General features: G+C 38.1%; 5 protein-coding genes, 2 non-coding genes and 1 pseudogene across 7 annotated transcripts in view; 6 read left to right on the top strand and 2 right to left on the bottom strand.

Moving 5' to 3' along the window:
• Window positions 1–2,519, top strand: part of LOC113339092 — a 3,070-nt gene extending 551 nt beyond the window's left edge. The window contains exons 2-6 of the mRNA XM_026584492.1: window positions 588–657; window positions 750–995; window positions 1,064–2,018; window positions 2,115–2,336; window positions 2,427–2,519. Of these exons, the coding sequence (XP_026440277.1) occupies window positions 1,785–2,018; window positions 2,115–2,336; window positions 2,427–2,504 (534 nt within the window). The 5' untranslated portion in view covers window positions 588–657; window positions 750–995; window positions 1,064–1,784 and the 3' untranslated portion in view covers window positions 2,505–2,519. The remainder of the gene's footprint in view (window positions 1–587; window positions 658–749; window positions 996–1,063; window positions 2,019–2,114; window positions 2,337–2,426) is intronic.
• On the top strand, window positions 2,508–4,489 carry LOC113339094. The gene is made up of 4 exons (XM_026584493.1): window positions 2,508–2,519; window positions 3,407–3,514; window positions 3,602–3,805; window positions 3,900–4,489. Exons 3-4 carry the CDS (start codon window positions 3,746–3,748, stop codon window positions 4,323–4,325), a joined length of 486 nt encoding a protein of 161 aa, XP_026440278.1. The 5' UTR covers window positions 2,508–2,519; window positions 3,407–3,514; window positions 3,602–3,745; the 3' UTR covers window positions 4,326–4,489.
• A 2,266-nt stretch (window positions 4,490–6,755) lies between these two features.
• On the top strand, window positions 6,756–8,755 carry LOC113338974 (GDSL esterase/lipase At1g28600-like). Its single transcript, XM_026584373.1, has 5 exons — window positions 6,756–7,070; window positions 7,217–7,429; window positions 7,666–7,817; window positions 7,918–8,191; window positions 8,278–8,755. The coding sequence occupies exons 1-5, from the start codon at window positions 6,797–6,799 to the stop codon at window positions 8,532–8,534; spliced, it is 1,170 nt and encodes a 389-aa protein (XP_026440158.1). The 5' UTR covers window positions 6,756–6,796; the 3' UTR covers window positions 8,535–8,755.
• Window positions 8,756–29,453: 20,698 nt separating this feature from the next.
• LOC113338351 (GDSL esterase/lipase At1g28590-like) lies at window positions 29,454–32,076 on the top strand. Its single transcript, XM_026583794.1, has 5 exons — window positions 29,454–29,964; window positions 30,149–30,361; window positions 30,570–30,721; window positions 30,824–31,097; window positions 31,281–32,076. Exons 1-5 carry the CDS (start codon window positions 29,688–29,690, stop codon window positions 31,538–31,540), a joined length of 1,176 nt encoding a protein of 391 aa, XP_026439579.1. The 5' UTR covers window positions 29,454–29,687; the 3' UTR covers window positions 31,541–32,076.
• Window positions 32,077–36,507: 4,431 nt separating this feature from the next.
• On the bottom strand, window positions 36,508–36,629 carry LOC113339107. The gene has a single exon (XR_003354957.1). It is a non-coding gene; the product is annotated as a U5 spliceosomal RNA (small nuclear RNA).
• Window positions 36,630–48,782: 12,153 nt separating this feature from the next.
• Window positions 48,783–53,254, top strand: LOC113339102 (transcription factor-like protein DPB). The gene is made up of 9 exons (XM_026584503.1): window positions 48,783–49,325; window positions 49,722–49,801; window positions 49,944–49,987; window positions 50,951–51,013; window positions 51,212–51,358; window positions 51,462–51,530; window positions 51,700–51,798; window positions 52,392–52,462; window positions 52,623–53,254. The coding sequence occupies exons 1-9, from the start codon at window positions 49,012–49,014 to the stop codon at window positions 52,876–52,878; spliced, it is 1,143 nt and encodes a 380-aa protein (XP_026440288.1). The 5' UTR covers window positions 48,783–49,011; the 3' UTR covers window positions 52,879–53,254.
• A 191-nt stretch (window positions 53,255–53,445) lies between these two features.
• Window positions 53,446–53,518, top strand: TRNAK-CUU. Its single transcript has one exon. It is a non-coding gene; the product is annotated as a tRNA-Lys (tRNA).
• An 82-nt stretch (window positions 53,519–53,600) lies between these two features.
• On the bottom strand, window positions 53,601–54,574 carry LOC113338598 (annotated as a pseudogene).
• Window positions 54,575–72,089: the final 17,515 nt, after the last annotated feature.

Below are 72,089 nucleotides of genomic sequence, written 5' to 3'. Positions count from 1 at the left end.
TTTTTGATTTTAGTTCTTTTAATTTTTTTGATGATTTGTTAATAGGATTTGATATGTTAGTTTGTCAATATGTTCTGTTTAGATGTGATGTTTATGATGATTTTAGGGATTTGATATGTTAGGTCAATATGTTCTGTATAGCTTCTTTTTTAGGTCAGTATAGCTTCTTTAACATGATTTATAGCTATTGGGTTCAGTTGTGTCATTTATGCAAATCAACTCATTTGTTGACATGCTTTGGTTGATGATAATCATGTTCTTTCCTTGCTAATGATAATAGTATGCACAAATCAGCTCAATTTTATTTCTTTGAGTGGGTCAGTAATGAATACAAGATCAAATTGAGATAGCATTTGAAATGATAATAATATCAACTTGAGTGGGTCAGTAATTACTTATGTTATTTCCTTGCTAGAGTGTGTCAAGTCAAATTGTGTGTATGAAATGATGGTCTTTGATTTATTCACATGCTTTGGTTAGTATTTGAAATGATAATAATATGCACAATAGTTCATGTTCTGGATATGAAATGATGGTTTTGTGTTAGCTTTTGAGCCACATTGATAATTGAATTCTGTTTTTGCAAGGCATAACTGGAATAATGAAGACTAGCAAGGAAGCAGTAAAGAGAAGCCGATCAAGCCGTTGGCGATAAAGGTAAATGCTTTTCATCTCAATTTCAGTGGAATTTTTTTTTCTTTACCTTCTCATTCTATGCATTGTTGTCGCCGATGAAAAACAAACAAAAGACTCGACAGTCCCAAACTGATAAAGCATCTCCTTGTGAAAGTGATCCACTCAATTCAAAGTTGCAATCCCCAACAAAAACCAAGTCCGCAGAACCATCTCTTTCACCTTAAAGTAGACGATCATCACCAAGGAACAATAAGTCAAGAGATAAAGCATCTCCATCTGAAAGTGCTCCACTAACTTCAAATTTGCAGACTAGCAAGGATACATTAAAGATGAAGGTCATCAAGAAGTTTGCGATCAAGGTAAAGACTTTTCATCTCAATTTCAGTGTAAGAAACTACTTTACCTTCCGATTTTAACTAAGCTACAGTTTTTGCAGATGAAAAACAAGAAGAACACTCAACAGTCCCCAACTGATAAAGCATTTCCATCTGAAAGTGCTTCGCTCACTTCAAAGTTGCAAATGCCGACAAAAATCAAGTCCGCAGAACCATCACTCTCACCTGAAAGTAGGCGATCATCACCAAGGAACAAGAAGTTAGCAGAAGATAATGCTGAAACATCTCCAAATACAACTCAATTAAGGCGAACACCGAGGAATACAAAGGTAACAGAACCAAGTGCTCCAGTTTCTCCAACTAAATGTGCAACAACAACTCCAAAGCGTCGTCGACAACCTGAAAGTGATATACTGTCGTCATTAACTACAAAGAGACAAGCTACTAGGAAGAAGAATGTGCAATATGAAAGTGCTCAACATTCACAGTCAACAACTACAAAGTCCCAATCTAAAAGCTCTAAAGGAGATAATAGAAATTCTGGAGTGGGGCGAAAGAATGTAAAGCGGAAACTTGACACAAGCAGCACAGGCCCATGTCTGAATGTTCAACTTAGAGATCCAAACGACACTCTTGCAGATTTGCAAGATGAAGAGGAAGAGGAAAATTTACGTACCCATAAAGTTGTGGAAGAGGATAAAAAATCATGTGCAGCCTGATGTGGAAGAAGAGAATGATAATGGTAATGATGATAAGCCTGAATTGTAGAATGGTAATAGTTCTGATAATGAGGAAGGTTAAGAAGGAAAAGAAATGAAGAAAATAAAGTATGTTCCACGTGGCCCAACCCAGATGCATGCATTGAAGTTAGATTCTGTTGAACCAAAGAGAACAGTTTCCTTCAACACTAATGAACAACCGATCGGCGATCCATCTGTGCAACTGTCCAGTGTGCTACCGGTGCTTGTTCGGAAACTTCCGTTAACTTTCAGGGATTGGAGACGTGTCCCTATTCAAGCCAAAGAAAACATATGGAAGATAGCCTTGGTATACTAATTCATAACTATTTATCTCTTTTCGTTTAGTCAACAACTATTGAATTCATAGCGTATTCTAATTCAACTTATTTACTTTTATTTGTAGAACCGATTCATTGTGCCTGAGTGTTACAAAGACTACTATTTCAGCAAAATGGGATCTTATCTTAGAGAAGCAAGGTCAAGGAAAGCTGGTTTGGTACTCGACGCTTTGGATCGGCTCCAAGGGGAAGAAAGAGAGAAACGGCTGGAAAAGTTAATGCCCAGGACCATGTCAGTTAGGGAGTGGGAAGAATTTGTGAAACATGTAGACTCTGCTGAATTCAGAGTAAGTTTTTCTATTATAATGAATGACTATATATTTGTATTAAAAACTTTAAAGGTTGTCGAATGATGATGTCTCTATTTTTCTTTTCAGGTCAAAAGACTAAAAATGCAAGAAAAGCGTTCAAAACACACCACCCCACATACCATAAGTCGACAAGGTTACGCGTGATTGGAGGTGCAATTGGTATGTTCTACACAGTCATGTTTATAACACTCTTGATATTCACCACGTGAAAGCTATTGCATCGTTAAAAATATAATTGTTTGTTAGCTATAACATTGACCGAAAGGCGGATTGTAAAGGTTGATCTCTGGCCTTTAAACTGGCCTTTTAACTGATATTCACCCCATTTAGATGCTTATGCAATTTCGTATAGGTTGATATCTGGCCTTTTAACTGACTGTGAATTGTAAAGTCGTTTATGATGGATCATTTCACAATTCAGATCACGACCCGTGGTTTAGACTAGCCTACCTAATTCAGGGACCCTTCTGATTATTGTAATCTAGCATTTGTTTTCATGTTAGTTTCTTAGAAAATATTCATGTTTGGTCGTTGACTTCCTTAAAGAGTTTAAAGTTCAAAGCCCACGGTAAGCCACTACTGTGTACATATTTTAAGGCAGAATTATCAGATATTTAGATCCCATTTGAACATGTTATGCCTCACAATTCTTTTGCTGTCAGGTTTCTTTTGATTTTCCAACCTTGAATTCATCTTGTTGAAAGTGTGCGCTTGTTTAAACCAAAAGCAACTGTATCGACTTTGTAAATTAGCTGTAATATGTGAAATTCTTTGAGTCACACATAGAATTTGGTAGGCTTGTGCTCTCACATGAAGATATTTGTAATTTTGTCATTTGGTTTACTCATGTGTTTATCTCCCATCTATATGAGTAGTTATACAGTAGTCTTGGTCATGCTAGTGGCTTATTCATGAAGTATCATGAAGTTCTCTACAAGGTTATATCTTAGAAATATTCTGAGTTTCTTCTTAGCATGTATCATGACTTTAATACCATGTTATGCTATTATTGATGATTTTCATGTATTGATACACTTATTTGGCAGAAAAAAGAGCAAAACACAACCAAAGAGATTGATAAAGCTGTGGTCTGGAAAGTTGGTCATAAACAGCGCAAAGGAAAGAAACCACATCCTGGTGTTGTAGAATCTTTTGTATAAGAAATCTTCTCATGTTCCTTTGTTTGGTTTATCTGTGCTTGAAAAATGTGAAAATATCTGATTTTTTACACACTTATACAGGAAAAACTTGAAAAATCTCAAGCAGAGCATGGTGCTGATTGTGGATCATCGCAAAGGCCTTTGGCGAGGACAAGAAAACTAAAGGGAGGAATTGGTTTTGGAGCGACACGAAAAAAGGTTGTTACCCAGTCCCAATATAAGTTGATGATTAGAGAGTGTCAGGAATCCTATAGAGAACTGAATGATCGGATGGTGCAGTTAGAGGTGAGAATTTAACTTTTCTTCTATTAGGTCTCCTTTTTTTGATGAATTCAAACTTGATTATGCCCCTCATACTGCTGATCTGGTCTTAATGTAGGTAAGGAACTCAAAATGTGTCTGCAATGGAGTCTCACCTTCTCACAGGTCAAGTCCAAAAGCCAGCAACAACCAAGAGGCTAGCACTAGCAGGATTGTTCTCTGCAATGAAAGATACTCAACTCATACCACTCTTAGTCCTGTCAGGAGACCAAATGAGGTCCAAGGGCCAGAGATATTCCAAGCTTGCAAGTTGTTAAGCTGGTATAAGGAGGGCGAGGTGGTTGCAGAGGCTGAAATTGGTGAAACAGATCCAAGTAATGAGATACATGGAATGCCAATAGGTCTTGGAGCATACACTGTATGTGTGAAGGTTGCTTATGTGGCGGATGCTCATGTCTACAGAGCGACTTCAGAAGTCAAATATGTTGGTGAAGCTGTTTCAAATTTTATCACATGGCCCAAGGATCGAATATCCTACCAGTAGACTTCTTATCTTTTTGGAGACTTATCTTTGATCTTTTTGGAGACTTAACTTTTCGTAACAAACATTATCACTGCCACTTTTTTTTTTGTATGTTTTCTGTATATTACATTGGTATGTGAATGCTGTTTGGTTTAATTTGAATGAATCTTTCACCTTCAGAGCCACTTTATGTTTCGGTTTAATCTAGTTGTTTCTTCACATTTCACAACATAAACAAAGTGCCAAAAGTGAAATGTATATGTAGGGTCTTATTCACAAATAGAAAATTGTGTTAGTGATTTCCACTGCACAACCCAGATATTGTGAAATAGTTTCTTCACGACAGCTCATACAAGTGTCGTGCAAATCTTATTCATAACAATAGTAATTGTTGTTATGTCGTGCAAATCTTATTCATAACAGTAGTAATTGTTGTTACATATTTTTCCACGATACCCTATCTATGTTGTCCAAGATAGTACTACAATATTAGTAATAGTAACAGTGGTTTTCAAAATTTCTACTACACGTAGTATAGTTGTATCAAGGTGGTTCTACAATTCCAACATGTGTAGTGACCGTAATATTCACAATACTAATAAGTGTTATATTAAAAAGTTCTTCTACTCACGACAATGATTGTAAAAACAAATCTTGCAGCATAATAAGTAGTTCTTCAGAATAGTTGTACAATTCTAGGAAGTGTAGTAACAGGAGCATTCACAATACTAATATATGTTGTCTTCTGATTTTCAACTACACAATCTACTTATTGTGAAATAGTTTCTTTACAACACAAGTGTGTGTTGTCCAAGATAGTTCTACAACTCATACAAGAGTCGTGCAAATTTTATTCATAATACTAGTAATTGTTGTTACATATGTTTCCACGATATGTTGCTTGTGTTGTCCAAGATTGTCCTACTACACAGGCAAGAGTTGTGTTAGGCTTTCAAAAAAAATCGAAAGAGAATCACAACTTTGGCAAAATATTGTCGAACCATGAATCACATCACACTTTACAATTCTTAGTCAAGCATCGTAAAAAAGCTTGGACTTTGTACAATACCTCCGTTCCACAATGCATAAAATGGAGTTGTCATAGGGGAACTACAACGCTAATATGTAGTCGTCAATGATGATTTTTCCCGTAGTATTTGCTGCTTAGTTTCCTTCTCTATAATTGTGCTGAATGGCGCAATATGAAATTTGATGCATTGGGCGTTTAATTTTTGCGATCATTTCTGAGATATTCCAAAGGGCTTCTTTCGCAGATTTAATGAAGTGTATGAGCTTTAAGGATATATGGATATTAAAATATTTGGTGGAAATGATCACATATGTGTAAATCATTCATTTTTTTGCATTAGAGATTTGGCAACAAAATTCAAAAAATGGCCTTCAAACACTCACACTGGGTACACACAATCGTGTATCATGTGAAAGCTCGGCACCCATAAGCCATAGACAAAATAGGTTAGAAGTTAGAACTACGTAACCTTGCCACAACACATAAAATGATAGACCTTGAAAATATTAGTCTTATTGAATGCAACTAATCAACCAGATAATTAAAAAGGATTTAGAGCTTGAAAGTCTTCAACGCGTTGCTCATGTTAGGGTAGGTGAATGGATATCTCCAAGAAGCAACAGCACTCACCAACAACCATTTGAAAACTTAATACTTCCTCCGTCCCACTATTAAATGACCTATCTTACAACTAAATTTAATTATAAGATACGTCATTTAATAGGTGATTCGACAGACTATCTCATATGGATCGCGACAACTACTCCGTATGCAGTTTAAATAACGGAAAAGATCATACGAATCAAATTTGTAAAAAGCTGAACTTTAAGGAGATTTGATTTTTCGTAAGAACGAATGATGGCACATAAATTGGATGTACAGTTCTTGATCATTAGGGATGTGCGGTAAATATCCCCATGTATAAACAACAATCCCCATTTTCATGAATTTGGGAAAAATCTGGAAAATGGGTCATTTGTCCAAATTTTTTTAAAACATGGTTCAAATGGACGAGTAAAAATTAGTATGGATGAAATGGACACCAAGAAAATAACAAGAATGAAACTGGATTCATCCCGGCTTAACCTTAAAAAAGAGCGAGGATGAGACTGGATGCATCCTGATGTAAATTAAAAATAAGAAAAAGTATTTCAAAATGGGTAAGATAAAACTGTTTACATCCTGGCTACTTTTACATTTTTGTCCATTTAAACAGTATCAAATTTTACATATCTTTTTCATGCAGGAATTGTTGATTTTGGTCTTTTTAACCAGTTTTTTGAAAAATTGATGGGTTTAACTTTATGTTATAGGGGATGACGATAAATATATAGTAAAATTTAATTAAGGTTTAACATGTTTTTTTAATAGCGTGCATCACCACGACTATATAGCTAGCTAACATTTTATCATCATTTCGTTTAAATATTTAAAATCTTGGATTCTCTTTGCATTCTCCACTATGGCTTCGTCTTTCTCTCCTTCCTCCTCTCTTTTCTCCCTTCTGAACTTCAATAATCTCATCATAATTTCTATATTTTTAGCTACAACTGCGAATCCAGTTTTAGGATCATATTACAAATCCATCTTCAGCTTCGGAGATTCACTCGCTGATACCGGAAACGTACTCTACACCGAACCAGATGAAAGTGTCGGAAAATTACCCTACGAAGAAACCTACTTTCATCGAGCTACTGGTCGGTTCTCTGATGGTCGTGTAATTCTTGATTTCATTGGTATGCATCCGATTAGTATTTTTCTTTTTTGTTCCAAACAATAAAGTTGAGACATTTTATACTTTTGGCGACGCTTAGATCACGCTAGCTATTTGAAAAACCGCTGTTCTTTAGAAATTTGTCATTGATATCCTTGTATGTGTCAGCCCAAGCTGTAGGACTACCGCTGCTACCACCGTATTTAGGAAGCAGCAACAAAGATTTACTACAGGGGGTGAATTTTGCTGTTGGGGGAGCAACAGCTCTGGATGCTTCTTTCTTTGAAAAAAGAAAGATTGTGGTTCCTACCAATGCCTCTCTTGGAGTTCAACTCAAATGGTTCAAACAACTCTTCCCTTCCCTTTGCAATCCATCTTCAGGTACATACATTTGCTTTCTACTTTTTCTTTTTCTCCTTTACGAAAGTTTTTGAAGCACATAATGTTCAACAAATAATCATCACAAATCGGAAAATAAAATAATTTTGGACCCGGTGAGTTGAACTTACTACTGGCTGGGTCGCTGGGACTATAACTCATTTTTCGTTGACTCTTCTGTTTGATTAGTTGTTGATGATTTCTATGGCTGCTTTGGATAATTATTTTGTTGTTACCAGATGATTGCCATGAATATCTCAAAACATCTCTGATTCTCATGGGAGAAACCGGTGGAAACGATTATAATCATCCATTTTTCCAAGGAAGAGGTACAGAAGAGATTCGTACTTTTGTACCACATATCATCAACGCCATTTCTTCGGCGATAAAGGTAATTAATACAAAGAACTTAAATTTGTAGCACAAAAGCCTTCATAAATTGTACTGATCAATTCTCTAGTTACGCCTTAACATTGTATTGGTGAATACAGGTTTTAATAAAGGAAGGTGCTGTGACGTTCATGGTCCCTGGAAACTTCCCAATTGGGTGTTCAGCCTTATACTTAACCCTATTCAAGAGCCCCAACAAAGAGGATTACGATCAGAGTGGTTGTATCAGGTGGCTGAATGAATTCTCTGTATACCACAACAAATTTCTTCAGAAAGAGTTAGCCGTCCTGAGAGAAGAATACCCAAGTGTCAAAATTATTTATGCTGATTACTACAATGTCGCCATGAAGTTTTACCAGTCTCCGGAATTATTAGGTATGCCATCTTCTTCCATCCCATTAATTTAATGTCATCTAACACATTGTTTAAGTGCGTTTTTACTTTTTTTCTAATTTATGCAGGATTTACTGGTGGAGCTCTGAAGGCATGTTGTGGAGGTAAAGGTCCATACAACTGTAACCAATATGTTCGATGCGGAAGTGTTGATGCAAAAGTTTGTGATGCTCCGTCGACGTATGTTAACTGGGACGGAGTCCATTTAACTGAAGCTGCATATAAATTTTTAGCGGATGGTTTGATTCGGGAAAATTACCAATTCTTCTTCCCCGAAAACGATATCATCATTACTACTACCACCGATCGTAATCAAGCTCTCTGAATGAAATGATTTTTGTAATCTTTTCCTGATGAGGAATATCTTTCTGTGGTGATTTTTGTTTTTTTTCTTCTTTGGTCTCTTCTCGCATGCTTGTCCTTGTAATTTGCTATTCATGAGAAGAAAACTGCATTGGAGAGACTGATAACTGATGGCATGCATGTCCCCTTCAACAGTCGAGCGCTGTGGAGTTGACAATCAAAATCAAAACATTTACCCTTTCACAGTTGAGTGCCGTGGAATTGGCAATCAAAATCAAAAAAATTGTTTCATAGACTTGTTTGGGGTATTCTCAATGAAGAGAGAGACCCATCAAAAATAGGCATATCCACTAGAACAGGACATCAAAATAGTTTGGCAGGGAAGTCGGAAAGATCGTAAGAGGGTCGAAAAATCCGAGATAGGAAGTTGTGACTAGGGAGTTTCGAAGTCTTGACCACCTCAGAAAAGTAATCCAGAAAGGGGAAATTAGGCTCAGGCCCAACCCATGGATAACCCATAATATGAGGCCCTTAATTAAAAAAAGTTTAAATCTAGGCCCCGAGTTTTTAAAAGACCTTGGTACCCTTATGCATATTGTCAAGCCCATAATTAAATAAAATTTAAATCTAGGCCCAAAATTATTAAATCTAGGCCCGAAATTATTAAAATACAGTGCGAAGGTGTAAACAGAAGTTACACATGCATATGGCATGTGTAACCAGAAGTTACACATCCTTATGATATGTGTAATGCAAAGTTACACTTGTATATATATGCAAATAAATAGACATCAAAAAAGAAACACAAAAAAAAAAGTTATTACTTTAATATTCATTTACAATAATTTCTTAGCATGTGTAACTAGAAGTTACACACGCATCTGTTTAGTGTAATTGAGAGTTACATATGTGTCTATCTAGTGTAACTGAGAGTTACACATGCATCTGACTTGTGTATTCAGCGTCAACTCCAGTTCCAGCGAGACCATTACCACGTTTAAGCAATTAGCTTTTATGAAGTTATCTAAAACCTGAAATATAACAACAAGCAATCAGTATTTATACGATTAAAATGAACAGTACATAAAACAATGTATATTTCAGTTTCACAAGCATCTGACTAGTGTAGCTAGCGGTTACACATGCATCTGAATTGTGTAACTGAGAGTTACACATGCATATAACATGTGTAACTAGGAGATACACATTCATCTGGCTAGTGCAGCTAGCATTTACACATGCATATGACTAGTGTAACTAGGAGTTACACATACATATTGATATGTGTACCCAAAATCAGTATGTGTAAGTAAAAGTTACACATCTAATTAACATGTGTAACTTGCAGATACACACGCATCTGAATTATGTAACTAGGAGTTACACATGCATCTGACTTAGATATGTCAACATAAAATCAGCAAATCCATCTCTAAATGAATAACACTAGCAAAAACGAGAGGTGACTATCAAGCAATTACCAGTCATAAAATAATACAGTTAACCTTGCAAGTGAATGAGAAGCTCTTAATTAAGATATCACTGCTTCAGCAGAAAGACGTTGTTAGCACTGTATTAACAGAAAGACGTTTTACAGCGCTAGTCTAGATGTACCTAAGCCATTTTCATATTATCGATGACGAAGGACATTTTAAGCAACAGAAAGTAAAGCTTCAGACAGTAATTATACTGGCAGAATAATACAAACACCTGGGAACCTTGTGCTAGCACATTAATATCGCAAAAAATGATCACACAACTGATTCAGCAGGGTATATATATGAACCCAGGAAAACAAAATGCATGTGTAATCAGTAGTTACACATGTAAACAATAGTTACACATGCATATTAGCATAAGTTACACATACAATCATCATGTGTAACTAGAAATTACACATCTAATTATTATGTGTAACTATAAGTATAACCTGCATCTAATTAGTCTAATCTGCATCCACTACTACTCCCTACTACTAGGACTTGATGTTCTTTTCTCAATTTCATAAATATAACCACTATAACATATCCCATCAAATTAGCATGTGTAACTATAAGTTACATATGCATATCCCATCAAATTAGCATGTGTAACTATAAGTTACAGATCTAATTTGCATGTGTAACTAGTAGATACACATTTATTTGGCTTGTGTACCTAGAAGTTACATATTTCATTAGCATGTGTAACTACTAGTTACACATCCATAGTCTGCCAATGCTAGTTAAACGTGCAAATTTTCATGCATATGGCTTGTGTGATGTGCAGTTAAATTAGCATGTGTAACTATAAGTTACATATGCATATCCCATCAAATTAGCATGTGTAACTATAAGTTACACATCTAATTAGCATGTGTAACTAATAGCTACACATACTTGAGATATTGAACCCAAGACCATAGTGCTATAAAATTTCCAAAGCATCTTCCATACCACAAACCTAGTAAAGAAAATATGTGTAAGGAAAACATTCATAAACGAGTACTCAGGTGGAAACGCTAGGAAATACCGACACTCATAAACTTGATAGAAGAGAAAATGAGAGAAACCTTTCCAACCATATAACTACTCTTTTCATAAAAACCTGCAATATAACATAAACTTTATATCCCAGGATGTGTAACTACTAGTTACACATCCATATAACTATTCTTTTCATAAGAACCTGCAATATATATAACATAAACTTTATATCCCAGGATGTGTAATTAGCAGTTACACATCCTGGTAACTACTAGTTAGCAGAAATCATCATTAATGCATAGTTTATATAATACATCTCAGATATGAACCATTCATTAATGCATAGTTTATATAATACAAGTTGTTGTAAGCATGTAATTGTTTAGTCAATCATGTTTATAGACTTCATGCTAAACAGGGAGTTCCAGTACAAAGAGATTGTATTTATCGAATGAACTAAAAACTGAGAATCCATCTTACCTCAAGGTGCAGGTTTTGCTACTTCTCCAAAAGACGTATTCCAGCATGATTCATCCCAATCCCATCCAAGGAGTGTGTACCATTAAGCTGATAAAAGGTCCACCAATTAAATTAAGACAAGGACAGGTAGTTACCAAACAATAATAAGATAATTTTTAAAGAAGTTCACAAATTATGGAGAGATTCATACACAACTTTCCAAAGACATGAATTTCCTACGGTAGTAAACTCCTTCCAAAATTGACCAATCTAATCCATATCTTCTCTTATTGTGGTCATCGATAACATTCATTAGCCATTGCGTAATGAACCCTCCTACTTAGCCATTAATGTAGGGATATAATAGCACAAGACCAATGCAAACTGTTGGCGTCTCCACAGCTTTATCGGTTAATAACACCACTTGACTTCTTCCTTACTCAGATAACATTCATCCCAGAACCTCCAGAATCCATGACAAATACCCACCTGGTTCACCGACCTTCACAACTAGATTCAACTGCCAAATACTCAACCATGCTCAAGCCATAAATACAACCCCAGTTCATATCCATGTAACATCCACCATACTCACACTTTCTTCTTTTCTCTGCCTGAGATCTTCACAACCTCAATTATCTCTTAAATCCATCATAAATACCCACACATACCACTGCCTTTGCTTACTGGTGGCTTTGATAAGAAGAACAAAATCAAGTTATCGTAGAACCGCCCATTTCCATCTATTTTATGTCTTGAAATTCCACAAATTCTTCACCTAACGGCTGCCAGAACTTAAGGCAAAAAAATTGCAGCAAAAACACTTGCACAGAGACTTACCAAGAATCATATGAACTTGAAATGGTGAAGAAGGGATAATCTTCCTGCAACATTTCCACATCCAACACAAAACACAATCATAAAATCGTTCAAATACACTATCATTGCAACAATCCCCTTCATATATATCCCACGAAAATAATCAGTAGTAACAACTTCAGCTCTTCGTTATTTTATTGCTTGAAAACAATAAGCAAAGGCAGGCATTCAATATAGTATTCAGAGATATGAATGAAACTAATAATCTGAACTGAGATTCATTTCAAATTGAAAAATTCGTAATATCAAAAATTGAAATTAAACCTAAAATTAGATCGAAACTCAGTGAAACTTACTTCCGATTCTGACTAGTATGACACATCTAATCAATCGATTGAACCACAGATCCCTTACGAATATCGCCATTGAACAGTTTCTCATTCAACCGAGTTTCTGACACAACATAATGAGTCGAATCTGAGTCAGAAACCAGTAATCAAAGTCGATCTTGCGATATTACCAGCAGATTTTTATCTAAATACTTAAACTACAGGTTTTAAGTTTACATAGCCTCAAAGAATAGCTGAAAACGCATTATGAGTTCATTTCACAGACATTTTCACCGAATTTTTATGGGTTTTGGCTTACGAAATGAACGAATCTGAGCTTAAAATGATGAGAAGTCCATGATAATTTCGAAATATGAGATCAGGGAGATGAAATGAATGAAAAAAAATGAAGATCGGTGAAATTTGGAGACGATGAAGAAGTTTTCTAGGGTTTTTGCCAGAGCCGAGAGAGAAAAAGAACGGAGAAGAGAGAGAAAATAAATTGATAAATGAAAATGTGTGTCGATATTCCTCTTGTATATATAGTAAAGGGTAGTCTTGCCATTATTAAAATTCAGAATAATTAATTATGGGCCAGATCTGAAGAAAAATTGATATTTTGGGCCTAGCAGTATCATTTTCCTAAAGTATGGAGTTGATAGTGAAGGATCCATTTTGTGGGGCTTCTATATATTGAACCCATATAGTAGGGGGTTCTAGTATTTTTCACATCCAGAAAATACCGTGTTTTGAGTTCCTGTCTATTTTGGGCCTTGTTTAGTCTCACGGCGCCCATATTACATTGGGGAACTTAAGTGGAGACCCAATATAAATAATATTCTCATTGTCAGGTACACAATTAATTTTGAATACCCTGACACCCATAATTATTTCCGTGAAATCCAAAATTATCCGAAATTATTAAGAATCAATACATAACTCGTCATGCATGCTATTTTTCAGGCATAACTCGTTATGCATACTATTTTTTCAGGCATAACTCGTTATGCAGCTGTTGATGGTGGTTTTTAGCTTAGGGTTAAAATCGTAAAACCTTAGTCAAACAGTGACGTCATACTTGAGTAATAATGTCGCCACTAGCACATTTATTGAACCGTTCAACATGTCTGTGTAAAATTACCGGGGTATCTTTTTTACGTATATGCCATGCTCCACGGAAGAGCCCTCGGTACTGACTGGCATCATCTCTATACATGCCAGCCACGCATGCTACCAAATGTGACAATGGCATGCCATGCCAGCCACGTCTCCTCGCGGCATGCCAGCCGCACCACAGTGCCAATGGCATACCATGCCAGCCACATCTCTGCGCCAAGGCATGCCAACCATGCCATCCGCACCACCGTGCCAATGGCCTGCCATGCCAACCACATCTCCGTGCCAAGGCATGCCAGCCGCACCACAGTGCCAATGACATACCATGCCAGCCACATCTCCGCGCCAAGGCATGCCAGCCGCGCCACAGTGCCAATGACATACCATGCCAGCCACATCTCCGCGCCAAGGCATGCCAGCCGCGCCACAGTGCCAATGACATACCATGCCAGCCACATCTCCGCGCCAAGGCATGCCAACCATGCCAGCCGCACCACGGTGCCAATGGCATACCATGCCAGCCGCATCTCCACTCCAAGGCATGTCAACCATGATAGACGCACCATAATGCCAATGACATACCATGCCATCCTCATATCCGCGCCAAGGCATGCCAACCATGCCAACCGCACCACAATGCCAATGGCATACCATGCCAGCCACATCTTCGCGCCAAAGCCATGCCGGCCCTACCACCTGTCGTTGGATGCCAAAGGAAGGGTTACAACAATCAACGACTACCCTTCCATCTGAGATGCAGATCTCAGCCGTCCAAGTTCGCCATATAACGCATGGAAACTTTCGGACCAAGGCCAAACATCTCGGTTTATGCCAAAAACCCTAATTTTGGCCGCGCCTAAAACATGCCAAAGCCATGCGGCCCTACCACCATGCCGATGGCTTCCAAACAAAGGGTTGCAACAATCAACAGCTACCCTTCCATCTGAGATGCAGATCTCAGCCGTACAAGTTCGCCACCTAACACATGACAACTTCTTTCCCAAGGCCAAACATCATGGTTTATGCCAAAACCCTAATTTTGGCCGCGCCTAAAACATGCCAAAGTCATGCTGGCCCTACCACATGCCACTGGCTTCCAAACGAAGGGTTGCAAAAATCAACGGCCGCCCTTCCTCCTGAGATGCAAATCTCAGCCGTACAAACTTTCTACCAAACGATTTATGGAAATCTCTTGGCCACGACGCCAAAATCCAAATTTGGTCATGCCAAGAGCATGCAAGCGCTGCAACCATGGCGTTGGTTGCCAAACGAAGGGTTGCAACAATCTACGGCTACCCTTCCTCCTGAGATGCATATCTCATCCACCAAACGACTCGTGGCGCCAACTTGGCTGCGATGCTAACTCTCTAGTCACGGCACCAACCTGGCTACGATGCATATTCTTTGGTCACGACACCAACTTGGCTACAAACGCCAAATACTTTGGCCACGCCACACGTAGCAAAATTCTTCACGTTTTCCACGAAAACACTCGAGACATCAAAACATTTCATAAACTGGGGGATGCTCATCAGGGTATTGGTTTGGCGGTTTACAACATGCGGCGTACACTACGCCCGTTACAGGAAAGTGTCATAAGGGTGAGGCGTCTAGTAAATACAATAAGTAATGGTGAAACGTTTCCTTCATTATGGAAACATCAATTCCAGGCGTTACCCTTTACCATTTTCTTCCATTTACTCAACCGTTTCCACTTCTTACGAGACCAGGGCACGTTTCGTTGCGACTTGTATAAATGGGTCTCACATCTTTCCACCAAGGACAAGTTTTTTGGTCATGAGAATATAACACTCAAAAATCACTTGTTAGATTTCACTTCTGTTAGCTTTCCACTTTCTGATACAATTGGTCAAACAACTACTCTTCCTGAATTAACTATTTTGGTGTCAACACTCTCTTCGCTTCCCTCCCTAGACCAACCCTTCTCCTTCACTTTGTGACCGAAGCAAGTCTGTAACGACCATTTCTTGGTTTAGGCCGGATTTGTACAGATTGATCTCTCGAATCAAAATACTCCCTTGCAGTACATTGGTTAGGATTTAGACTCGTTTCTCACCCACACACACGAAATTACTGAAATCAGTAGAAACGGTATTCACCCTCAAACAATTAGCGACCACAGTGGAAGATCAGTCTCTTGGTTGTAATATCAACTTCTAACTTTCAATTTCGTCATTGAATTCCAAATTCGATATGGTAGAACTTAGATTCAGGTCAGCAACGAACCATGAGAACATTAGTGCGGAAACCGTCCATGTTGCTAGCGCTCCTCCCAGCGGCATTAACACGCCCCCTATTAATCCCAGCATCACGAAAAGCGTTCATTCAGGTATTACACCGCCAATCACCAGGGCCAGAGCGTTGCTGCCACCCCTAACGCGTCTACACCACCTACCAATCCCAGTAACACAAAAAGTGCTCTTTCAGGTGTTACCCCACCAGTCACCAGGGCCAGAGCTTCTGCTGCCGCCCCTAATGTTTCGTCGAGTATGGCACCTCCGACCATCACTAGGACTACAATTACTCCACCATCAAGACGAGAAACCGGAGGAGCCAGAGGAAGCCTCCCCTACATCACCATTGTTGATTTGATGGAAAGACAAGAGGTTCTTGCTAGAGCCCAGACGGACATGGATTCGACTCAGAAATAAGTACTTGTCTTTCTCAAGACCCTAATGGAGCGGCTACCACAGGAGCCGCGCCATCCAGAGTCGATGAGGAACACCTCCAATACTCCTATCGCCAGTACCTCAGCAGGGCATACCTTTGTAGACGAAGAAACTCACGCCAGAACCCCATTGGAGAGAAACCAACCGTCCAATTTCGTCACGCGAGAAGATTTAGAACAACTTCTTCGGAATCGAATCAAGAGCGATGATGTAGACATGCATCACCATCAACCCCCTTACCCGCCTGAAATACAAATAATTATTCTTCCAAGAGGATACGCTTCTCCTCAATTCACCTTATATGACGGCACCGGGAATGCACGTGAACATATCTCTCGATTCCTGGAGTGCCTAGGCGAACACGAATACAACCACGTCCTCTGTCTGAGGGAGTTTTCGAAGTCTCTTACCGGAAGAGCGTACATGTGGTACAACAACATCACACCAAACAACATCTCCAACCGGGGTGACATGGTTACAACTTTCTACAAAAAGTACTTCTTCGTGACTGAGCAGGTTACCTTCTCGGATCTAGGAAGGATGTTCCAACGAGATAAAGAACACCCAAATGATTTTGTCAAGAGATTCAGGGTGCAAGCGCTAGACTGTCACGACCCAAATGTGACCGAACAACAATTGGTAAATTCCTGCATGGCTCCCATATATCGCGCCTTACTAGAGAACCCGCGGTTCCAGACATTCTCCGAAATCCATGAGGCTTCCAAACGATCGGCCACGACGACACCAGCGTTATTAGAAAGAACCAGGCCAATTAGAGGCGAGGACGTACACGAAACTCGAGGAAGTAGACGTCTCGTAAACAAGCAATACAACACTGGTTCCTCCTTTGTGAACATAGTGGACGAAGGAGGGAAAATGAAGGCCCCAGTGGCAGATCAACATCCTAAGCGCGCGACACCAGCATAACGGGCGGCTCCGTCACGAAGGTCCACCGCTAAGACTCCCATGCGTCTTCATGAATCTGGAGGAAACATCCTGGATTTCCCGTTCCCGGTCGAGGAAGTGATCGAACTCTTAGAGTCATGGATCCATGACGATGTCATTAGATTACCCCACCAGACGCCCACCGACCGAGGCAGAGATGGAGCACCCAAAATACTGCCGGTATCACCGGTTTGTCCACCACCCGACCATCGACCGCAACAGACTAAAACATATCTTAAAGGAGAAGGTAGAGGCAGGGGAACTTCAGCTGGGAAATGAGGGAGTACATAGAGATCCACTTCCAGTCAGAAATTGCAGGATCTCTGGGGACTCCGTGCACGAAACTGTACAATCCATGATGCAGCATGTGTGCAAAATTCTCTACCTTTCCAAGACGCAACGTCAAGACATCTTCACGGCCCTCAATCGTGTTGTGTCGGGCAAACGACTTTTTCCGGTTACGAAAGCTACGCCAGAAGCCCCGGCTCTTTTAAGGGACATCGCTGAAAAACACAACCGGGGACTGCTAACTACGGCCTACCTAAGGGGCACTGAGCTCGAAAACACATTGATCGATGCAGCCTCTGACTTCAATATCATTACCATCAAGACTCTGAGAGCTACAGGAATTTTGAAGAAAGAGGCTTCCCACTCCCCAACCACGGTCAAGAATTCGGAAGGAGAAGCAATGAACGCATACGACTACATTAACCTCAAAATCAAGGTGGGAGACGTTATAACGCATAAAAAATTCCACATTATCAAAGAACTAGGTCATGACATGATCCTGGGGCGCTCGTGGGTATTTGACAACGAAGCAAAATTGGGAACATCCCCTCTACCAGTGTCGACACTTGAAATAGTTTCCAACAATCCGTCCAACCTGCTACCGTATCAACAACTTACCAATGAAACTCGATAACCCAGAGAAAGCCCGTTACGTTCGCTCATAGACTCCAAACACAAGTAAGCCTGGTCAAACAACCTTCTCTACAACCAGTCACTTCTTCTATTAGCCCGTCATGGGGATTTGGTCTGATTATCAGTACAAACATTTTTAAGAGATGTGAGTGGGACACTAGGCCTTTCAAGCGCTTCGCCAAGGATTTGGAAGCTGCAATCGAAGATGACGAGACCAAGAGTCAAGCGGTTACACGACGCCTAAAGTTTCAAATTGGAGACATGTTCGTCAAGGAAACCTCATTTCAAGTCGGAAACATAAAGGTGAAGATAGTTTTTCAGACTGATTCACCCGAAGAAAAGGAATACGAGCTATATCTGGTGACAGATGTTCTTTTGGGCGGTTACTGCAAACTCATCAACACTGACAAGTTGGAAGGAATAAAAGTTCACTCGTGATGGCTCAAGACCTTCAATACCTAAAGCACGGTGCTACTTCCTCCTCCAGCGTTCTCTCTTTATTATTTTCTTCAGCGATCTCCCTTTCCACCCAATATTTGTATTACCTCCAAGATGAATGCGCCGCTCGCATTCTTAATTAGGTTTCCGGTTTCTATTTGAAGCATACTTTTCCTTTCAAATAAGTTTTCCGGATTAAAAAAAAAAAACAAATAAATCCTGAAACATCGTGAAACCATTACCCATCAAATCACGACCAAAAAAGCCGAAACCCTGCAAAAGATGCTTTACTCGAAACTTTGAAGGGAAGAATATACAAGGAATCATCAAACGATAGGAAGGTATGGAATATCAAACAACCTATTTTGATAAAGGTTTTGGATCATTTCGAAAAAGAGGTTGTATTCAAAGGAGCTAAATAAGCGGGATGTTATTTGGCGAAACGCTAACTTCGCCATGAATACAAAGAAGATAAAAATGAGTATGTGAAACATCAAAGCGGCTACACGCCTAAGAGAAACGGCAAAAAGGGAAACTGGTCATCGAAAGCAGATGCCCGGATCGCCAACGCCTCTGTCAGAGCCCTTTCAAGCACATTCCCCAACAATCTTGCGGACAACAAACGTTCCATTCAGAAGCTGCCTCCGTAACAGCAACTCCAACATCCCACATGAAAACCTCCTCAGCAGCAACATTTTCCGCCTCCTGTCCAATGCCCACTTCGACAACCGTCTCAGCATATGCCACCACATCTTCTCCAATGTCCCTGACAGCAGTTTCGGCGTCCACTCCAAAAGCTGCTTCCGTTTCGTCAACCACAACGGCGTCTTCCTCGGAAGATTTTTCAGTAGGCTTTCGAGGATGTCCCGGTTCATCCGCACCAGAATCAAGGATTATGACACCATCTCGGGTAGGGAAATTAAGCTGGCTCTCCCCTAAAAGTTTCACAAACTCGGTCTTCCGTCGTTTCAACCGAGAGGCGATTCGTTCAGCCCTAGCACTGGGCTGTGAAGAAGTTTCGTTGCCCTGAGGTATCTCAATGCGCTGGGATGCTTCACCAACTCCCTGCTTTTCCTCCATGTCCACCAGAGTCATGAAAGCCTGAGCATGCATCCGCACTCCACATAAATAGGTGGAAGGCATGTCCTGAATAATTTCGCCAGCCTCACGAAATAGAGAATTAATTCTGTCCAATGCCTCCCCAAGAGAAGAAGACCAGTTTTCGTCGATCCCAAAGCTTCTCTCTGAAGGGTCAGAGGTACGGTTGTCAGTGGAAGATCCCATTATGTACTACAAAATCAAAAGACGGGATAAGTTTTCGCCCTATCTGCACCAACAATCTACACGAACAACAAAACAGAGCGAGGAACCAGGAGAAAGCACGAGATGATACCTGTAAAAAGGATAGACGTGATTTCAAGACGATCTTTACGAACGAAGGATTCAAGATCGCCTCTTATATTCAACAGAGCGATGAAATCCGAAAAAGGAAAGCTTTCTACTAGTCGTGAATTAAGGCGTGATATCGGCTGGAAAAGGTGTTTGTCAATGCGTGTCAATTAGGGCTTGATAAAAAAAAAAACGTAGAAATACATGTTTGGAACACGCTGGCTTGCGTTATCGCTTCTGCTCTATTTCCAGCCCCGGAACTTGGAAAAGAAACCGGCAGTATAACATGAGGAGGAGAGCTAACACCTTTCATATGGACGTGATACTTTGGGATATGAATAAAGAAAGGATTTCCTATCTGAGCCACACATAGAAATAGGCAACCATACCTACAAACGATGCCAACAGTCCACGCCACGCAAAGCCAACAGCCCTCGTCGCGCCACGCCTAGCCAGCGTCGTGCCAAGCCAGCGCTTATCCCAAGCCTATCCAACGCTAACGACTCCATTCCAAGACGACCAACGCCAGTGGCTCCCTTTTAAGCCACACCATGCCAACGGCTTTCCAAGCCAAGCCGGCAACACCAACAACTCCGCGTTCCCCAGCCTAGCCAAGCTGAGGCCAACTGTTAGCATCCCGGACATCAACCACCACTACCACTCCGCGACCTAGCTAGCCACCACGAGCAGAATCTGCGCAAAGCTACAGCGAAAGAATCACGAATTCTCCTTACCTCCCGAAAAAGGTTAGACGGATCTTCCTAACCATCTCTTCATGACTTGACGTTTCGATTTTGTCCTTGTCTGTCACCATCTTATGCTTACCTCATAACAAAGCCCCTGTTCCGAGCTAAGCAGGGGATTTAATGTTGATGGTGGTTTTTAGATTAGGGTTAAAATCGTAAAACCTTAGTCAAATAGTGACGTCACACTTGAGTAATAATGTCGCTACTAGCACATTTACTGAACCGTTCAACATGTCTGTGTAAAATTACCGGGGTACATTTTTTACGTATATGCCATGCTCCACGGCAGAGCCCTCGGTACTGACTGGCATCATCTCTACACATGCCAGCCACGCATGCTAGCCAAACGTGCCAATGACATGCTATGCCAGCCACATCTCTGCACCAAAGGCATGCCGACCATGCCAGCCGCACCACCGTGCCAATGGCCTTCCATACCAACCACATCTCCGCGCCAAAGGCATGCCAACCATGCCATCCGCACCATAGTGCCAATGACATACCATGCCAGCCACATCTCCGCGCCAAGGCATGCCAACCATGCCAGCCGCACTACAGTGCCAATGACATACCATGCCATCCACATCTCCGCGCCAAGGCATGCCAACCATGCCAGACGCACCACAGTGCCAATGGCATACCATTACAGCCACATCTTCTCTCCAAGGCATGCCAACCATGCCATCCGCACCACGGTGCCAATGGCATACCATGCCAGCCACATCTCCACGCCAAGGCATGCCAACCATGCCAGCCGCACCACGGTGCCAATGGCATACCATGCCAGCCACATCTCCGCGCCAAGGCATGCCAACCATGCCAGCCGCACCACAGTGCCAATGTCATACCATGCCAGCCACATATCCGCGCCAAAGCCATGCCGGCCCTACCACATGCCGTTGGCTGCCAAACGAAGGGTTGCAACAATAAACGGCTACCCTTCCATCTGTGATGCAGATCTCATTCTTCCAAGTTCGCCATATAACGCATGGCAACTTCCGGACCAAGGCCAAACATCACGGTTTATGCCAAAAACCCTAATTTTGGCCGCGCCTAAAACATGCCAAAGCCATGCAGCCCTACCACCATGCCGTTGGCTGCCAAACGAAGGGTTGCAACAATCAACGACTACCCTTCCTTCTGAGATGCAGATATCAGCTATCCAAGTTCGCCATCTAACGCATGACAACTTTCGACCCAAGGCCAAACATCACGGTTTATGCCAAAAACCCTAATTTTGGCCGCGCCTAAAACATGCCAAAGCCATACGGCCCTACCACCATGCCGTTGGCTTCCAAACGAAGGGTTGCAATAATCAACGACTACCCTTCCATCTGAGATGCATATCTCAGCCGTACAAGTTCGCCACCTAACATATGGCAACTTCCGGCCTAAGGCCAAACATTACGGTTTATGCTAAAACCCTAATTTTGGCCGCGCCTAAAACATGCCAAAGCCTTGCCGGCCCTACCACATGCCACTGGCTGCCAAACGAAGGGTTGCAACAATCAACGGCCTCCCTTCCTCTTGAGATGCAAATCATAGCCGTAAAAAATTGCCACCAAACGATTTATTACAATCTCTTGGCCACGACGCCAAAACCCTAATTTGGCCCTGCCAAGAGCATGTAAGCGCTGCAACCATGCCGCTGGTTTCCAAACGAAGGGTTGCAACAATCTACGACTATCCTTCTTCCTGAGATGCAGATCGCATCCAACAAACGACTCGCGACACCAACTTGGCTCCGATGCTAACTCTGTAGTCACAACACCAACCTGGCTACGATGCCTATTCTTTGGTCACAGCACCAACTTGGATACAAACACCAAATCCTTTGGACACGCCACACGTAGCAACATGCTACACGTTTTCCATGAAAACACTCGAGACATCAAAACATGTCATAAACTGGGGGATGCTCATCAGGGTATTGGTCTGGAGGTTTACAGCGTCCGGCGTACACTATGCCCGTTACAGGAAAGTGTCATAAGGGTGAGGCGGTTAGTAAATACAAGAAGTAATGGTGAAACGTTTCCTTCATCATGGAAACATCAATTCCAGGCGTTACTCGTTACCATTTTTTCCATTTACTCAACCGTTTCCATTTCTTACGAGACCAGGGTACGCTTTATTGCGACTTGTATAAATAGGTCTCACCTATTTCCACCAAGAACAAGTTTTTTGGTCAAGAGAATACAACACTCAGAAATCACTTGTTAGCTTTCCCATCTGTTAGCTTTCCACTTTCTGATACAAGTCGTCAAACAACTACTCTTCCCGAGTCAACTATTCTGTTCTCAACACTCTCTCCGCTTCACTCCCTAGACCAACCCTTCTCCTTCACTTTGTGACCGAAGAAAGTATGGAACGACCATTTCTTGGTTTAGGCCGGATTTGTACAGATTGATCTCTCGAATCAAAGTACTCCATTGCAGTACATTGTTTAGGGTTTAGACTCGTTTCTCACCCACACACACGAAATTACCAAAATCAGCAGAAATCGTTTTCACCCTCAAACAACAGCCTAATTTTTGAGGGGTATAATTGGCAACGCAACTTGGACATAACATATCTAAAAATCTGCGCCTTGGAATTTTAGAAATTTTATATCGTTGGAAATCTTTTTAAGAGAGCTACACAACGAGTACAAACAACAATATCAATTTTTTGTTTTTCACGAAAAAATCGGAGGTGATCATCATTTTAGGAATTTTTTTCGAAAACTTGATACATAACCATTATGCAGCCACCAAAAAAATGCATAACACATTATGCAGACACATAACGAATTATGCAACCATTTTCTCGACTGCATAACAAATTATGCATATGCATAACAAAGTTATGTATCCATAACAAGTTATGTATCCATAACAAGTTATGTAGCTATTGTATTAGTGCGTACATGAAAAAAAGATGCATAATGCATTATGCATCTATTTTCTCGACGCATAAAAGATTGTGCAACAATTTTCTCGATGCATAATGCATTATGCAGCTGTATTTTCGGATGCATAACAGGTTATGCAGTATCGAAAATAGATGCATAACCTGTTATGCAGTTATTGTAGGTGCATGACAAATTATGCAGTTTTTGTTTTTGTTTGTTTCAATAGTGACAAAAAAGTTGCTTTATAACGTGTTATGCAACCGTTTTCTGGACTGCATAACAAGTTGTGCAACAAATTTTGTAGATGCATAATAAATTATGCATTCATTTTCACAACTGCATAACAAATTATTCAACCACTATGACCAACACCAATATCAATACATCCGTAGCTTCCCAACCAATTATCTAGTAAAAAGAAGGAGTGCACAAGTAAAAAGAAATTTGTTTTTCAAATACTCCCTCAATCTCACAATAATGGTTCACCGTCCAACCGGATTAATTAGTTATCTACAGGTCCATATTTAACCAAAACATGGAAATGACCAGAAACTCCTTGTTGCCAAACTTGTGTGCCTGCACACCTTTAATATATAATATAATTCGATATTCTTCTCTCTCCCATAAAGAAACCTAATTTATCTACATATATAATAAAAAAACATAGTAGAAGACCTACACGTTCTGATTTGTGAAGTTTGAGAAGAAGTCTACATATGTGTTTGCTGAAAAAGTAGCATAAAATGGTATGAATTAGTAGTACATATATGATGTACTGAAAAAATCCTGTTTTATTTTAACCAATACGATACATCGATAGTTTTTTTTATCTTTTACTGTTCAAATTAGCAGCGCAACAATGTTTTAGGAGATAGATTCCCTATTACATAATTCAAAAACTGATGAAAGTTCTTGAATAAGAAATCAACATCATGAGATAATCCTTATTTGAAGAGGGCCAAGCAGCAACATCTTCTCCAGGAACTAAGCATATGCTAGTGGATAAAAAACCTGCAAAATATAAGAGTACATATATGATATACTCTCAGAAACTAAAAATCTACACAAATTGAAACCGAAAAAAAGGCTCAGAATTTTCAGTACATAACTTCCATACTCATTAAAAAACCATTCTTATGCTTACATGTATGAATCTGTGTGTTAGACACTATGAATTTGCAGTACATAAATGATATACTGAAAATAAAACTAGTTAATTTGCAGTTAATAAATGGTATACTCAAAAAGGTTCCTAGTGTTTGGACTAGATATAGACATCTTGAACCTGTAAATGCGACCAAAACGTAACAATATTGACACAACCATGATGAACAACATATAAAAATGAGTAGTACATGCAATATGCACTGATTCAGCTAATTACAATTCTAGATAATCTAATGTATTAACAAGCAATTACGAACCGTACATATATACACGAAACATTGAACACATCAAAGTAATACTGCTCTCGTACATACAAAACATTGAACACATCCAAATAATACTGCTCATTTTACATGAAACTAACCTGAAAAAATTATCAATCGAATTACAATCCACTACGACGAACAACAACGAACCTGTAAAAACAAAACAAAAAATCATGTTACCTTTAGGTAATCCATATATGAATTGCTGATTCATTATCTGAATCAACTCCAAGATAAGAAAAGACCGATGAATCTACGAACATAACAGAATTAAAGCAGTTCTTTTTAGTATTCCATATATGTAGCTCTGATTTATAACTAAAAATCAAAGAACATAGTTTAGTATTACACATACGTACTCATGGATGGAACCCAAAACTCTGAATAAAACAGAATCAAAAAAAGTTTCTATCAGTACGCCATATACGTACTGCATAATCATGAACTAAAAATCAACTTCATGTAAAGAAGAATTGATGAAACGATGAATATAACCGAATCAAAGCACATATTTCAGTATTACACTTACATACTCATGGATCGAACCCAAAAACAATGGCAAAAATCTGATTAAAACATAATCAAAAGAATCTTATATCAGTACGCCGTATACGTACTGTCAATTCATACACAAACCAAACTGTAACAAAGCTAAAAACATAAAAGCGTCATGAAAATCGATTTGATCTTCATAATACGATCGAAAAACAAATCAAAAGAAGAAAACAAACAAAATAATCAAAGAAGATGATTAGAAAACATACCTGGAACAAAATATCATATATTTATTGCTGGATCAAACAATCTCAAACAATAACAAATTTATTATTTACGTCTAGATCTGAACTATTTTCATCAAAAACCATCAGTACATCATATATGTACTGATGGTTAATACACAAAAACAAACTAAAAACCCAACAAAATTAAAGTAAAATATCATATCTACTAACGAAATGTATATAAAACATGATTATCTATCTAGATCCGAACTAAATATGAGATCTCCAACAACAGACTAAGATGAATTGAAAAATCAACATAGGAATCAAATATAAACCAAATACCTTGACTAATTCTTAGATGATTTTCTTGATCTGTAGGAAGCAACAACTTCATATACAGTATCTCAATTGATTTCGCCATTAGACTGAAAATCAAATCCAAATAGTTTCAAAAAAATATGAGACAACATTAAAACTAACTAAATCTCGGCTAATGAAACAAGATTGAAATAAATAATCTCGCGTTCGACGATTAAAACCCAAAAAAAATTTCCTTCTTCTAGCTGCTCTCCGATTTGGATCTGAGAGATTGAAATGAAAAGAGAAAAAATGAAATGAAATTTAGTTACCCTGTTTTTATATACATGAGGGTGTTTTGGAAATTTAAAAATATGTCGCATGTATCTCGCACATGTATAGGATCTGGGAATAAAATTTTAGATCCAATTTTCTTTTTTCTTTAAAACTTTGGACCTCATGTTACTAGACTTTTGTGGATGGACCTGCCACTAACTAGTATCATTAAACTAGTACCCATAGGTAATTCCTACGTCGAAAAATTTGTCCTGTTTCCCATAAAGAACGAGTCCATCGCCTTCGTTTGCATAACCCAAAATTTCTGACAAGAAAGCCATGCACGCATACATCTGTGAGATTCCAGTGGAAACATGTCAATCACCAAAGCATGCATCCTCACCACCTTATAACGTCTTCTTCTCCTCCTCGATTTTATCTTTCATCCCACTAAAAAACTTGAGATTGAAATCTACGTAAGTATCGAATCAGTAGTTGAGGTGTCGTGATTTTAGAGAGATAACAATTGAGAAGGTGAAATATGGCGGAGGTAACAAAGAAAGATGCAGCTAAGCAGCAAAGGCATATTGAGAAAGAATCAAACTTTTTACTAGAGAATTACGAGATTGGAAACCACATGAGTTCAAGAAATTGGTGGTGGACTTTGAAATAAATTTCCCAATAAAACAATTTCAAACGACGAAAAAGAATTCAAAAGGTAAAACTTGATATAATGAAAGATTTTGTAATGAAATTTATGTTACTTACTGTGATTCAGAAGCTTTCTAAGACGATGATGAGAAATCGTAAGAGAAGTAGTAGTAGAAATAGTTTTTTGTTGTTGCTGTAAATGATGATTTTGTTCTAATGGATGTTGTTGTTGATGATGATGATGATGATGAATACCTGAAAAACAAAGAAATCAAAATGTAATCAGACTAATGCAATTGTTGATTTGTTTATTCTTTGATATGATAGAGACAACTCAAAGACAAAATAACAGAAAACAGAGAGATTAAGAACAAAAAAATTGGAATTGAAAATCAATATTATTAGATCAACGAAGAAGAGTAAGAATGGTTAACGCACTATTAGAAGTTGTGAAAGTGATTAATCCACCGTGGTCAGTTCTGATGAGAAGAATAACCAGGCCCGGTCCTGACAATTTGGAGGCTCTATGCCAGAAAAAATTTGTGTCCCCTAACATAAAGGATGGTACTCCTAATCATAATAACAGTTAAAACAGTCGAAAAAATCAATCAATTTAAGCTATAAATAAGATGTTAGATGTTGAGCCTAATGAGTTACTTGATAAAGCTATTTCCTTTTGCAAGAAACCATTATCAGACTTTGTTAAGTCGGACACTTAATGTTTTTTGGGACCTCCTTGGATCCTGTTCTGCAAGGACTACTTATATTGCCTTAGGTGACAATGGTTATCAGTACTGATATTGAAGTACAAATTTATACTTATATTGCCTTAGGTGACAATGGTTATCAGTACTGATATTGAAGTACAAATTTAAATAGTGATCACAATGACAATCAATCAAGAGATTGAAGTTACAGTTTTAAAATTACACCAAATAAAAAGAAGAAAAGCATTAGTCTAATTATCTAAAGTATCAGTCAAAATAGCCTTGTCTCATCCAATCAAAACAAAATTTCATCTTAATGATTTTAGCACTAACCAAAAACCAGGTACACTCCCGTAACTCATTCCCCTTGTTCATATCTACATAAAAAGCATACACACGTATGAGAAATTCAAAGAGCTAATAAGAAGTCTTTAATGACTCACTTATAAATAATGAATTAAATTCAATGTAAAGTGGCTAATTAGGCAACAAACAATACAATCAACAATAATAGAAATAATTAATAAACAAAATCATAAAATCGAAAGAACAAGACAAAAAAATTATCTTAATGAAGTTGATTTATAAAATAAACCCTAGTTATTTCCATTTCTTTTTCTCTCCTCTTTTTGATTTTTTTTGATATTTCAAGCCCTTTATAAACCAGAAAACCAAAGAGGAAGGCGTGTTTCCTTGATAACAGAAAGACGTGTTTCGGACATAGAAGTTAGCACTAACTTTTTTTTTTATGGCCCTTTACAAAATATTTTTTTGCCCCTTTGAAAAATTTGCTTTACGGGAGACTTCTTTTTACATTTTTTTAATGTGAAGAACATGTGTAATGTGGCCCCCTAAAATTTGTGGCCCAATGCAAGGCATTGTCTGCATGTGTCCAGGACCGGCCCTGAGAATAACTGCCAGGAATAGTAGTAGTGACTGAAGAAAATGCTGACACTAATACACCGATTCTTCGAGCAATTACTCACTACATCTCTTCTGCTGTTGTAATCATTAATCGAAGTCGAGCATATGATTCTCTTCTGCTTCTGCTGCTGCTGAATTTGTCATGCTGATGATTCTGAAAATGAAGACAAGTACAAGATGATGAGGATGTATCAATAGATGATTTCAGAATCGAGCCACTACATCTGATTCCCAAAGAAGAAGAAGAAGCCATTTGATTCTTTGGTAACGGCATCTTTGGTAATGGCATCTTTGGTAACGTTTTGTTTTGACCAGATAATGGCATCTTTGGTACGGTGATTTCCCCCTACAGGGCCTACATTCTCGTTCCTTTGATCTGCCGGTTTCAATTATGGCATTAACAGGTTTCAATTATGGCATTGACAGGTTTTAAATGTAAGTGGTGGATATCAAAACTCAAATTATTTCTAATCCTATGTAAGTGGTGCATGAGTATTAGGATAAACTATGTAACAAATATTCTAATCCTAGATACATAACGTTATTTGTGCTCCTTTCGCTAAGAATAATTAATCCTTTAGTGGAGAAACCACACATGAAAAAATGTTTAAAATTACGCCTAATGGTTTCAGTGTCAGCAACCATTAAATTTAATTTATTTGAAGGCAAATTTAAGTATATCTAGCTAACATACTTTGAGAATGCGAGTTTTAAACATAAGTGTAGAGGCAGGAATGGGGTTGCTATACAGTGATATCCTCCTTGCCAGATGAATTACAATATTTATATTTGATCGATAAAGAAGAGGCTTGCTCCAGGATTGTTAAACCTATTGTGTGAGGCTGTGTTGACTTCCGGTTTATAAAAAAGACCATCCAGCTAACATTCCTGTAACCATGACATAAAGTTGAGGGGTGAACAATTCGAATTGTTAATTCTCTTAGCATTTTCCACTATGGCTTCATCTTTCTCTCCTTCCTCCTCTCTTTTCTTCCATTTAACCTTTAGTAGTATGATCATAGTCTGTATCCTTTTAATTACAACTGCTAATCCAGTTTTAGGGTCGTCGTATTACAAATCCATCTTCAGCTTTGGAGATTCGCTCGCTGACACCGGGAATACTCTCTACAACAAACCAAATGCATATGTTTCCAGATTACCCTACGGAGAGACCTACTTCCATCGAGCCACCAGTCGCTTCTCTGATGGACGTGTAGTTCTTGATTTCATTGGTATGTGTCAGATCATAGTGTTTTTGTTCCAAATAACAATTTTGTAATAAGACAGATTATACTTTTGGCGACGTTTAATTTCATTATATATCACGCTAGCCATTTAACGCTAACCATTTAAAACTGTTGTAAGAATTTTTTTTAAGAATAAGAACTTTGCCGTTGATATCCTTGCGTCTTTCAGCTCAAGCTGTAGGACTGCCGCTGCTACCGCCATATCTTGGAAGCAGCAATAAGGATTTACGTCAGGGGGTGAACTTTGCCGTTGGGGGAGCTACAGCTTTGGATTCTTCATTTTTTGAAGAAAGAAAGATTAATGTTGTTACCAATGACTCTCTTGGAGTTCAACTCGAATGGTTCAAACAGCTTTTGCCTTCCCTTTGCAATCCATCTTCAGGTACATTTGTTTTTTACTTTTTCTTTTTCTACTTAACAAAAAGGAAGGAGACACTCGTAAAGTTCAGCCGAGTTGGGAATCAAATATATTTTGTACTCGTTAGTTGAACTCACTGGTGCTAACTTTTTTTTTTTTTTTTTGCTGTCTCTTTACATTAATGTTGATAAATTAATTCGCAAATATATTAATTGGTTCATGATATCATCAGATGATTGCTATGAATATCTCAAAACATCTTTGATTCTCATGGGAGAAATTGGTGGAAACGATTATAATGGTCCATTTTTCCAAGGAAGAGGACTAGAAGAGATTCGTGCCGTTGTACCTGATGTAATCAAAGCCATTTCTTTGGCCATCAAGGTGATACAAAGAAATTGAACTTGTCAAGGAAAACCTTCATATATTGTACTGGTAAGGCGTCAAGTTATATTAACGGTTGAACATTTTAATTAATAACTACAGGATTTAATAAAGGAAGGTGCAGTGACGTTCATGGTCCCCGGAAACTTCCCAATTGGGTGTTCAGCATTATACTTAACCCTATTCAAGAGCCCCAACAAAGAGGATTACGATGAGAGTGGTTGTATCAAGTGGCTCAACGAATTCTCAGTCTACCACAACAAATTTCTTCAAAAAGAGTTGGCCGTCCTGAGAGAACAACACCCAAGTGTCAAGATTATGAATGCTGATTACTACAATGTCGCCATGAAGTTTTACCAATCTCCTGAATTATTAGGTATGTCATCTTATTCCATACAATTTCTTAATGTTTTCCCACAAATATGATCAGCTAGAACAGATTGCAGTGTCTTGCCACTAATGACAATTTAGACTCACATTTCAATACGGTTCAATTAGTTGTTCTACGGCGAAGGCAAAGAATATTTGTGTGAGTGCATTTTTTTCCTGTTTTATGCAGGGTTTAAGGGTGGAGCTCTTACGGCATGTTGTACATGTAAAGATCCATACAATTGTAACCAATTTTTTCAATGTGGAAGTGTTGATGGAATAGTTTGTGATGATCCATCAACATATGTCAACTGGGATGGTATCCACCTCACTGAAGCTGCATACAAATTTTTAGCGGATGGTTTGATGCGGGAAAATTACCAATTCTTCTTCCACGAAAATGATATCACTACTACTACTACTGCAACCAGCCGTAATCAAGTTCTCTAAATAAAATCACTTTTGTATTCTTTATAAAAAAGGAGGAAGGCTATGATGAGGAACATCCTTTGGTCAAGCAAGGTTGACAACTTTTAGCGGATGGTTTGTAAGTGAAAATTCGACAAACTGAACTGGGAAAACAAAAACTGTGCTCAAGCAACACTAGAGATGGCCGATAGTTGTGAAAGTTGAAAATTCTGATAACAGGGTGTTAATGGTGATTAAGATCAGAATGATCAACACAGGAAAACAGTAAATCTCATTACAGAATAAGCTAGCTATTAAGACAGCATTTATAGATGGCCGTACAGACTAATAACAAACACACGTTAATACACACATGCTGGGAACACATGACACTAAAAAATAATTCACGTGAATTGGTTATCCTGCGACACTGGCGTTTTATCCTGCACTGCGTCTTTAGCTTGAGTTGTATCTTCACTTACTCTGCCAATATCCCCCCTCAAATTGATGTGTACTGAAGTGACCATAAGTTTGGATCTGAGCTGCTGAAACCTTGGACTATGAAGACCTTTTGTAAAGATGTCATCCAGTTGATCAAGAGTGTGAATATAGAAAACATCCCTTATTCTGCACTAATTCTCGAATAAAATGAAAATCCAGCTGAACATGCTTCACCTTAGTGTGTAGAACAGAGTTCTTAGCTAGAGAGATAGAGTTAATGTTATCACACCCTATTCTAGTAATACCTTGGACTTCAAAACATAACATACCCAGACCATTTCAACGGCACAATTAGCCAGAGTTTTATATTCAGTTTCTGTGCTTGATCTTGCAACAGATGACTGCTTCTTAGATGACCAAGAGATAATGTTGGATCCCAGAAAAATAAAATATCCACTTGTAGATCTTCTATCATCTATAGAACTAGCCCAGTCAGCATCAGAAAATCCCAAAAGAAAAGAACTGCCACTTGTGAAATTGCAAACCATAATATCCAAGGTACCTTTAATATATCTCAGTACTCTCTTGGCATCTTGTAGATGATCAGTTCTTGGATTTTGCATATACTGACAAACCAGATTAACACATCAAAAGAGATATCTGGTCTTGTCCAAGTGAAGTATTGTAAAGCACCCACTAAGGACCTGTATTCAGTAGGATTTGAAAATAGATCACCTGAAGCTTGAGTGAGTTTCTCAGTAGCAAAAATGGATGTAAGAAAAGGTTTAGCTCCTTCCTTATTATGCTTGTGTAATAAGTCTACAACATATATGGTTTGAGACAAATATAATGAATTTCTCTGAACTTCAAATCCCAAGAGAAAATGTAGGTTACCCAGATCTTTGACAGGGAAAGTAGTTCGCAAATGAGATATAACATACTTGAGAAAATAAGGAAAAGAACCTGTAAGCAAGATGGCATCAAAATATAACAGGGCTACTGTGATTTGAGAACCATCCTTATGAACAAATAAAGATGCATCAGATGATAAGTAGACAAAATGAAGTGACTTCAAGGAATTAATGAGCTTATCATACTAGACCCTAGGTGCCTGCTTCAGACCATAAATAACTTTGTGGAGTAAGCAAACATGATGAGGATTAGTTTGATCAACAAATCCTGGGGGTTGTGTCATATATACTTCTTCTTGCAAATCACTATGCAAGAATGCATTACTAACATCAAGTTGATGAATCTTCTAGTTGAATTGAACTGCCATTGAAAGTAAAATTCTGATTGTTGTGGGCTTAGCAACAGGACTAAGGTTTCTTCATAATCAAGTCCTTGTTGTTGATGAAATCCTTTGGTTACTAATCTAGCCTTGTGCCTGTCAATATTCCCATCTACATTGTATTTGATCCTAAATACCCATTTGCAGCCAATAAGATTTTGAGAAGCTTCACTTGGAACTAAAGACCAAGTTCCATCTTGAATTAAAGCATTATATTCATCAACTGGAGAAACTCTCCAAACCCTTTCTTTATTTGCAGCTACAGTACTCTTTGGTATGTGACAAACAAATGCAGTATGTAAAGGGTACTTGGTTGCAAAATAAGATTTAGGAGTATAAATACACCTCTTACCCCTAGTAACCATAGAAGGATCATTCTTAGTAGTGGGCACTTGAACTGAAGAAGAAGATGCAGTTGGTAATGGATTTGGAATAGTCATGGGAACTGATGAAGATGAATATACAATAACAGATGTAGGAATGAAGGATGCAGAAGAGGATGGAGAGATCGAAATAGTAAGCTCATTGTAAGGAAATCATGACTCATTAAAATATACATTTCTAGAGATATATATGGTGCCTGAAGATGGATCAAGGCATCTATAGCCTTTATGATTAAGACTATATATATATCCTAGAAAAATGCAATGTTTGCTTCTAGGTTCTAATTTATTAGATGTATAAGGACTTAACCAAGGAAAACAAGAGCAACCAAATACTTTGAGAAAGTTATAATCTGGTTTTGTGTGAAAAAGCATTTCAAAGGGAGTCAAAAAGGAAATAGATCTGGTTGGAAGTCTGTTTATGAGATAGTTTGTTGTTTGAAGCGCTTCAACCCATGGTGAACCAGACTGTAATAAAAGAGCTCATGTTACTCCTTGAAGATGTTTATGTTTAACCTCAACAACACCATTTTTTTCAGGTGTATGAGGATAAAAAATTTCATGGGTAATACCATTAGTGGCAGAATATTCTTGAAGGAATGTGTTTAAGAACTCTCCACCATTGTCAGTTCTAATAGTGATGACATAATGAGAAAGCAATTTCTCTATTCTAGTAACAAAGGAAGTAAAAGAAGTCTTAAAATCATCTTTGGAGACCAATGGAATAACCCAGCAATACTTGGTATATTCATTCACAATATTTGCATAGTACAAATTTCCAAACAATAATGCAACATGACAAGGACCCTACAAGTCCATGTGCAACAATTGTAAAGGTTTCTGAGCTACAGTACTAGACATTTGAAATTGCATCTTATGTGACCTACATAGTTTGCATTCATTACAATGGAATGGCTTATTGGACACATTATTCAAATGAAGAGCAGTACATATTTTTTGAAGAGTTTGAAATTAAGGGTGACCAAATCTTCTATGAAGAATAGCACTGTCAGTGATTCATGGAAAAGCTTATGGAGAGGATGTAAAGGTGATTGGATAGAGACCATTCCGATGTGGTCCTTGGAAAAGGATCTTCCTGGAAGTCTAATCATTCACAGAAAAACCATGAGAGTCAAGAGATAAGGAGCAATTATTGTCTGGAGTGAATTTATGAGAAGATAGTAAATTATTAGATGCTTGTGGAACTAAGAGGATGTCATTTAACTAAAAAGAGTGATCACTCAAAAGTTTACTAGAGTTACCAGTATGAGAAATGGTCATACCTCCATCATTGGTTGTGTTGATAATTTTTTTGACATCATAAGGAGTAGTCTCATGTAATGTTGTAACTTCAGAAGTGATATGATTGTTGGCACCACTATCAATAGTACATTCTTCATTTTCAAAAATATCAGTTGGATCTAACATTGTACTGAGATTGGTTGGAAGAGCTCTGCCTTTTCATGAAAAATTCAATCTGTGATTACAATATGGTGCAAGATGAGTATCTGAATTGCATATCTGGCATGGAATTTTGTCAGGAGAGGGATTTTCTCTTCCATAGTTGTGTGTATCAAAGATTGTTGGATTTGGAAATCTACCAGCATTTGAGTGTCTACCTCTATTATAATAGCCTCTAGATGAACCTCTATAATTGGTTGCCATAAAAGCCTTTGCATCCAAATCACTTTTGTTGATTTTAGCTCTCTCACTTACAACTGCTTCTTCACTGAGCAAGTTGTTATGTAACTCTGTACTAATAATTGGAGGATTTCTATGCCTCATTGATATGGCAAATGGAATAGAATCAGAATTCAATGTTTTTAGAGTAATAACCACCAAATCTCTGTCGGATACAATCTCTCCAGATGCAGCTAGTCGATCAGACAAAAGCTTAACTTCATTAATAAGATTTGAAATTGATTTGTCACCTTGAGAAATATTTAGAAGTTTTGTTCGTAACTGAATTGAATGAGTTGATGATGCTCTGGCAAATCTTTCTTCAATACCTGTCCACAAATGGTGAGATGAGGTAGATCTTGAGAAGTAAGCGATAACAGAATCAGAAATTGTTGAGTTAATCCACATTCTTATTGTATAGTCTTCTTCAATCCAGTCTGAGTAATTTGGATTTTCTATTTTGTTTGCTTCGTTACGTGGAGATGTGTATTATTATGGACATGGACAAGATCCATCCAAGAACCTCATTAACTTGTATCTCTGAATAACAGGTTGCATCAAATTTCTCCAAGTGAAATAGTTATCTTCTTTGAGTTTTAAATTAACAAATTAAATTGTTGGTTTGATTTAAAGAGGCATTTGAGAACATAACTGTTGTTGTATTTTCCATTGTTGAAGTTGTTGTTGATGAAATCATAAAACAGACCTGAGATTCGAGAAAAAGAAAGAACCAAAAAAAATTCAAGAAGAAGAGAAATTGATGAAAAAACTAATCACAAATCTTGATGGTTGTGAATGGGAAAAGCAGCGTAAAAAACACAGATCGAGAGAATGAGATCAAGAAATAAGAAAATCGAAGAATCACCAAAGAAACACCATTAAAAGAGAATAAATCTTCAGTACAGTGATTAAAACAGCAGCAGATACTTGAGGAAGCACTGTGAATATGCGGGATCGAAAATGAAAAGATGATGAAACCCTAATCTAACCTATCTAATACCATGATAACATGGTGTTAATGGTGATTAAGATCAGAATGATCAACAAGAAAACAATAAATCTCATTACAGATTAATCTAGCTGTTAACACACGTTAACACACATGTGCTGAGAACACATGACACTAGAACAAAATTCACGTGAATTTGTTATCCTGCGCCACCGGCTTTCTTATCATGCACTGCGTCTTTAGCTTGAGTTGTATCTTCACTTACTCTTCCAATAAATTCAGTATCAAGAAGTTTATTCACCATAGTATATCGCTGAATTGCGGCAAGAACACAGTATTCTTTAGTAAATGCGAAAGAATAGTACGATGTGTGCTTACCACACGGCTCCGTGATTCATCTAAAGGGAATTTCAACCTATTATATAGGAACCAAGTGATGGAATGGAACTAACTGGGGCTAGCTCAGTTGGCTAGGGTCGAATTCTCAAGTTATTAGGTTAGAGGTTCGAATCCCGCAGCCGATCATGTCAAAAAAAAAAAAAGTGATTGAATGGAACTGTATTTGTCCAATGTTGGGACAACCATTTTCTTCTTCGGACAAATCACCATCACAAATGAAATGAGCTGAGCAGCTCATTCGTTGAGCTTCACTGGGCCCACTACTTAGACAAGTATTGTGCAATTGCGTTCCTCATAGGCAAGCAAGAGCTAGGCATTTTTACGTTTGTACGAAGTATTTGAACACCATCTAAACAAAACGCAAAATAGGTTCTTTAAATTTGACATTAAGATCTGAGATCAAATAAGTGACTATTGCAATGAGGAGATCTAAGGATCAAATTTTGTTAGTGGCCGGTTTGAGATTGAATTGGGTAGCTCATATTTAAACTTTTAAATGGAAGAGATGATAACATAGTCCGGTTACAATATTGAATTTTACAGGTGTTGTGGGTAAATAGTAATTAACAAAAACATCCCGATTTAAGAGAGTTGGTAGAATGAATTGTTCTTTTCAAGTAATTTAATTCCTACAGTCTGTATAGATTCAAAGTAGGTGAATCATGTGGATGGATGTTTTCTAGCCACAGCAACAATATGAAAACGTTATATTTAAGTCCGACCATGGAAAGAAAATTGGATGCGCACTTCTTAATCAATTGAGGTGTGCAGTACCTACTGGATGGGCAGTTCATAATCATTTGGGCGGTACAGATATTGATAGTAGCAAACTTTTTATAGTCTTTCACTCCTACAGATCCTGGCGTTTTTAGGGGCCACCCCAAAGGATTTAGGGGTCATCAATTTATACCCAGCCAAAGACTCTAGTTAAGGGGTACCATATATGATATTGAAGTTACATAAATGCCCTTATGGTAAAACTGTATAAAAACCAAATCAAAAACAATTCTACTCATTTCAACTCTTCTTGTTCCAGTTTCCTATTATCTTCCGATTGTGGAAGAAAAAAAAAATTTCCGCTCCAAAGTCAAATGGCCCCAATTAGGTAAGAATCTATCATTTTTGGGGTTTATTTCGCTTTAATTCGACGAATCGAGAAAAAATAATTCTAGGGTTTTCGGTTATTTATCCAGATTCGGGCGATATTCATGCTCCTTTACTTCCGAATGTATTCGTGTTCTTCATTTCTCAAGAACATCGACAGTATTCGGGAGACATATTTGATGGTTATCGGCCGAATATTGTTGGTCATATCTTCCTGGATACAAACTGGTAATAATCGGTAGTTTAATGAATTTATTGGCTTTCGAATATATTTAAGTAGATACACAGTATTCGGAAGTACACTCACTACCGATATATATATATATATATATATGAAATATATAAATATATATATATATGAAAAATCTCATTTGATATAGGAAAATCCCATTTTGGGCCATATTTATTGGAAGACAATATAATGTTATATACTTCCGATTATTTCAATTTCAAAATTTGAAAAGTATAAGTTTTTCCCAAATTCTGATTTTTGGGCCATCGTACATTCGGGACTTTACAAAACAATTATCCTCCGAATATAGCAAGTTCAAAACAAACCACGCCTTGGCTCTAGGTGGTTCCAAGGGCCAATATAGAATGTTAGACAGCCCATATTCGGAAGTTTGGGTAACTAATTATACTTCCGATTATTTCAATTTCAAAATTTGAAAAGTATAAGTTTTTCCCAAATTCTGATTTTTGGGCCATCGTACATTCGGGACTTTACAAAACAATTATCCTCCGAATATAGCAAGTTCAAAACAAACCACGCCTTGGCTCTAGGTGGTTCCAAGGGCCAATATAGAATGTTAGACAGCCCATATTCGGAAGTTTGGGTAACTAATTATACTTCCGATTATTTCAATTTCAAAATTTGAAAAGTATAAGTTTTTCCCAAATTCTGATTTTTGGGCCATCGTACATTCGGACTTTACAAAACAATTATCCTCCGAATATAGCAAGTTCAAAACAAACCACGCCTTGGCTCTAGGTGGTTCCAAGGGCCAATATAGAATGTTAGACAGCCCATATTCGGAAGTTTGGGTAACTAATTATACTTCCGATTATTTCAATTTCAAAATTTGAAAAGTATAAGTTTTTCCCAAATGATTTTTGGGCCATCGTACATTCGGACTTTACAAAACAATTATCCTCCGAATAATATAGTCGTGTTTAGAAATACCAACTTAATCGGTAGATAAGAATTTAAGTTTTCCACCGAATGTCTTATTCGGAGGGAATACGTGTATCGTTAACAACCGATTGTAGTGCACCAATGATACGAAACCTCAACGGCCATATTTTCAAAAATTAGATCCGTTGGAACTCTAATCTATATAAGGAGGGTAACCCCTCTCAGTTATTATTGAGTAACAAATCTGAATGAAAAACCTTTTCAATGGCAAGTCCATCATCAATCGACAACATACTTCGAAGATGCAAGCGAACAACTACATCAATTGCAGCAAGGGAAGAAGAAATACAAAAAAGGAACAAACAACCCAAAAAAATTAAACCATCGTTAGTGGCAACGGAGGAGGAGGAAGAGGAAATCAAGGCTAAGAAGCGAGGTCAAGAACAATTCCATCATAGAGAAAGATTAAAACAAGTTGAGGAAGAGACCGAATGGATAAAAAATTATTACATTGTGAAAGATCTACCCAAAGAACAGCAGGACGATCGTATATTTTGGATTAACGTTTCATTGGGTCCTTTTGTTGGTAAGTACAAGAAGCCACGCCACAATTATGAACCATCCCATGTTTCTTCAAGGGTGCACCATGTTATAAAATTGTGCACCGAGTACAACCGTATTCTTGCTAGGCACAGAGACGACAGGTTTGCGGCACAAGATGCTTATTCCAAGTGGAGAGGAGAGTCGTTTCTACATTTCGAAGCCGCGTTGATTGTTGCATCTCGGACTGGGAAAAAAGAATAACATGTGATGTTTGAGTGCTGTAAATTCAAATTTTTAATATTAATCGGCGGTTTGATAAAATATGGAATTCCCGAATATGATTAATCGTATTGAAGTGTTATAATACTGTTGTTCCGATTACATAGTTTCAAAAAAAATTATAATCGTGCCTCGAAAAAAAACGATCAAACATCGTCATCATCCGAGGGGATCAATTCGAGTAACTCAGCGGGAAAGTTGTTGTCCATAACACGATCCCAATCAACCATGTTGGACTCATATTGTTTCACCCAATCCTTGCAATGGTTCATCGGGAAGTAATCGTGCCACTTACTCAACGGAGGTAACGGACAATCTTTCTTTACTCTTAAACCGATAAAATGCATTTCATTCACAAATGCCATTACGATTCTTCTATCTTTAACCGACTCGTCGCAAGCCGTTCTTGTGGGTGCAAACGTCATGCTAAGTCCATACATAGGAGGAACGAAGAAATGTACCACGCAATTCAAAACGTCCGCTAGGAGATATCCAAATTTAGGCATTGTCATCCAATACTTGGATCCGATTGTCTTCAATCCCTTTCGACACTTCACACGCGCAACTAAGTCTTTGAACTCTTGTTCTTTGTCGTATCTATCTCCTCGCCTCATCATCTCCATATAAAAACCCTTGTCCTTCACTAGTTGTACCGCCATCTTATTTCTTAAATATTGGCATTGGGTGACATCTTCGATATCCGCCTCTCTAAAGTAACCCATTTGTTCCGTAGCAACGTGAAACCCACAATTTCCATCCCCATCAACCTCGTCGGTCGACAAAACAAATGGAATGATAAGTGGAGGGAGTTGTTCCAAATACTCTTTGTATATTGTATATGTGGATCGATTTGGTCTTCCATTAAGATCTCTAGGGCAACGAAGAGTACCTTTGTCCTCTTTTATAGTAAGAATTTCCATTGGTTGGGTTTGTTGCGAGGCGTTCATTTGCTCAACAACTTCTTCGACAACATTGGGTTGACTTACTTGAGAAGGCTCTGTAGAGATCTTTGGCCTTACTTGTCGGGTGGTTGGTCCACTTTGATCATTTCTTGGACGACCTCTTTTCTTAGGTTCCGGCTCATCTTCAAATTCGGCTTCCGAACACTCGTGCCTAGACAATATTCTTTTATTAGACAAATACTCCTTCAACTCTTTTCTTTGGATGGTCCTCGACACTTCGGTGTTCGGCCTACCGGTGTTCTTTTGCTTAATAGGTTCATCAACCTCCCTTAAACAAGGGTGAAGGGCTTCCTCCAAATTATGCATCAATATTTGCTTTTTGGTGCCGTTTGATGTAGCGTAACGCTCGGCTATTCGTGCATACAATTCCGACTCGAAGAAAGACGGACCATCAACTACCGGGGTGTTCGGAGTGAAATTTAATTGCTTCCAAAATGGGTGAATATCATCGATGTCAATCACTTCAACATACCTACCCAACTTATGACGACATGGGAGTCCAATACCTATCATATCCTTGCAAACACAAACCGTATTCTCGTCATCATAAGTTTTATATAACTTCAATTGTTTCATCATGCGATTTATTGCCCATCTTGAAACTTTATGAACAACTCCCCTTAGAAGCAATTTTTCCTTAATATGTTCCATCGGGAATTGGTGTACACTAAATTGCATACATTTCCTAATCTTTACGAGATCACGATTGGTGAATTCATGGATTGCTTCTTGGATCGACACAACTCCATTTTGACTACCAATTAGTATTTTCTTTAGTCGACCATGAGACCCCTCCGCATGCATGTCGCCTCGTTCTTGAAGTTACGATATTCATATGTCCATGCAAACACAAACCTCTCCTTAATCGTTAACCATTGTGTTTTACAATACTCAACCGGTTTTGGGTAGTCCGTGCGTATTCATCCTCAAATTTCTTCAAGTTACATTCGTAAATTTCCTCGGTCATCGACCAAACGATTTTGTCCCATGCTTTCATGAACATTTTCCAAATTATTCCATCCTCCTTCCACTTTTCTTCAAATAGCCTATCCTCTTCCTTACGTTCTTCCAAGGTTAATTTACTAATGCGCTCATCCTCTTCCTTTGACCTCTTGGTACCCTTCCTTGGTCTTTTAGCTTGGAAATGATGATGGCAATTGGTTTTGAGATTGCATTGAATGTGCCACGTACATTGCAAGTTTTGGGCTTCCGGAAACACTACCGCTATTGCATGCATTAAGGCTTGATCGTTATCCGTTACAATAACCCTTGGAAAATTATCACCGTTATAAATGGACCTCAACGTCTCCAACATCCAAATGAAACTCACATTGTTCTCATGATCCATTAAACCCCATGCAATCGTAAACGTGTTTTTGTCCGAAGTATGGCAAGCAATGTTCAACAACGGCATGTTATACTTGTTTGTCTTATAAGTAGCATCTATCAACAAAATTTGATGAAAGCATTGAGCCAATTGGATCATTTCGGGATGTGCCAAGAAAATACGAACCACTATACCATCCTTTTCTTCCCTTCTCAAGGTGTAGCCGTGTAACTCCGCTAACCACTCCGATTGTTGCATGACCGTTCTACCATCCCAATCAGTCCTTTTGATCGTAGCTAGGGCCGACTTAATTGTAGACAAAGAAGACAAGTTGTCGGGATCGTCCGCCTTTATTTTACTTAAGATCGCACTCGCTTTTTGGATCCGCATAGACCTCACCGTCTGCATTTGATGTGGTTTTAACTTGGCAACCATTACATGTCCAATTAAATCCAACGGATCATCATGGTTGTGACAACCGTTATCAACTTTATACATTTTATACTCTTTACCTTTAATACCATCGGGCTTATAGAAGACAATCTTAAATGGGCATCCTATCTTCTTGGTATTGCTTCGGTATTTCCTATTCGTCTTCCGTATGTACTTACTATTCTTTCCCTCGTGACTCTTTCGCGTCCCACCTCGCTCACAAATCATTTCAAATCGAGTGTCACTAACATGATTATTTTGAACTACCACGCACATGTTATCTTTTGCCTTGTTCATAAGCCATTCCTTTGCCTCCTTCTTACTTCCAAATGTCTAAACGTGCATAAAACAAAACAAACCTAATAAGCATAACCATTTAACATATAAATTTTGAAAAAAAAAAAAGTAGTAATGAGTATACCAAATCGTTTGCATAGTATAGGGAAGTGTCGGGCCTCAAATAGAAGTCATCAACAAACTCTTCAACGGCCTGCATATGAAAGCAACAAATTATTATACAATAATCGGAGGTTATTAAATAAGTCAAACTTCCGAATATTCTATATTCGGAATCCTATCGGTTACCCAAAACACCCGATCTATGCAAATGAATGTACACAGTTTACTGAGTGAAAAAAATGATATAATCGGAGGTAATTAAATAAGTCAAACTTCCGAATACTTTATATTCGGAATCCTATCGGTTACCCAAAACACCCGATTTATGCAAATGAATGTACACAGTTTACTGAGTGCAAAATATGATATAATCGGAAGCTAAAATATATAGTAAACCAGACGAATATAAATAACCGGGAGATAACTTTAATCGATAAACATCCGATTTTCAAGTTTTCGGAAATTTTATTTTGAGGCCACTGTTATATTCGGCAGTCAAATAATGTTAACTATTACCGATTGTAAAGGATAAGAATACTGAGTTTTGAAATTTTCTGAGGAATTCGTTTTTGGGGACATTCGGAGGTAAATAACTCTACATAACTACCGAATGTAGATATTTTTGGAAAACCAGTTTGGGGTTTTTCTCATATTCGGCAGTAAACTAGTATCTTGGAACTACCGAATATACATATTTGGTACTCAGTGTGTTATATTCGTAAGTTTAATCTAGAAATTATCTACCGAATCTGGGTAGTTCATGGCATTCAATGCATGCAATAATCGGTTTTTCTTGTTTACAAAAGCACACAAACCATGCAAATCGAGTATTTTAGTTTCTTAACACAATACCTGTGTTTTACATGCATCGTTAGCTTCAATATCATGCGATTCTCCATTTTCTTCCATGAAAGGGTCGTCTATGTTTTCCTCTCCACAAAAGTTTGGATCATTCAACATATACCCCAAATCGTCTTCTCTAAACGGTCGTGAACCCTCAACATTTTGTTCTTCGTCATGATTCTCACCTTCTTCTTCGTATCCATCCATTTTTGTAGTTATAAAATGGGTTTTCTCTTTTTTTCCTTCACCTTCTTCTCTATAACTCTAACAACTCAAAAATGAAAAAGAAATGGAAAAAATGAAACACAAATCATTCTAATACTGCACCGACTACAATTAGAAGTATGGGAAATATTTTGGCTTCCGATTTCATTTGGAGGGTAACAATGTTATCATATCCTACGAATATATAAGGGTAATTTCGCCATTACGAATTACGCGAGATAAGGGATGGCTACATTTTCCCTTTGGGTGACCTTTTTTGTTTCTTTAGCTTTTTCTTTCTCCTGAGTTTTCTCTGACATCTTGTCTGTAAGAGTCTTGAGATAATTTCATAACTCCTTCTGAGTGGCATCCATGTAAATTTGATTCTTTGAAAGAGTCTCTTGCACCTTCATGAGATCACCTATGGTAGGCGGATTTTCTCTGACTTCCTCGGGATGCTGGTCGAAGAGAGAATGATTTCCAGTGTTGGTTTGAGGAGAAGTAGTATCACCACCATTGTTGGAAGCAGGAATGGTTTCTGGAATACTATCATTGTTATCGCTTCTAGTGTTAGCGTAGTTTGCATTCGTAACTAACCCGGACCTAAGACCAGCCATCTTGCAAAAATGTGAGATTGCAACCGAGAGAATGATCTCCCACTGTGGTCGCCAATCTTTAGATGGGGAAAAAAGAGTTGCTAGTTTTTAAAGGAATTGAGGAGACGACCGTGCGGATGAAACTCCTTGAACCGAGTGAACTGTCTAACCTCATACAGATGCACTGCAAAAACGGAGTGCTTTGAATTCGAGAGATCAATCTGTATGACTCCGGCCTAAACCAAGACAATGGTCGTTCCAGAGTCAATTCGGTCACAAGAGAGGATGGGTCGATCTATAGGAGGGAAGCTGAGAAATGTGTGAGATCAATGGTGATCGAAATTGTAGGTGTGTTGTGTATTCTGCGTGAAGAAATAATATAAGTTCTGATTGATTGAATTTGCTTTGTTGATAATAATTGTTCAGACGCTGAGTTTTTGTTCACTTGTTGTCTGTTGTTTCAATCATGATTCAGAAACCTCTTTATATTGCAAGAATTGTAGACACCTTGATCCCATGAAGTGCGACAATTGCTGGAGTCGAAGAGTGGGGAAGTGGAAATCGTGTTAAAACCAGTTGCTCATCGTGCAGAAACTTGGTTGATTTGTCCACCCACTACTTTGGTAACTCATCTAACTGAGTCGAATAAATGTTCTGGGACTCATGAATTGAATGTGTTTGTTGAGATAGAGCTATCATTGTCGAATAAATGTTGATAGTTAAGGTGAACAAATATTGTTCAGTTGAACCAATATTCCTTAGTCTGAGCAAATATTGCTCGTTTGATGAATTATTGGTAACAGATCAAATAAAATATTAATTTAAAATATTGGCAACTAAACTGAATATAATAATTAAAGTTTGATTAAGGGATCATCATAAAAAATTTAGTGCTTGAATCTGGAATTATGAACCTTGGATTCGAAATCCTAATTTCGATCAATTGATGATTTATTGAAAATCAACCGCGGAGTGAAGGAGGTACCGGCTACATGGGATGATGGGTCGACCATGTAGCGCCCAGATGCTCGAGTGAGCAAATAACAAAGTCTGTTGAAGACCAGTTGGTGAAAGGATGATTAAATTCTGGTTTAATCATTTATTAAAATAGCGCTCGTCTGAGCGTTAGATAATAAAACTTTATTATGAAAAAATTAGGGGCCGACCAAGGGGTCATGGAACCGTCCCTGGTTGGTCGTGGGATCGACTGACGACCGTTTGATGAAATTCCAAGTTGTTTGGAAGAATTTAAATATAATGTGAACAAATTAGGTCAAAATATGTGGGACCGGCTTCTTGCAAGCCAAAATGCCAACCTTGGTCAGTCAAGGTAATATGCCCATGTCACCAAAGTGTTTGTGTCTCAGCCCTGAGAATTTTGATATTTTCTGATGCGCGTTTGAGAAAGTATGAAGAAATCAGGGTTTTTGCTCAAACCGGGGAAACTTCATAAAGTGTGAAGTAATAATAATAATAAGGAAGTAATAATAATAATAATAATAATAATAATAATAATAATAATAAGGGTTTTTCCTTATTATTACTTCATAAGGAAGTAATAATAATAATAAAATAAGGAATCATGAAGTGTGAGACCGCCTATGGCTAAGGCATGGTCGGCCGACTAATAAGCCCGGTCTGATGGCACTTTTCAGTGAAGGAGTTTCCATGAGATAAAGGAAAAATAATAAAATATGATAAAATAAAGAACTAGGTGTGGGACCGGCCACGGAATGACTGGACGACCGGTGGGCTCAGTCCCCTAGCGCCTTAGCTAATATTTTATTATTATTGTTTTTCTTCATATTTTGCATAGGTTCATCGTTCCTTCGTATTTTTGAATGCTTTTTCGTGCATTCAAATGCTTGTTAGTGCATTATTGCTCAGTACACTTGGACCATTTTGGTCGGGGCTTACTCGATAGTGGCTCAGATACTCGTATGTTGAATATTTATCACTAACCTATGGAATTCTGCTGGGAAGAACCATGAATTGAAGTAATGAAATAATATGAAGAATGTAGAATACTTTCTAGGGATTCAGTTAATGAATCTAATGATTTAGAAATAATCAATTGATGGCTCTATACTAGCACGATCGTCTAGGAGCATTAATTATTCAAGAATTGAGCGATATGAGCTTGTTGAAGCGTCATATTTCTTTTATATAGTCAGGGAAAACATTGTTACATCCTGAAGACGTTATTGCTCTATACTAGCAGGCAAACTTTCTAGGAGCCGTACAATCGTCCGATTCTATATAGACGTAATTACTGAAATTTCTCAGTATCCATGAGATATGTCGTTGCCTCAGTTGAGAGACTGCATATTCACGTATGCTCTGAGAGACAATAAACTCAGTCAGAGACTCTTGCAGCATGTTTTCATGCTTCAATGAGAGACATGATCCTCAATACTCATCTGATTGCTGGATCATGAATGTGTACAATTATGCTTTTACGATTTTAGACTTTGTCGAAAATCCACCATCTAAAGGTATTAGGGCTAGATAAGTGTTGTTCAGACCTGGTGGAAGAGAAGAGTATCTTAAGCAGTCTTGTATGAGCTGCACAACTTTAGGCCCAACAATCTCCCAATACTTTTTGTATAAGAGCGCCGGGTACCCATCTGGACTTGGTGATTTTAGAGAACCCATTTTTTTGATTACATCAAAAATATCTTCAACACTTGGTATTGAACTTATTCTCCTGCAATCATATTGTGAAATCTTATTGGCAGAATCAAGAACAAAAGAGTCAACACATACATTAGCATCTTTAGTAAACATTGATTGAAAGTGAGAGATGAGGTTGTCCTTAATTTACTCGTGATCAAATATCCATTCACCTTCTTGATTTTTTAGAGCAAAATTTTTATTTTTACTTCTTCGATGAATAACAGATGTATGGAATACCTGAGTATTTTTGTCTATGTATGGAATCCATTTAGACTTGTTTCTTTGTTGCCAGAACATCCTATCTCTTTTCTCCAGTGTAGCTATGTTGTTGCATATTTCTTTTTCCTCCTCTCTTATGTCTGTCGGATGAGTTGTAGCCTGCAGGTCAACAAGTTTTTGTTTCTCATTTTCAATTTCTCTCTTTGTGTCTCCAAAAGTTCTTTTGCTCCACTTCTTTAGACTTTCACCCACATCTTGTAGTCTTGTAGTGGTATCTCCTTCAGTGTTGTCCCAGCTTGTCTTCAATATTTCTTTGAATTCTGGATGATCAATCCAATAAAACTCAAATTTATATTTGGGAACTCTCTTTGGTGGTTTCCTCATTGTGTTGAGAATGATAAGAGCATGATCACTCTCAATTCTTGGGAGATGAAGAACAGCTGCATCAGGAAAGAGAATTCTCCGGCCAGTATTACAAAGGGCTCTGTCCAATCTTTCAAAAATTGTTGATGTTTGGACTGCATTATTTGACCAAGTAAATGCTGGTCCGGTAAATCCCAAATCTAAAATATCCCTTTCTCTAATCATGCTCCTGAATTCATTACAACTGATGTCAGTTCTTGTTGATCCACCACTTTTTTCATAAGAATGCATTAAGACATTGAGGTCGCCTATTAAGCACCATGGATTGTTTATAGAAGCAATGATGGAGCTTGTTTGTATCCAAAAGCCATTCTTTTGTGGATGTGCAGGTGGGTCGTAAATGCATAAGAGGTCCCAACTAGGTTTGCATAAATGAGCTTCAATGGTGCAATGAATCAGATTTTGGTTTTGTGAATGAATTTGTATATTCACATTGTCCTGCCAGAGCAATGCAAGACCTCCACTCCTTTCGATAGCTGCTATAAATGTGTAGTGTCTGTAGTTGAGAATCACAAACTTTTCTGTTGTTTTTCTCATTTAATCTTGTTTCACTGAGAAACAATATTGGAGGATTGCAACTGTACAAGAATGATTTTAATGTTGAAATTATCGTATCATTCTCTAATCCACGACTGTTCCAAGATTGTATTAACATCATTCCTGCGACTTTTAACGGCAAGTCGCCACAACTTCTTTGTTGATCATGCAGTGTTGCTTCAAAGATGGGTCACAGTCCATTGGTTCAGCATACCTTTTACTCCCAATGTGATCTACACTCTTCTTGATCATGCAGTTTTTCTGTTGTTGGCATTGTCAAGATAAGCACTTCGGACTGGTATCCAAACATGTTAAAAACCACCCGTCAAAAATATTAAACCGGGTTGATTTATTTAGCAAACGGTTAAGATGCACCCGGAGACGAATACCCGTAGCTCCGCATCCAAACAAAAAATTACTAAAACCTATATGTTGCGTTTCAATCTGGCGGTCCTTCTCATTATACCTTCCCTCCCTAATTTAACCGAAAAAGCAAAACCCTCATCTGTTTTTCCCTCTTTCTCGACAGACACTTGTGAATCCAATACTTCAATTCTTCTCTAGATTTAACCACATAATTTATCTCCGTTTCATCAAATCTAATCTGGGCTTCTTTTTTATACCTAATTTTTCTTTGAAATTTTGATATTGATCTGAAATTGAAGTCAAATTTTGAAGAAAAGAAAAAAGAATGTTAAGTGTTGGTGGTGGGAATCAAAATAAAGAAGATGGGGTTAAAAAACCATATAATTTAGCTAATAAAGGAGTAGTAGGAGCAGGAACAGGAGGAGGGGTTACGAGATCCTGGGGTACTACAGTTTCAGGAGGTCAATCGATTTCAAATAGCAATGGAAGCGGTGGCTCTCCTCCTTCTAGTAGAAGTGAACCACCAGTTGTGGCGGTTCCTTCAACTGATAAAAATAATACTAACACTTTTTCTAGATTACATCATCTCGATATTAATAATAATGGAGGTGAAGATGCTGGATCTCCGGATACCACTGTGTAAGTTTTTTCTCTTAATTTATTGAAATTGGTTTCGGTTTTCTGTTTGATTTTTTCTTAATTAGGGCTTAGGTTAGTTTAATTTTGAAGTATTGGTGGCGGGAATTGTGGAATTTTTTTATCAATTTCCTTGTGGGGTTGCAAATGGAACCCTTGGTTTTGGAGGGAATTGTTGAAATTTTTTAACAATTTCGTTCTTGGTTTGCTAATGAATTGCAGTATGTCTGTGCATGCCCATGGAGTTATTTTGATGTTTCCTATGTTGTTATTGTGAAGAACCGTTGACTTGTTTCATTTTTTCGTCTGTCTTGTAGAATTTACTGCAATTCATTAGAATTTACTTGGATATTGGATTATTGGCCCTATGGTTTGATATTCTGTGGATTTGATGTGTAGTGGCAAGAAGAAGAAGAGAGGTCAAAGGGCAGCAGGAGGTGATAAGAACGGTCGGGGACTTCGCCAGTTTAGTATGAAAGGTGAGTCTTAATTGCTGATCATGAGGATGGAAAAGTTTGATTGTGAGATGAAAATCTTCAGAAGCTTTATGTTAAGCTTTGCTGGACGTTGGGTCACATTTTTCCTGACTTGAATCGTCTGCCATGGTTGTGATGGTTTCAGTTTGTGAGAAAGTTGAAAGCAAGGGAAGAACAACATACAATGAGGTGAGGTGGTTTCTTAGGATTTATCTGTATGTGACTCTTCTGCTTTTTGTGCTTGCGAACTCGGTAGTTACTTGCGTATGAGTTAGCATCTGTTTTACTATGGAGTGTATGCTTAGCAGGTTCTTTTGTTTGTTCAATGAATGACATGGTTTATGATGTTCGGTGCTGAAATTAATAGTTACTTAAGCTTAATAGTGGTTTACGATTCTTGAATTCACTTGAAGAACCGGGCGGAGCCAGCTTAGAACACGCCCAGCCCAGCTGGCTCCCAAGCCTAATTATGGCTAATTTTGGCATTTTTGCCATAAAATGAGCCTCTAAACCCATTTTTCACCCCCTAACAAACTTGCCAAGAATTTTTGCACCCCCTTCCTCCAAAACCTAGCTTCCCCTGCTTGAAGTTCAATGATTTTAAGGGATTTAAAATGTTTAATTTGTGAATAACACATATGGATGGGTTTCATAAGTATATGTTAAGAAGTATAGTAGCAAAAGTTATCCTGCGTTATCAAAGTGGTTTGTTGAAGCGGACGTGTTGTTCTTTGGTCAACTTATACTGTTTGATTCAAGTAATCATTAATTATCTGTTCAAATATTCAAACGATAATTGGTGGGATGGTTGAAAGTCACACAGGTTATTTCCAGACTAAGTGATTGAATGAACTGTAGTTGGATTTGGTCAGTTTCCAGTTATCTTTCAGTATGCAGACTCTTCTTACCTATGCATCAGTCTGAGTCTTCTTTTCCTATCTTACTATTACACACAATTTTTGTGTATATACTATGGCAGGTAAGCATATGTTTCACTTCCAATCTTAGAATTTTTCTATCTAGCAGTCGCGTACAGCATCTTACTTGCTTACTGACTTGTAACTACTTCATAATATCTTGAAGAAACTACGTTAAATGGTTTATATGTGATCTTTGCTTTGTGCACAAACTGACTGTAATAGTATTTTCCAGGTTGCAGATGAACTTGTTGCCGAATTCTCAGATCCTACCAATATTCTTGGGTCTCCGGACCAGGTAAGAATAATTCTGAACTAGGTATTGAAGAAGTGCAATAATATGTACTACACTGTATTGAAGTTAGTGAGAAAAAAGACTTGGCTATTAGTGTACTGTACATGATGTGATAAAATTGGTACAGTGACAAACATTAGTGATCTTTCTACATGATATGTAGAGATATGCCTAAGTCTGTTGATTTTCTTACATTGACAGCAACAATATGATGAGAAGAATATACGGAGGAGGGTTTATGATGCATTGAATGTTCTTATGGCAATGGATATTATATCCAAAGACAAAAAGGAAATACAGTGGAAGGGTCTGCCTCGCACTACCGTGCATGATGTAGAAGAGCTTAAGGTTCGAGTTAATCATATGGTAGTAGAACTAAGTGATGAAATTTTTCATGTTTCTAACTCTAACGAGCCATAATCCTTTTTAAAAACAAAATTATCAATTACAGGCTGAACGTGCTGGGCTTAGAAGCAGGATAGAAAAGAAAGCTGCATATTTGCAAGAACTAGAGGAGCAAGTAAGCTGTGTTCAGTCTCAGACTCTTCGTTGTCTTCCATTCTTCCAGAGATTTGCTATCCTAATGGGATATGCAATTACACATATCTTGATCCGAAACTTGTTGTTTCTTTTCAAATCCTTAACATCATTAATGGCTGTTCACTAAATTCTTTTCTCTTTCCTTCAAGTTCGTAGGTCTTCAGAATCTGATACAGAGAAATGAGCAGTTATGTGCTTCTGGAAACGGCATTACAGGCGGTGTGTCTTTACCTTTTATTCTGGTTCAGGTATAACTCTGCTGTTTTCTACTTGCCAGATATTCCTAGTTCAGTTAGTTTCGTAATGTTTACATGTTCCACTTGTAATAAAAAACTAGTTTTGGACCCCAACTGCTCCACTTTCCCAATTTTTTGTTACACAAGAATACTCTTGTCGGTAAACTTTACCAATCAAAAGAAATGTCAGACTTGCTTGTTATCCATCTGGTGTTCTCACGCAACTACATGAATTGCTAGGCATATTGACCCCAGGAAATGGATGTTTCTATCATTTTACTTAGGTGTCACATATATAGGTCCCGAAGCTTCTTCTACTTGTCAATTTGGCTCCTATCTGGGGATGCCTGTGACCTTAGTTGGTGCTTGAGAAGATAATAAACTGTGTTTGTTAGCTTTGGTTAAATAATGAAAGTTGTTTCTGGCTCAACTTTAGCCAAGTAATGATAACTATTTGAAACATGTGCCTAGTTGTGTTTAATATTTTCATGGTATTTGGTATTCCGCAAATATATTTCTACTACGGAAAATGTTCAGTTATGACAATGAGAATTGTTCTATTACTGTCAATCCAAGCTTCATTTATGATTTTTTCTGAAATGTAGACGCGCCCACATGCAACTGTCGAGGTGGAAATATCAGAAGATATGCAGCTGGTGCATTTTGACTTCAACAGGTACATGAACATGACAGACTTACAAGATATCCATTTTCTATTTGTTCTTTCACATATTCTTACAATGAAATTTGTTTAGCATTAAAAAATGTGAAATACAACTGTTAATATTTCGGTAGTTCCAAAACTGAGCAAGCATTTTCTGATACCTTAATTGCAGCACCCCTTTTGAGCTGCATGATGACAATTACGTTCTCAAGTCGATGAACTTATGTGGAAGACCTGAGAGCGATGATGCAAATTGTGATGTCGTTGAAACTGGAGGTGGTGAGGGTTGTATGATGGTTGATGTGGACCAACCTGCCACTCCACATATCTTGATACCAAATGCCGTGGGTACTAGTAGTAGTACTAGAGGACCAACTTCACCCCCTCTTCCTGGAATTCTTAAAGCGCGTGTTAAGCACGAGCACTGATCCATATGCAACAGGTTATTTATTTCAATAGGCCAAAATTTCTTCTCTTGTATAATGTGTAAAGTAGTTGGCCAGAGGAGGAATGCAGCTTCAACCCACTGTTCTCATCTCATTAGCTCGGGGACCTCCTTTGGAAGAAATTTAGCCCTTGCTTTCATAAGGAGGACTTAGGACGGGGATAGTGTTTTCTAGTGATATGTCTGACCTAATCATCCGATACAGATGCAGTTAACCAGATCATCCAATACAGACACAATTGTGCGTTATACTATTTTTCTTCTCTATTCTTATTGCTATTGCTGCAGTTTATTATAAACAGAGAAATGAAGCCATGTAGTTAACCAGATCAATACAAATATGAATATGATTTCAGTCCTGGTTGTGAGCAAGGCAACAAGCAAAGAACAATTTTATTAACCATTGGCTTGAACTGTTTTGCCTGCTCGCCTGTTAACATTACCGAAAAGTTGGCTTCATTTTATAGCCATAGCGTGTAGCTCTGGAAGAAACCATTCTGTATAAATGGATTACAAAGGGACAAAGTGTAAGACCTAAATGATACCACTTGCCCGTCTAGCTCAGTTGGTAGAGCGCAAGGCTCTTAACCTTGTGGTCGTGGGTTCGAGCCCCACGGTGGGCGTCTTTTTTGACCATTTTCTCTGCGGTTGGGCGTGTACTAGGAGTTTATAGCTCTGAGAAGGATCATAACTAGGATTTAATACCTACAAAACCCTTACTACCGCTTTACCAGTAATCCCTGCAGCCGCATACCCCTTTTTAAAATGGTGAAACCGCCCGCTAGGATCGCGAACTATGATTAGCCTTCCAACAATCTTTGAGATAATCTTCAATGCATTATTGCAATCCACACAGATTCTAAGATTATCGATTACAAGATTATTGACTACTCTTGCCAATTTTTCACTGTGTGCGAGAAGCATTATAGCTTTGCTTTCATCATCTACATCATCCAATGCGCACCTAAGTGCAGGTATATAACCCGACCCTTTTATATGTGCACTCAGCATCTTCAAATGGGTATTAATTTTGTGATTATAAGGGTAGGATGTATTCCCTTCCCAATCCCTGTATAAATCTAAAGGTGTCTGACCTGAAAACTTCCTTCGCATCTCGGCTATTACTTGATCAGAGGGGTTTACTGGCACAAGACCGGCCTTCGATTCAACATTTAGCCGTGAGAGGTCTAAGAGAGCAACGATATTAGCACAAAGGTCCCCAGTTTCCAGGTTCTGCAGAGATTCATCAAAGTTTCCCAAATATCAATACTTGGTTCAACCGGCATATTTAGAATGAACTCGAAAGCTTCATCTAAGTGTCCAGCACTTCCCAACATTTTCACAACAGCCACACAATGATCCATGGAGGGTACAACACCTGAAATCTTGCTCATCGACTCAAAGTGCAACATTCCTTCATTAATGTCACAAACCCTACTACAAGCGTAAAAAACCCCAAGAAACATTTGTCCATCGGGTCTTCCTCCTGCCTCCTTGAATTCAGTGAACAAATCGATTGCATCTTCTCCATATCCATTCCATGCCAGACCAACTATCATGGTGTCCCAAGAGGTCAGATCACGAGCAGGTATTTTTCCAAACAAATCATGAGCATCATCAATTAAACCACAATTCAAATACATCTCTAGGACCTTGTTCTGTACAGTAATTTCCGGAAAGTGTTTTGTCTCCATGAGATGATTATGAACTAATTTGCCTCTTCTTTAGCAGCAACTACCCCAATAACCTTCATCAACTTACAATACCTTGGCAAACCAATCTCAATACCCTGTTGATATGACAAGTTCAAAACTCTCATAGCTTCCTTCACATTACCCTCATTACAGAAACCATCCATTTCCTCAATTTTACACTTCGCTTCAGTTTGATCAAATTCCACGCTATTCACTGATGATGTTTGAAAACCCCTTGAATAACATACATTAGCATTATGCTGCAAATCATTTGAATTGAACCCATTATGATTTAAGTTCTGTACTTGTGGATGATACCTACTACTAGGGATTTGTTGAAACTTCCTACTGTCACTATTTTGGAAATATGATGATTTGGGGTTTTTGTGCAACTCATTTTGATAGAACCCCTTATTCTGAAGTTGGTTATTACCTCTGTTAGGATTTGGTTGAGTTTGATAATCAGTTCTTTCAGCAGCAGCAGTTCTGAAGGTCTGAACTTTATTTAAGAAACTAATGCAAATAGAATTGAGATTTGACTGAGAGTTTCTGACCTTCGGTATTAAACTCATAATTCTAGCTGCTATTTTTCGATTGATCAAAGAACGAATGATGTTTGCAAATGGGATTAAACTGAATGATCACGAATTTACGATGTAAAGGAATCGGCAGGAGGACATAGACGACGAAGTTGTGATTAGGGTTTATGCACAAATAATTCAAGAAAAGGGAATGGGTCCAAACTCCAATCATATATGCTCTGGTCTATTAGCGGGAGTCCAACCATGTACACATATTTTTTTTTGCCTGGCCACCTTGAGGCTGCCTCAAATCCAATGGGATTGGCAAACAAATAGTTCATCCATCACATCTCAGGTGGAGCCGAGCCCTTAGGCTGGCCGGCCTATACTGAGCCGAGTGTCGGTTCACATTGAGACGAGCGTCTTTGATTGAACCGACAATAACTACTCTCATCGGATGGCTCTAATTCATCTTCCTATAAATATAACCAATTTCAACTCCAAAACTAAATCTTCTCTACCTTCTACACCCATAACTTTTTATAATTTCATTTTAATCTTCATCTTTCGATCTCAAAATCTTTCGGAAAAAAATGGCTATCAGAGTTCGTGGTCCTAAGTTTTCTCAAAAAGAAGATTTAGCAATTTGCACAGCTTATGTTTTTCAAACAAGAGAAGATATCCACAGTGTTACGAATATTTCGCATATGACTTTTTGGTAACGAGTTTTTGTAATGTTGGCTGCAGAAATGGGAAATCTAAAAAATTGTGATGTTTAAGGATTGCGTGCTCGTTTTCAATCAATTTTTCATGTTGTCAACCAAATTTTTTGGTATGCTAATGCAGATTAATTGAAATAGGTTTAACGGTGAAACTGAAGCTGAAATGTTTCTTAGAACTGTAGCGATATAGCAGCAAACTAACGAAAGACCTTTTTCATTTATTTTTTTAATCTTGTTCGTGCCTGAACGGGAGAAGCCTTGCATTAAAGATAACCGGAGGTGGGAGAATCTACTTTTTCGGTATGCCGCTCCGCGAGTAAGGAACACCGCGAGCAGAGCGAGAGAAGTAAGTGGATTGTAGTCATGTCAGAATTTGCACCTATTTGTATCTAATTAGTGATCAGTCCGCTAGTTTCTTTGATCTCACTAGGTCTTCGTTTTCCATTTGCTTCCAATAGTTTGACCTATCCAGAAAAATTATCGGCCTACGAATGTGGTTCCGATCCTTCCGGTGATGCCAGAAGTCGTTTCGATATACGATTTTATCTTGTTTCTATTTTATTTTTTATCCCTGATCTTTCAACAACCTTAGAGAACTTCACATATTCAACGCCTTCTTCCTTCTAGATGCTCCACCAGCCGCTCCATGAATGAGGATGTTGATTACCTCGCTTTTATGATTTAGTTGTAATTGAGTCTAATGTAATTTTATTTAATCTAATGTACTTTGGTTCAAAAAAAAATGTTCAAATTGGTTATGCTAGTACACGGATGGTGCAAATACAAAGACGTTTCCATTAATTAAGCACAGGACAACATAACGATTGTGGAATTAGTTCATAAACTTAATCAGTCCACTCCAACTTAAAACACGGTGGACATTTCCAGAAGCGTTTTCCGTATGTGTCTTCTTCTATTGTAGTGTGCAACATCATAAAATATTTGCAACTAGGGGTTGAGCTTCCACCAACCAACTGGTTGTAAACTCTACTTCATGGTTGTGTTTTCACTTCTACAACTGTGCTTTAAGTATCAAGTTTTGCATAATGGTGCCACCTTTTCATCTTTTTGATCCTTCACAACATCAGCGAGCATGTGTGGTTCTTCATGGAAGTTATGATCTTGACATTGCAATGCCTAAGTTTTTTTCTTGTTGTGATTCAATGACCATTCTCGTAATACCCGATATTTTTAGTAATGGTTTCGGGTCGGATTTAACCCAACTTAGCTAACCTTGTTGTTCAGATTGTAGTTCCTCAACTAATAAATAGTAAGTCACTTTGGGTAGAAATGATTAACCTATTTTAATATAGGGATATATTATTATGGAAGAAAAAAAATATAATAAGTATTTTTATTAATAGAAAATGGAAAGACAAATAAAATAATAAGAAAAATAATAAATATGATATACTGCATTTAGTGGAAGGAGTATTATTATTAATGGCATTAGTTATGTAGTTTATAAAAGGAAATATGGAGGTAATGAAAATAAGGAGTTATAACATAACCTTAAACTAGTAGAGAAAGAAGCTGATTCTGAGACCACTGTCATGAGACTACTAAACACATTCTGCTCAAGTGCAAATTTGCTAAAGATGTTTGGTACATGACCCTTCACGGTCACTTAGTTATTCAAGAAGCTGATTATGACATTAGTATTAAGGATTGGATAAAAAAGTGGTTAAGTAGCTCTATTTCCAGTGATCCAAATTGCTCTCTTCACGACCGCTTGGTGTATCTGGAAGGAAAGATGCTACAAAATCTTCCAGGATAAAATGCTTAATCATGTTGCAACTGCTAGATGGGTCACTAGTCTATGTAATGAAACTAAGTGTTCCTTGAATGGCAACAATTCTGCTCTGAGCGCTCCTGCGCGTATGCCTAATCTATTGTCATCTAATTCTGGATTGCCCGACGACTCATTTTGTATTGTGATGCTTCATTTGATGATAACTCTAATAGTTTTGGTGTTGGTGTTGTATGTTATGATATGACAAGTAATTATCAAGGATGCATAATAGTTCACGGGTATACCGGCAGTGTGGATGAGGCAGAAAGTTTGGAAGTCTTTGGAGCACTACAATGGAGCATTAGTAAAGGTCTTAACCACATCTGCATAAGAAGTGATTCTATGAACGTTATTTCTATTTTGAATAAAGGTGGAGCTTAAATTAGTTGGGCTGCCAGTTCTATCTTAGATGATTGCTTAGTACTTGCAAACAACTTATCTTTCTTTAAATTCGAGTACATTAATAGAGATTATAACTCTAAGGATGATTATGCGCTAAATGATAGACACATTTTTGTGTCTAATTTGTCCTCAATGTCTGTATTGTTGGAACTCTATTTTTGTACTAATATTGTGTTTTTATGTTTGTTTAGGTGTTTTTGGAGAAAATACCCTTGTCTGGAAAGAGTTGCTCAAAAAGTGATGATTTACACCCCGGAGAAAAGTACTAAAGACACCCCAGAAATGTACCGGAAACGTCCCATAAATGTCCCGGAGGAAACCAGAAAAATTACTTTATTCAACCCAAGAATTACTATTTCAGCCCAAATTACTAAGGGGACACCAAGACATGATAGGGGGACACCTCTTTTCTTATTCAAATTTCAAACTCTTTTTTTGGCGGGAAATGTTCTTCACATCTGCATGAATTTTTGATTTGAATTCTTGGGCTGTTTTGAAGAGAGTCAACACCCGAAATCCATTGGGATGGACTTGAGTACACTAAACAGAGTTAGTACAAGCATTTTGATCGAGAAGAATGGGCCAAGTAAGCCGTGGGAGGAAATCAAAGTTAAACAGGGGAAGATATTATCGGGTGCACTGTGAGCTAAATTTGGAAAGTTTGTGAACAAACAGGGGAAGATATCTTCTATTATAAAGTTTGTATATGGTTTATGGAAGTATTACAACTCATTTTCGCAGGCATAAGAGGTGGAAAAGATCATATCTTGGCTGACAGTGAAGAAAATAAAAAAAATATATTCCCGAGTAAATGAGAATTATATGGAGTTATTGCGAGGGATTAAATGTTGATGTTGGGTATAAATTAACTCCTTGGTTCGAGTAGAAGGGCTGTTGAGAGTTGGGAGTCGAAAGGAGGGCCAGAGGAGCAGAAATCAGAGTTTTCAGAACTCTGTTGCTGCTGCTGCTGCTGCCAGTGAAGAACAAGGAATCGGCCACGGTTCCTTCATCCATTTGCCACTGTTTCTTCAACTGCTCTGCAACGTTTATCTTCATCGCAACAGTTTCTTCAACTGCTCTGCAACGTTTATCTTCATCGCAACAGTTTCTTCATCATATTTTGCAACAGAGAAGTAAACCACAACATTTAATTTTCCGTCACCACTTGTTTCTCTGTAACAGTCCAACATCGTCTTCGCAACAGGAACTGCTGTTGCGATTTCTCTGTTGCATTGTTTACTCAATTGTAATCAACTTTGGAGCAATAATAAAACATTTTGAGATTACGATTAATATGAGGAGCTAAACCCAACATTGGGACGACGGAGGGAGTCTATTTTCGTCATTGTGGTAAATTTAATTTATTCTTTTTATGACTTTTGCACTGATTAAAAATTGAAAAATGATTTTAATTAATTAGTTATCATTTTATTTGATGCGGCATGCTTTCTTAAATGTTTGATGTCCCATGCTTACGATTTATAACTAATATTCTAAGAATCTATTTTGGCAAAATAAGAGTCCATATATTTATGTTTTGAGCAGTAATTGTTAAGAATAAATAAAATATACCACATGCATGAAGAATTGGCCAAGTCCTTAGTCCTAATACCTCTCGAACATCTTGTGACAAATTTGTACATATATTTTCGTTTTAAAATCTATTCAAGTCCGAGCAACGAACTTTTACTACCACTTTCAAAATTATAACACTAAATACAGTAGAAGATGTGTGTAACTGGTACATGGGAAGTTGATCAACCTCAATTCTTGAATCATACTTTGTAATCCTTCTCTTTATTTAATGATATCCTTTTTTCTTAGCAAAAAAAAAAAAAAACTAGTAGAGAAGAAGAAGATGAATATGAGCTAAGGATTTAGAGAAGAAGGAGATGGAGCATGGGTTTATTTTAGAAAAGAAGGCTATGGAGAATCAGTAAGAGGTTGTATTAAAAAAAAGTAGAATGCTAGATCCCTTTTCTCTTTGTGTTTTTTGTTATGCTTGATTTTGATTTCGTTTAATTTTACATTGTTAGGTTCCTGAAATTTAGGCGTGTAACTATAAGTATCCGATTGATGATAAGCCTTCTATTGATAGATAACATGTTTAGGAATTCGTGGACAAAATTTGAGAATAGTCCACCGTAAACTCGCCGTTGAATGTTTGTTTTAGTTTGTATGTGATTTCTGAATTTTCTGGACTGTTTCGTTTTAACATGTTTTTGATTGATTTTGGTAACCTTAATGATGTTTAAATAAATTATGGTCTAAACAAATACTGTAGATATGTATGATATATTTCATTGTGCTTTGAATTTGATCAATTCTAGGTTAATATGAATTTAAGGTGAATATATTGGTGATATGATGTAATCTGCCCAGTTTTTAGGATGCAATGTAAATTGAATAACTATGGTTTGAAGCGTTGGTTTTGTTTGAAACTTTTATATGATAAACTTTTTAATATTATGGTTGCGTTGAATCAAGCTAAACCTCAATGGAGTTTGTATATTATATTATACGAATTTATAGATTTCTTATGTGAACTGATAGTATGATTGCTAAATTGAGAATTGTTGTGAAATTACAACTTGTTAATGATGTGGTTTAGAGCATTAAGATGTAAGTTGTTTGAAAATATGATTTTATAAATAAATTGATATGTTTCTTCATATTGGCGAGGCACGAACCGAGGAAACTCGTGCAACTTATCGGAATGATCCCGATAAGCGGATTGGCAGGGCACGAACTGAGGAACTCATGAAACTTGTCAGAATGACCCCGATAAGAGGGTATATGGGGCACAAACTGAGGAAACTCGTGCATAAAGATAAATGAATGAGTTTGTTTAATGGATGTATAAGTAAATCCTTGAAGTTGTGTTGAATTCTCATGTTGTGTGTGCTTTTTGATTTATTGGTTGATTGATAATTTTTCGCATGTTTTGAGAAAGGGAATGCATTTTATTGAGTTGTCATGTCACCTCAACTGACATTTCTTGTAGATATTACGGAACGTGGAAGTGGAAATTAAGAAGTTAGTTATCTTGTTGATTGTGTGCATATATCTTGTAATTGCCTGACATGTAATTGTTTGTTAAGAATATTATTAAAGATGTTTAAAAAGATAATTTTTGTGTTTAAATTTAATTATGCTTGGTAAAATATAATAAATAAAGAAAAAAATGTATGCAGTAGTCTCGTCCTGACTAGTAAAGCTTCGAGTTCGGATCTCTATATGGATTTGACCTTGGTCCAGAATTAGCGGTGTTACAGGTTGGTATCAGAGCTCTAGGCTTCAGATCTTGAATGGGACCATAAATGAAATGCTTTCTGTATGCTTCCATGCATGCTTGTTTGATTTGATTAGTCTGTTGCTTGTTCCATGTTTAAGTTGTCTTATTTCTTTTGTGGAATTCATGCGAATAACTAGTTGTGCGCTGAGTTGGATTGTTTTTTTGTTTATTGTTTTACTTATATTATGTGGAATTTTGAGGTTATAAGTATATTATAAATTTCGGGACGAAATTTCTTTTAAGGGTGGTAGAATGTAATACCCGGTATTTTTAGTTACGGTTTCAGGTCGGATTTAACCCAACTTAGCTAACCTTGTTGTTCAAATGGTAGTTCCTCAACTTGTAGTAAGTGACTTTGGATAGAAATGATTAACCTAATTTAATATAGGGAGATAAATTATTATTATGGAAAATAAATAAATAATAGAATAATTATTTTGATTAATAGAAAATGAAAATACAAATGAAATAATTAAGAAAAATAATGAATATGATAATGAAATTAGTTGGGGTAGGATTCATTGACATGGTTATATTGACATAATCTTCACATTTTAGCGTCATTTTTTCTACTGAGCCCAACCAGCAATGAATTTGAAATTAATTTTTTGGTGAGATGTCACTAGTCCAAAACATGGTTTTTTGGACACTTCCCATACGGGTAAAAGGACGAATTATGTCTGTCATTAAATATTATGCAGTTGGGATTAGTCAAATATTTTGTGCACGATAATTAACGGCAGTAATCTGTACTTTTTTCGTTTCTATTTTCCCCCACCTCCCTAAATTTCCACCCATATCTTATACCCTTAAATCATATTAATTCTACGACTTATAATTAGATCCAGAAACTACTCAAAACTGAAAAGGACCGAGAAATAAAGGCACGTATTATCTTCCTTTGTGGTTATCAATAATGAAACTTTTTCAGTTTTATTAACTCCCCCCAATCGATTCCTTTAGAAAAAATGGTCCTAGAACAATCAAATCTAATTTCTTCAAAACCCCAAATATTTTTGGGAAGATTTGAGTCGAATCAAATTTTGAATCCAACTCAAAGAAAGAAAGAGTGCGACTGGATAAATTTTTTCTGTTCTCAACAAAGTCTCTCTGTAAATCTATCTTCTACCTTGAATCCAGAGATACCCAGATTCGAAGTCTACTTCGAGAGGTAAAATATGTCTTTCCTTTATTGAATTATTATTACCATCATTTGTATGTTTCTAGGTTAAAATTATTGAATGGATTTGCATGTTTCTAGGTTATAATCATTGAATGGATTAGGGATATGATTTGTGATGAAAACACCAAGGAAGGACATTAAAAAGACCGGTTGAAATGATTTCTTATGAGAACTTAAACGAGTAAGTTTTGGGTATCAGTCTATTGATGGTCGGTTCAATTGTTGCATCTTTTAAGTTTTTTTTAGTTAGATTTCACTAAAATGTAACTTTGCAATCTACTGTGATTATTAAGTTTGTATGTATTGGAATTGATTATATGAGGCAGCTCTAAGAATGAATTATTTTTCATTAGATATATACAAAAATGTGGAAAATGAATTAATCACACCTTATCTTTGTCTATAGAGGCACATCGATCCTTATTATCTCCATAAACATATCTGTTACAAACCCCGAATTGTTTAATTTTTAAACCTTCAATCTCCCATTTCTAAGTAATACTGAATTCAATTGTCATCAAGTAAATATGTCATCTCTTTATTTGCTTTAGATACTTTGGTATGCCGTAACAAATTGCATGACATGAAATTTTGCACTGCTTTATGGGTACTCTAATGGTATAGAGTTTTCAACCGATAATGTTATCACCGCGTACTTCTTTGACATGTTTGATCTAAAGATTTACATAGCTGGTATAATAGCTGCTGCTTTTGGTATGGCTAACTTCTTTGCTCGCCAAATTTGTGGGTACCGCTCAGATATCGATGCCTTTATGTGGGGAATGGGGGATGGATTATGGAACCTATGGGTCCTCCAAACATCAGGAGGTCTCTTCTGCATCTGGATTGGTTAATCTGATTCACATAGAATCTTCATTACTTTTCCTAAAACTCATGTATGTTATTAAGTATGATTAATTACTAGATCCGTGTGATGGACTAAACATTTTTTCATTTTCAGGGGCTACAGACTGTAGTACAACACCCAATTGGTCCTCAACAACATATGAAAATATAAATTAGTGGATGAAAATGATCAGCAGGTTGCAAATGTGAACAAGGTACTTTACCTTGAAGAATTATGGTCTTCAAACTCAGCTGACTACTTTAGAGGAAAGATCTAATATGCTTTTGAGGCAGGATAACAATACTTCTCAACCTTTCACTCCTGCTCCACAGCAGGTATGTCATGCTAGTTATAATTGTTCTTCTAACCTGGTGACGTTTTACTAAGTAGCATAGCAAGTTTTCGATTTCTTTCATTAGCATGTATGATGATCCAGAGATTTTAATGACTGTTGCAACACTTTGACGTTGGTATGACATATACATGATTGATATATATGATACAGCTAAAAAAATTCGTATTGTTCTCTGGATTTTAGTATCTTGGATTTGTATAGTTTTTTGTATAAATTTCGCTCTATATAATAATTTGGTCAGATACTACTGATGGACAGAACCAAGTGATGAGTGCTAAAAAGTGCATATTTCTATATATTTTTCTTGGCATTTAACTCATCTTTTGTGCATTAATTCTACATTTTATCCCATATTCTGTATTTTCATTGTTTTCAAGAATAAATATTTTTATTAATTAATTTTGCATTTTTAGGTAATAAATAAAGTTTGGATGAATAGCGGAGCGAAAAGAGCAGAAAAGTAGTGAAAATCCGGGAGAAATTACGCAAGGAAGCCGCAAAGAATGGTGCGCACAAGTCCAAAAAGCTAGGAATGGGCTCAAGAAGGAAGAATTGTTCTTAAAGAAGATATGGGCTTGGCATACCCAAGGCCCAAAACCCTCACCCAAACCCATTTCCTATATCCAAACCCGCCTCCATCTTCAGCCGTCGGATTGGATCCATCTCATCATCCAATGGTCGCTTCATCGTCGTTCATCGAAATCGGAAGCTCCTGTCTAACACTACAGCACCTAACTCCATCTGGCGCCGTTAGTTTCGTTGTATATCTGCATCCAACGGTCGCTGCCAGCCTCTTCACTTTTAGCCGTTAGATCAATCTTCATCTCCACACCCCACGGCTAAGCATCGCAAGACATCGAAATTTGATGAAACTGCCTCACACCCAAACATTAATTACCCTATACCCCAAAAGAGAGAACCCTAACCCAAATCATTTCTCCTCCTTCTTTCTTCTTCTTTCTCCCGACCTGCTACCACCTTTCCCGACTGCAACTCCATCATCCATCGCTCCTGTCACCACCATCTCTACCACCAACTCCTCTGTCTCAATCACCTATACACCCCCCTACTCTCTAGCCATCTATTACATCAGCCCATCACCCCTTTTTCTCGCTGGAACCCTAGGCGTGAAGAGTTGATGAAATAGATGAGGCTATAGATTGAAATTGAGGGCAGAGAAGGATCGAGAGAGAAGAGAAGAGGCATGGGTCACCACCAATTCAGCGGATTTGGTGAGCAATTTCGGAATTGAAAATACCTAATTTTAATTTTAGGGTTTGTAAATTATTGGGGCTTTTGAAGTATAAATAGCTCATGGTGTAGAGGATGAAGGGTATCTCTGGACTAGCCAGTAGAGAATTAAAAACAAAATTTAATTTGATGCAATTCCAATTTCAGTTCTTCTTATACAGTTGACAGTTGAATGTTATGTGTGTGTTGTTTGAATTATCTTGTATGATGTTTATTGTTGTTTACATGTTTAGCATGAGCTAAACTGCATTAGGCTGAGGCTCAGTTGAAGCCTTATGCACTGTCAAACGACAAGTTGCTAGGATAGTTAACTCCTTGCCCTGTTTTTCTTGAGCAATGGGAAGAGATTAATGCTCATAGTGCCTGTGATTGATTGTTCTGTCAAAAGACAGTCAATGCTAGGGGCAAACTAGTGAGCAAATTAGTTTTCCTCCCATTCTAGATGTATGCATAGGATATTCAACTCAACCTAGAAATATGTTATTTGATTAGGACACAAGGTGGATTCTAAACCCTTAGCTTAGCCACAATCCCTTTTACAGTCACTTAAATTCAGTTCTGTTTTGCTTCCTGTTCAGTTTATCTCCTTACCTGTTTTGCTTGTTTAATTTCTTGCAAGTTGTAGTTGTTGTGCACTGAAATCAGTGCACAAACTCCCCCTGCCCTTGGCTAACAGCCTTGGTTCCTTGCTGTTTTTATTACATGTCATTTGCTTTGCTTTGTTAACTGTTTTCCCATCTTTCCCATCTGCCATATTGCTTGCATCCTTCATTGACAGCTTAGGTTAAGTTTTTAAGCACTCCTACTCCCTGTGGACTGTTCCCTCTCTTACCTTCTATACTAAAACTTGGCCTTGTATACTTGCAAGTTTTTGTGTGTCTTTTCTAACCACACCAAGTTTTTGGCGCCGCTGCCGGGGAGTGGTGCTTGCTGCTGCTGATTTCCTTTGCTGTCCTGACCTGCAATCATTGCACTGAGTTGTCTGAGCTTCATCACTATCATTGCAGGTGCCACTGAGTTGCTGCAGAGCTGTGTTGCTGGCCATCTGAGCTGCTGCTGCTGCTGGAACCTTGGCTGCTGCTGTTGCTGGAGCTGGTGAACCAAGCCTGCTGCTGCCAAGCCAAAGCAACTGGGCTGCCAACTGAAGCTGCGTTTCACTGCTGGGCTTCACTGGTGGTGGTCTGCTGGGCTTCGCCAAACTTTGCAACTGGGCTTAGCCACCTGCTGCTGCTGGGCTCTGCCTTTTTCTGTTGCTGGGCTCGGGCGTGAGCTGCTTAGGACGATCCTAAAGCCCAACTGGGCTAGTGCAACCAAAGGGAACAAAAGCCTAACTAGGCTTCCCTCCTTAACCAAGTAAGCCTAAACCATGAGTTAACCCACTTGGGCCTCATTTAAATTCAAATTCGGGCTTGTAATAATTAATTTAATTATTTATTTGGGATTGTAATAATTTTTATTTTCCTTTATTTTCGTTTTCTTTTTTTTTTATTTGGGACTGTAATTATTTTTTGTCTTTATTTTTCTTTTATTTTTCTTTTTCTTTTTCATTTTGTTTTATGGGCTTGTCTTAATTATTATTATTGTTTTTATTTTCTTTTATGGGTTGTGCTAATTTATGCTAGGTTTAGTTCAAAAAAAAATAAAAAATTCCAAAGCCCAATTTTAAACCAAAAACAAAATCCCTTATTAAAACCAAAACCCATTCAAAACCAAATCTTCGTAACCTTTGTGGGCCAAATTGTTTCCGATTGCTCTGTCTGACCAACATGTTAGTTGAGGTATCTACAAGGACATGATTGTGACCTATAGAGACCAAACAAACAGACTTGTTAGAATTAATCAAGAAGAACCTATAGAAATTCTGAGTTCTGAGGTAGACAACCCAGATCAAACCGAAACAATGGGAGAACCCCGTACCCTCAAGGATTATATGTACCCAACTAGAGCCAGTCAACCTTCTTGTATTGTGCTACCCGAGGATAATGGCCATTATGAGCTGAAATCGAGCACAATACAGATGCTTCCTATTTTTAGAGGTGTTGAGAATGAAAACCCGTACCACCACATGAGAGAATTCGAGGAAATTTGTGGAACTCTGCGTTTCACTCAAATGTCCGACGAAACCCTAAAGTTAAGGCTCTTTCCTTTCTCCCCGAAAGATAAGGCAACGACCTGGCTTTATGCTTTACAGCCTCAATCCATCATGACATGGGATGACCTCATAAAGGAGTTTTTCAAAAAGTTTTTCCCGAATCACAAGACTGCGACAATTCGTCAAAGTCTGAATAGCTTTGTGCAATTAGAGGGTGAGACCTTAGCTATATACTTGGAGAGATTCAATGAATTATTGCTCCAATGTCCCCATCATGGTTTTGAAAAATGGAGACTTGTGCAAATTTTGTATGAAGGTCTAGATGTGTCCACCCGAACAACGGTTGAGTCGATGTGTAATGGTCTATTCGTAGACAAAACTGCTGATGCGTCTTGGGACTTCTTGATTGAAGTAGCTGAAAAGACGCAACAGTGGGAATCCACCCGTGAACCCAGAAAGACTACATCCGAAGCGAAGGCTTTTAGGATTGAAGCAGATTTCGAGGGAAGAGCAAACATGACATCAATAGTTAGGAGATTAGAAGAGTTAGAACTACATAAAAATTCAAAACCTTCCACCACTACTCTTCGAGAACATGTCGCTTCGTCTGTATGTGCCGCTTGTAACGATCCCAACCATCAATTCCAAAATTGTCCCGATATGCTTGCAGTCCAGGAATCTAGGCTTGAACAGGCACATGCCATGTTTCAAAAACAAGAGCATAACCCCTATTCACAGACCTACAATCCAGGATGGAGAAACCACCCTAACTTTTCATGGTCCAAAGGACCCACTCAGGGAGGACCATCTCAACCCAATCAGAGCTATCAAAACAATCAGGGATATCAGAACAATCAAGGTTATCAACACCCGAGAAACCCTCAACAACAATCAAACTCTCAACAACAATCATATCCTCAACACAATACCGACAAGAGATTATCCGCCCTAGAGGAGATGTTCCAGAGTCTGGTGCAAAGTCAGAAAATTTGATCAAAAGATGGTCAAATCTGTGATTCCATGTGAGAGAGAAAAGGGTAAACTTCCGAGCCAACCCCAACAAAATCCAAAGAGGTATTTCAAACAGGCTCATCCTGCATGAAACCTCCCGATCAAGTCCATGCCATTACCACCCTCCGAAGTGGTAAAGTCATCGAGAACAACGTGGGCGAACCTAATGAATCTGATACAAATTCCACGCTGTCTCCACAACCCCAGAAAACCAAAGAATCTGAGCAAGTTGGAAAGCCTGACAATTCTACTGCTGTGAATGTCCCTTTGCCAACTCATTCTCCTGTTGCCCCATTTCCTCAAAGATTGATCTATCAACAGAAAAGTACCCATTACAATGAGATGTTAGATCTGTTCAAGAGAGTCAACATCAACATTCCTTTTCTTGAAGCAATCAAGCAAATCCCTGCTTATGCCAAATTCCTCAAAGACTTGTGTACTCAAAAGCGCAAGCTCAATGTGCACAAACGTGCTTTCTTAGCTGAGCAGGTGAGTTCCATCATTCTGAACAAAACTCCACCCAAGTTTAGGGATCCAGGATGTCCAACAATTTCTTGCACTATAGGAGAACACACGGTCAATAAAGCGTTATTAGACCTAGGTGCAAGTGTTAACCTACTGCCATATTCTGTTTATGAGCAGTTAGGTCTTGGGGAGTTGAAGCCAACATCTATCACTCTACAACTGGCAGACCGATCTGTCAAGATTCCTCGTGGAGTGGTCGAAGACGTTTTGATCAAGGTTGACAAATTCTATTTTCCCGTAGACTTCATTGTCTTAGACACTCAACCTGTACAAAACCCAGACTGTCACATTCCTGTCATCTTAGGACGTCCTTTCTTGGCTACGTCCAACGCGATCATTAATTGTCGTAATGGAGTGTTGAAACTGTCTTTTGGCAACATGACGGTAGAATTGAATGTGTTCGATATTAGTCAACAACCTGTGAATCTTGATGATGATGATGTGCATGAAGTTAATATGATTGAAGGATTAATACAAGATTCGTTGACTAACATTCTATCCGTCGACCCCTTTCAAGCATGTATGGAGAACTTTAACTCAGATTCCTATGATGATGCATACTGTAGTGACGTCCTATCTCTGCTCGAATCTGTACCTCAAATGGACGTCACTGAAAGGAAATATGAAGTGGAACCACCCTTACTCTCTGATTCCAAGCTTATTCCATCCATTGTTGAGCCACCCAAGCTTGAATTGAAAACATTGCCTAGTACGTTGAAGTACGCATTCCTAGGTTCTTCTGATACTTTACCTGTCATTATTTCATCATGTTTAGACACGGAACAGGAAAGTAAGCTTTTAGAAGTACTTAAGGAACACAAAGAGGCCTTAGGATGGACCATCTCAGATCTCAAAGGAATTAGTCCCACCATTTGCATGCACCACATTAACCTTGAAGAGAATGCCAAACCATCGAGGGAAATGCAAAGGAGACTTAATCCTAACATGAGAGATGTAGTCAAAGGAGAGATCCTGAAACTACTTGATGCGGGTATCATATACCCAATACCGATAGCAAATGGGTTAGTCCCATTCAAGTTGTGCCTAAGAAGTCAGGCATTACTGTAGTTCAGAACGACAAGAATGAATTAGTCCCTACTCGTACAACCACAGGATGGCGAGTATGCATCGACTACAGGAAGTTGAACACAGTAACAAGGAAGGATCACTTCCCGCTCCCTTTCATTGACCAAATGCTAGAACGTGTGTCTGGACACAGTCACTACTGTTTTCTAGATGGCTTTTCCGGTTATAACCAAATTCACATTGCTCCGGAAGATCAGGAAAAAACTACATTCACGTGTCCATTTGGGACGTTTGCTTATAGACGTATGCCCTTCGGGTTGTGTAATGCACCTGCTACTTTTCAGCGTTGCATGATGAGCATTTTTTCTGACATGATAGATAGTTTTCTCGAGATCTTTATGGATGATTTCTCTGTTTTTGGTTCCTCGTTTGACGAATGTTTGAAGCATCTTGCCCTCGTGATATCCAGATGTAAAGAAAAGAACCTTGTTCTAAATTGGGAAAAATGCCATTTTATGGTGAATTCAGGAATAGTTCTAGGACACATCATCTCAGAAAAAGGAATTGAAGTGGATAAAGCTAAAGTTGACCTCATTCAACATCTACCACAACCTCGCTCTGTGAAGGAGATCAGATCATTTCTAGGTCATGCTGGTTTTTACCGGCGATTCATCAAAGATTTCAGCAAAATCTCCAGACCTCTGTGCAGTCTTCTCTCCAAAGATGTTGCCTTCAATTTCGATGCTGCTTGTGTGAAGGCATGGGAGGAATTAAAAACCCTTCTCACCACCGCTCCTATAGTCCGACCACCCGATTGGAAGCTTCCGTTCGAACTTATGTGTGATGCCTCTGATTATGCTGTTGGTGCTGTTTTAGGACAGCGAGTTGATAGACTACCATATGTGATATACTATGCTAGCAAAACCCTTAATGATGCCCAACTCAATTATTCAACTACCGAGAAGGAATTGCTTGCCGTCGTTTTCGCATTAGACAAGTTTAGATCTTATCTGATAGGGTCTAAGATCATCATATACACAGACCATGCGGCTTTGAAGTATCTTCTTTCCAAGAAGGATGCTAAAGCTCGCCTTATTCGATGGATACTATTATTACAGGAATTCGATCTCGAAATCCGTGATAAGAAAGGTTGTGAGAATGTGGTTGCTGATCATTTGTCTAGATTAACTTTAGAGTCTATTGATGAATTTGAGCTGATTAGAGAATCATTCCCAGATGAACAGCTGATGTCTATCTCAGACCTTCCTTGGTTTGCTGATATTGTTAACTACCTCGCTACAGGTAGGATGCCCTCACGTTGGTCGAGACAAGACCGCTCTAAATTCCTGGCTGAAGTTAAACATTTCCTTTGGGATGACCCATATTTGTTTAAGTACTGCCCAGACCAAATCATTAGGAATGTGTCCCCAACCGAACAGAAAGATGTGATATCTTTCTGTCATGACCAAGCATGTGGAGGCCATTTCAGTGCCAAGAAAACCGCTGCAAAGATCTTGCAGTGTGGTTCTATTGGCCATCTGTTCAAGAGACATGATTATTGTGTTGCTTGTGAACGCTGTCAAAAGCTAGGAAGCATTTCGAGGAGAAACATGATGCCATTGAACCCCATTTGATTGTGGAGATTTTTGATGTTTGGGGGATCGACTTCATGGGTCCATTCCCATTCTGACAGAATTGTACATCCTAGTCGCGTTGATTACGTTTCTAAGTGGGTAGAAGCCATAGCAACCAGAACAAATGACCACAAGGTGGTACTTTCATTTCTAAAGGAAACATTTTCACGTTTTGGTACCCCTAGAGCTATCATCAGTGACGGTGGTTCACATTTTGCAACAAGTACTTTGAGTCTTTAGTACGCAAGTATGGCATAACTCACAAGGTTGCTACTCCGTACCACCCTCAGACTAGTGGACAAGTGGAAGTTCTAATAGGGAAATTAAGCACATTCTAGAGAAGACGGTAACCCGTCCAGGAAAGATTGGTCATTGAGATTGAATGATGCTTTGTGGGCCTATAGAACAGCTTATAAGACACCAATTGGCATGTCCCCCTATCGTCTAGTGTATGGAAAGCCGTCACCTTCCTGTGGAATTAGAACATCGAGCTTACTGGGCAATCAAGAAACTGAACTTTTCTCGACGAAGCTGCACAACGGAAACTTCAACTCAACGAGTTGGAAGAATTGAGAAATGAGGCTTATGACAGTGCCAAGTATAAGCAGAAGATGAAGATTTCATGACAAGCGTATTCTACGCAAATCCTTCACTCCTGGTCAGAAAGTCTTGCTGTATGACTCCCGATTACATCTTTTTCCAGGAAAACTGCGTTCCAGATGGAAGGGTCCGTACCTAGTACGCACAGTTTTTCCTCATGGAGCTGTAGAGCTGGAGGATGTTTCCAACAAGAACGTTTTCAAAGTCAACGGGCAGAGATTAAAGCCATTCCTTGAGCCATTTC

Source organism: Papaver somniferum, unplaced genomic scaffold (genome assembly GCF_003573695.1).
Source record: "Papaver somniferum cultivar HN1 unplaced genomic scaffold, ASM357369v1 unplaced-scaffold_19, whole genome shotgun sequence".
Lineage (NCBI taxonomy): Eukaryota > Viridiplantae > Streptophyta > Magnoliopsida > Ranunculales > Papaveraceae > Papaver > Papaver somniferum.
Note: the sequence above shows the minus strand (reverse complement) of the source record. Positions and strands in the feature narration are given on the sequence as shown.

Coding starts and splice junctions, on each gene's coding strand:
- LOC113339102 (XM_026584503.1), top strand. CDS start 49,012: ATGTTAAGTGTTGGTGGTGGGAATCAAAATAAAGAAGATGGGGTTAAA. Junction 49,326..49,721: donor GGATCTCCGGATACCACTGT/GTAAGTTTTTTC, acceptor TTTGATGTGTAG/TGGCAAGAAGAAGAAGAGAG. Junction 51,359..51,461: donor ATGATGTAGAAGAGCTTAAG/GTTCGAGTTAAT, acceptor TATCAATTACAG/GCTGAACGTGCTGGGCTTAG.
- LOC113338351 (XM_026583794.1), top strand. CDS start 29,688: ATGGCTTCATCTTTCTCTCCTTCCTCCTCTCTTTTCTTCCATTTAACC. Junction 29,965..30,148: donor TGTAGTTCTTGATTTCATTG/GTATGTGTCAGA, acceptor TGCGTCTTTCAG/CTCAAGCTGTAGGACTGCCG. Junction 31,098..31,280: donor CCAATCTCCTGAATTATTAG/GTATGTCATCTT, acceptor TGTTTTATGCAG/GGTTTAAGGGTGGAGCTCTT.
- LOC113339094 (XM_026584493.1), top strand. CDS start 3,746: ATGATTAGAGAGTGTCAGGAATCCTATAGAGAACTGAATGATCGGATG. Junction 3,806..3,899: donor ATCGGATGGTGCAGTTAGAG/GTGAGAATTTAA, acceptor GTCTTAATGTAG/GTAAGGAACTCAAAATGTGT.
- LOC113338974 (XM_026584373.1), top strand. CDS start 6,797: ATGGCTTCGTCTTTCTCTCCTTCCTCCTCTCTTTTCTCCCTTCTGAAC. Junction 7,071..7,216: donor TGTAATTCTTGATTTCATTG/GTATGCATCCGA, acceptor TGTATGTGTCAG/CCCAAGCTGTAGGACTACCG. Junction 7,430..7,665: donor CCTTTGCAATCCATCTTCAG/GTACATACATTT, acceptor TGTTGTTACCAG/ATGATTGCCATGAATATCTC.